At 44.9% G+C, this 72,089-nt stretch overlaps 2 protein-coding genes across 4 annotated transcripts; one reads left to right on the plus strand and one right to left on the minus strand.

Moving 5' to 3' along the window:
- The first annotated feature begins 16,494 nt into the window (after positions 1 to 16,494).
- On the plus strand, positions 16,495 to 17,187 carry LOC144893271 (olfactory receptor 4X1-like). The gene has a single exon (XM_078783210.1). The coding sequence runs from the start codon at positions 16,495 to 16,497 to the stop codon at positions 17,185 to 17,187; it is 693 nt and encodes a 230-aa protein (XP_078639336.1).
- A 7,179-nt stretch (positions 17,188 to 24,366) lies between these two features.
- On the minus strand, positions 24,367 to 47,742 carry LOC144889534 (E3 ubiquitin-protein ligase TRIM7-like). 3 transcript variants are annotated; one of them, XM_078770164.1, is made up of 8 exons: positions 47,616 to 47,742; positions 43,237 to 43,719; positions 39,028 to 39,123; positions 37,713 to 37,946; positions 35,671 to 35,693; positions 35,078 to 35,205; positions 32,915 to 32,968; positions 24,367 to 25,044 (listed from the first exon to the last, which is right to left on the minus strand). In XM_078770164.1, exons 2-8 carry the CDS (start codon positions 43,678 to 43,680, stop codon positions 24,518 to 24,520), a joined length of 1,506 nt encoding a protein of 501 aa, XP_078626290.1. In that variant the 5' UTR covers positions 43,681 to 43,719; positions 47,616 to 47,742; the 3' UTR covers positions 24,367 to 24,517. The 3 variants fall into 3 exon arrangements, with proteins under 3 accessions (XP_078626290.1, XP_078626292.1, XP_078626291.1); XM_078770166.1 differs by lacking the exon at positions 47,616 to 47,742 and adding an exon at positions 45,256 to 45,479; XM_078770165.1 differs by lacking the exon at positions 47,616 to 47,742 and adding an exon at positions 43,802 to 43,917.
- Positions 47,743 to 72,089: the final 24,347 nt, after the last annotated feature.

A 72,089-nucleotide genomic window follows, 5' to 3' on the forward strand; every position in this document is an offset into this window, starting at 1 on the left:
GACATCTGTGCAAACACACAAACTGACATTGTGGTTTATATGGGAGATATGAAAAGTATATGGCAAATGTTAAACATAATAACAGGCAAATACCGCCACAACTCTGTTCTTGCACCTTGTTGAATGTCCATGTACCTGCCACGTCACAATCTGTGAAGATTCGTTTTCACACTCCGTGGTATTTTCACTAAATTAAGTGTGAGAAACAAAAACTCAGAGAGCTGGAAAACAAGTGGCATTCCCCCAGGTTGGGAATAGATCGTGACCTCCATTGCTTTTGAATTATTGTCCACAACAACCAAATGAACGACTACTGAGGCAATGACTCTAAGTGGTAGACAGGTCGAGTGGTACAAGGATGTTTGCACGATTGTGCAGGCTTGATGGGCCTCGTGGTCTCCTCCTGTGTTGAAATTCCTTGTGTAAGGCCTTGTGTGATCCTCACGTACAAGTTGAGTGAAGGAGACATTTGGCATAAACAGTGAGTTATAAATCAGCCTCAGGAACCAAATGGAAAAATAAATTAATAAAACAGAAACACAAACAGGGAAAACCAGAAAAACTGCCATTGCCACTTACATGGTTTAATAACACTGTCCCCCACCCTCACACACCCTCCCACACCCTCACACACCCTCACACACCCTCACACACCCTCACACACTCCAATCGTTTTCCCAACCAAGTATGAACTTTCTAGTGTGAGGAATCACATGTTAATCAATGTTTACACGGATTTACACCAATGTAAGATTTCCCACTTTTTTGATTTGTGTCCCATACGTTTTACAGAGCATGGGTGATGCCGGAACAGATTATTGGTGTAGGTTATACTGGGTGGTTTGCCATTGCCTTCCCAGCGTTGTCCATGCTCCATCCTTTTAAATACTGAGCGCGAAGAAAGGAAGCAGCTCGAACCAATTACAAACTCTTTGTATGACCCGGATGGGGTTTGAACTTCCCACCTCCCAGATTCAGAGCCGACACTCCATTACACCACCGAGTTTGACATTCCCAACTTTGTGGATTATTTCCACTTGGAAAAGATCTTTTCAAAAAGACTCTGGAAAAAAATATTTAAATAATGTGCTCATAATTATTTATAAATGTATCTTCTCCTTTATGATGCAACAAACATGGTTATCAACATTTCAAATTAAAACAAAACATACTTTGTTATTTATTTCACGATCCAGTAACAGAACCATATATCCCTTACCTCTCGTGAGGAAGAAGCGTTCAATCTGGACAACGATCAGACAACCAACCAGGAGGCAAAGCAGGTATATCAGTTTTGTTACGTCATTTCGGAAGAATGCATGACGTCATTTACTCGCAGTGACTATTCGATCTTATTCCAGTTTTCAAGTTCATCACAAACTCTCTCTCACCTTCCACTTGGTTCTTTAACAAACACTTGTGGAAATTCCACATCATCTTTTGAAGTTGTTTTCCCTGTCTAAAGTCACAAAGATGGAGAAATGATGGTTGTGACGTCATTATTTTCATTGCTCTCTTTTCTCAATATCACTCTGTTTCTCCTGAACGATGCCGATGTTATCATTTAAAGGTAATGATAAATAATAAGGTACAATGAGGGAAAATAAAATGAACAAGGATGAAAATACTCATCGAGGACACACCCCCAACCACACCTTAAAATGGGATGTATAGATTTTACATGCAAATCACCAACTAAACAACCAGATAAATATACAGTGCCCTCCATAGGTATTGGAACAGTGAAGTCAAATTTGTTATTATTGCTTTTTACTCAAGAAATTTAGATTTGACATGCAGGGGCACATAAGGTGGGCCGGCAGGGGCACATACACATCCACATGCAGCAACTACACCTGGATGCGTACATACCCCCACCCCCAGCCAGTGAGAACAAAGAATACAACAACAAAAGCACCTCCATTCCCAGAATCCATAGCCCCTCACCCACTCACTCACACACCAAAAAAAATCACCCCTAACGAACCGACCACCTACCCTTACAGCATTCACCACTCAAACAAAAACACCTTCATGCAAAACCACACACACACACACACACACACACACACACACACACACACACACACACATCTCCATTTCTCTTCCATGCTCAGTCCCTGCCCCTTTAGGCTGAAATGAACTACAACCTCAACCTCCGCCGTTCCACGTGCATCCATAAACTTCCTCAAAATCCAAAGTGAGCCTTTCAAGGCAACCTGGGCCACGCTTTCACCCATCCTCCGTCTTTCTGCACCACACACTCCAATCCGAGCAAGAAATGCAGAAAAGGAATTGCCAATATACCCTCTACACCCCACCTCAAATGTCTGAAAGGAAACTCGCCAACCCTTATCCCGAAACTCTGCCTCCAGCTCACTGTACTTTCCGCTCTTCCTCTCGTGCACCTCCTCCATGTTCTCTTCCCAAGGTACAGACAAATTCCCCTAAGATGACTTGTGTTGTTGCACCTGACAAGATGACAATGTGAAGCCACAATCTTGTCACACAGATCTCTTCTGGGACTACTTTAGTGTGGCTTTAGGTCTGCCACCACCTGCCAATCACAAACATGTGACAGCCCTCTTGGTTTCCACCTCCTCCTCTTTCCACCTCTGACCACTTGGCCCTCTTTGACAAACAACACCTCTCCCCCATCGATCTCTTTCTCCACTCTTCTCTCTCTCGATCTCAGCACCTCATGTTGCACCATCTGCACTCCCACCATTTGCAATATATACACTACATGACCAAAAGTATGCGGACACCCGAACATCACACATCTCATTCTAAAATAATAGGCATCAATATGGAGTTGGTCCCCCTTTGCTGCTATAACAGCCTCCACTCTTCTGGGAAGGCTTTCCACCAGATGTTGGAACATTGCTGAAGGGATTTGCTTCCATTCAGCCACAAGAGCATTCGTGAGGTCAGGCACTGATGTTGAGCGATTAGGCCTGGCTCGCAGTTGGCGTTCCAATTCATCACAAAGGTGTTCGATGGGGTTGAGGTCAGGGCTCTGAGCAGACCAGTCAAGTTCTTCCACACCAATCTCGACAAAACCATTTCTGTTTGTACCTTGCTTTGTGAATGGGGCCATTGTCTTGCTGAAACAGGAAAGGGCCTTCCCCAAACTGTTACCACAAAGTTGAATGAAAATGAATGAATGATCGTTTTAAGGCCATTTTCTCTGCTATAGCGAGGGTTAGCCTTGCGTGCCCCATGACAATCATGGTTCCCGTTTGAGGCAATGTTTTTATGGCCGGATGCTCTTCCTGATGCCAACCCACAAAGTTGGAAGCACACACTCGTCTAGAATGTCATTGTACACTCAACCCTCGGCTATCGCGAACTCAGCTATCGCGTTTATCTGCTATCGCGGCTACCTAAAAAACTGCACAAACACGACTATCGCGCCCCAAATACGCGCTATAGCGCACCGGAAATGGTGGGGGGGGGGGGGGGGGGAAATCAAACAGTCCGGGTGCTACGTCATCACCGAGCGTTGGGTGATTCACGTGCTGATTGGTTGTGACGTCAGGACGTCAGGAGCACTGTGATTGTCCGCCCGGCGCCATTCAAGTGTGCGTCGCCTCAGAGTGAATACTGTATGTACTGTAAGAGCAGTGTCTAAACCTTTTTTTTGTGATATAACAATGGCCGATATACCCCGACCCCGAGCCCCCACCATTGCCCAGCGTAATGCAGCGGCACCTGCAAGGGAAATCAAGAAGAGGAAGAACTTAACTTACGCTCAGAAATGCGAAATTGTGCAGTTGATCGACAATGGTGAAACAAAGCGAAGTGTTGGAAAGAAATTTGGGATAAATGAGTCAACAGTGCGAGGTATTTACCAAAACCGTGACCATATCAAGGCCCATATGAATCTTGCCTCATCAGAAGCAGGTGCCCAAGCTATGCGAAGCCGTAATCAATTGCTCCTCAAGACAGAACAATTACTCGGACGATATCCGGAGAGGCAAGCAAATCGAAACTTGGCGATTGATACTCGTGAAATTATGGACACTGCCAAGGACATTTATGCTGCTGTGGCTCGTAAGATGGGTGTGCAACAACCTCCAGTCTTTCTTGCATCCAAAGGGTGGGTGGATAAGTTCATGTCCCGTCATAAAGTGAAAAGTGTGAAGATATCTGGCGAGGCGGCAAGTGGGGACAAGTCTGCAGCCCGCGAGTACCCTGAATCTCTAAAAAATATTCTTGATGAAGGCCAGTCCACTCCCGATCAAATTTTTAATATGGACGAAACCAATTTCTATTGGAAAGCAATGCCTCGGCGAACATTTATCACTACAAGTCAGCCAAAGTTCGTGGAAGGAAGGCCATAAAGGAGCGTTTCACCCTGCTGTTGGCTATGAATGCGTCAGGAACATGCCGCCTTAAACCCACAGTTGTGCATCGAGCTAAACGACCCAGGGCCTACAAAGGATGCAACATGAACAAATTAAATGTGCACTGGTTGACATCAAAGAAGGGGTATATGTCGGCCAAACTTTCCCAGGACTGGCTCAAGGAGGCATTCATTCCCGAGGTTGAGGATTTTTGCAAGTCCCAAAACATAAGGTTGAACATTCTCCTGCTCCTCGACAATGCCCCTGGACATTCGCCACTTCTAAGGGCCGAGCATCCTAATGTGAAGGTCGAGTTTTTGCCACCAAACACGACTTCCTTGATCCAGCCAGTGGTAAATCCAGTGGTCAATAAGACTCCACCCAAGCCTGGGAACCTACCCAACCATCTAAGCCCCTCATCGTCCCCAAAAAGCAAATAAAATGGTTAAAGAAAGTACTTTTTTTATCATTTTATTTTTATTTACATATTGTGATTCTTGTTTTAATGTTTCTTTATATGTAAATGTTTCTTTATATGGTAGAAACACTTGGTAAAAAAAGTGGCAAAAATAGGTTAAATATGTGGTCAACTTGGGGGTCCTGGCACCAATTAGAATTATTACCATACGTTCTTCAGTTCGGCTATCGCAATTTCGGCTAACGCGCACCGATGGCGGCACCAATTAGGCGCGATAGCCGAGGGTTGAGTGTATATGTATTCGTTCAAAGTTGTTTATTGGTAGTGGAGATCGTAAAAATGTATTTCATAAATAAGGAATTCAAAGTTGAGTGTGCAGTGTTTGTGGAGATGGTTGGTGAAGTGTACAAAATAATAAATTTAAGGTGGTATGTTGGTATCTGGGGTAATGGTAAAAGGTTTATCTATAATAATAAGTGTGTGTGTGACCTCCATAACTTCAAAACCATGAAACCTAGCGACCCAAAACTTTGCATGCATATTAAGGGACCTCCAAGTGAGTGCGTGAATGAAAACTGTGTATTTGGGTAAATTAAAACACCCCTTTTGAAGATTATTAACGGGGTGCTTATCATGAAAAAAAACAAAAAAGGCTTTTTATTTGTCAGCTCACTTTCCCATTGTGGGGATCTTAAGCTGACATTTTGATTCAGGCCTTTTTTTCGGCACTGAGGGAACAGAGAGTATTTGCTAGATTTATATCTGGAAAATTTCCTTTTTACACAGGATCACATTTTTTACATCTTGGGTGATCTGCTTTGATTATATATCGATACTATGTATAAAAAAAATGGTTAACGTTGATTCAAACCTCATGTTCAGAACTCCCCCATATTGGTTCCAGCTATGAAAGCATCAACCAACATTTTGTGAGCTCTGTGGCTTGATATCTTTATTGGATGAATTTCGCTAATTTTCCACTTGAATTCCACTTTTAAAGAACTTCACCCGCCAATACCGCCGTGCATCTCATAGAGACTGTATTTGGAGGGAGAGGTGCACAATATTTGATTGATTAATTGCATGATTAAAATCAATAAAATATTATCATAAAATATTTTCTTACTCAATTGGCTAATAGCACAAATAAACCACTAATGCTTCATCCGAAGATGTAACTTTTAGAAATTTAATTAAATAGGTCATTAATAACAAAATTAAATAATTAATTGATTAATCAATAAATAATTAATCGATTAATTGATTAATCAATAAATCAAAAATACCCTTTACAGCCAAATCACTTGGTCATTGTCATGTCCAAATATCACCTTCCTAGCTCAAAAGGTGCCTGAGATATTGCCAAATGAGAAATAAAATATATAAATTAATTAATAATGAAAATAAATAAATAATAATCATAAAAAATGAAATAATTCATCAATTCGCTCATAGAACACATAAACCACCACCATGTCATCAGAATCTGTAATAAAAAAAAATTAGTCATTAATCTAATAATTAAATAAATAATCGATTAATTGATTAATTGATTAATCAATAAATCAAAAAGAGCCTTTGCAGCCAAATCACTTGGTCATTGGCATGTCCAAATATCAGCTTCCTAACTCAAAAGGTGCCTGAGATAATGGCCAGAAGGGAAAGGAAATGGAAAAGTATTTAATTAATCGCTAATAATTAAATAACTCCTCAATTAATTGATTAATCAAAAAACAAAAAATATTGTTTTGGACAAAGTACTTGCTCACTATTGTGCCGAAATTTCAGCTTCCTAGCTCAAAGGATGGCTGAGATATCGCCAGGACAACCAAGAAAGAAAACGAAAAAAAACAAGAAAACAACCAGAGTGAAAACTGAGTACTCCCTTTCAGCGTGCGTTATTGCCGAGCCCGCTTCGGTGCCCAGCAATGACGTTATGCAGCGCCTGGAGATGGCATCGGAAAGGTGCGGTGTACAATGAAAGAATTGGGGAACAATAAAATGAGGACGTGCAAAGGGAGAGTGTTAAAGGAATATTCATCACAGCCTTTTTACATGCTGAACTGCATACACGAGCGTGACTCGTGCGCTCCGCATGCCTCACCACGCGTCGTTTCAGAGGGGTAGGCATCTTTGACCATGTCTGCTTTCTCAGGGAGTGTGGGATGGCGGGAATGGTGGGTGGGGGTTAATGGTGGTGATGGTGGGTTGGGCCTTCGGGATATTTTGGGTCTTTTGGTGCCTCTGGGTCTTTAAGGGTCTTCGGGGTCTTCAGTGTATTTCAGGGTATTTGGGTCTTCAGGGTGTTTTGGGTCTTCAGGATGTTTTGGATCTTTGTGGTGTTTTGAGTCTTCAGGGTGTTTTGGGTATTCGGTGTCTTTTGGGTCTTCAGGTTCTTTTGGGTCTTCATTGTGTTTTGGGTATTTTGGGTCTTCGGGCCATTTGGGTTTTCGGGGTCTTTTGAATCCTCTGGGCCTATAAGGGTATTTTGGGTCTTTGGGGTGGTTTGGGTCTTCGGTGTGTTCAGGGTCTGTTGGGTCTTCGTGGTCTTCAGGGGCTTTTAGGTCTTAATGGTCTTTTGGTTCCTCTGGGTCTTTTTTTTTGTGTGTGTTGTATACAAGATCGAGGCTCGTGAAAAGCTAACATTAATCACACAGAAAGACAAACCGACACATAAAACATATAATAAGGGGAGCGGTAGACAAGATGGGGAGAGAGGGGGAAGGGCACAAATACAATATTTGAGAGCAGGGACATCGAGAGATCTGTGGGAGGGAGAGGGCATTGGGGGGGGCATGGGAAAGGGGGGTGGGAGAGGTATAAAACACATGGACACTGCAAGGACTTCCAGGAAAGAAGTTGGAATTTCAAGAAAAGTGGATCTGGGGTGAATTAGCGGGGGTAGAAAAGATCAAGGTTTTGGATGGGGGAAGATAAGAGATGGTGGTGAACAGCTGTTTTAAAGACCTGGAGGGAGGAGTGGGATTGAAGAGAGTGAGGGAGTTTGTTCCAGAGGCGGGAGAAAAGAGGAATGAAAGAGTGAAGGTGAGCAGAGAGCCGAGATTTCGGCAGTTTAACCATAAAAGGGTTGCTGGCAGATCTTGAGTGACCTGTAGGAATATTTGGGGGACAGAGCACAGCTAGAGCTGGGGGAGCAAGACCGGAGAGGAGTCGGTAGAAGACAGAAAGACCACCTAACTGCCTGCGGTGAGTGAGTGAAAGGCCCTCGGAGATAGCTTCATCGCGGGAGATTCCAATGATTCTGAAAGCTTTGGTTTCAAGAGCGTGTAGCCGAGCTAGGTGTGAGGCAGGAGCACCGGCAGGAGTTTTGGGTCTTCTGGGTGTTTTGTGTCTTCAGGGTCTTTTTGGTTTTCAGGGTATTTTGGGTCTTCTGAGCATTTGTGTCATTAGAGTCTTTTGGACCCTCTGGGCCTTTAAGGGTATTTTGGGTCTTTGGGCTGTTTTGGGTCTTTGGGGTATTCAGGGTCTTTCGGGTCTTCAGAGTCTTTTGGGTCTTCAGGGTCCTTTGGTTCTTCAGGGACTTTTGGGTCTTGACGATATTTCGGTTCCTCTGAGTCTTCAAGGATCTTTGGGGTCTTTTTGGTCTTCAGGGTCTTTTAGGTATTTTGGTGTTTTGGGTGTTTTGGGTCTTCAGGGAATTTTGGGTCTTTTGGGTCCTTTGTGTCTTTAAGTGTATTTTGGGTCTTCAGGGTGTTTTGGGTCTTTTGACTCTTTGGGGTCTTTTGGGTCTTTTGGGTCTTTGGGGTATTTTGGGTCTTTGGGCTCTTTGGGGGTCTTCAGGGTATTTTGAGTCTTCAATGTGTTTTGGGTGTTCAGGGTCTTTTGGGTATTTTGGTGCCTCTGGGTCTTTGAGGGTCTTTGGGGTATTTTGGTTTTTCAGAGTCTTTAAGTGTCTTTTGGATCTTCGTGGTGTTTTTTGTCTTCAGGGTATTTTGGTTCTTTAAGGGTCTTTGTGGTATTTTGTGTCTTCTGAGTCTTTAAGGGTCTTTTCGGTATTTGTGATATTTTGGGTCTTTGGGGTCTTTCAGCATCTTGAGGTTTGGGCTTTGGGGTATTTTGGGTGTTAAGGGTCTCCAGGGTCTTCAGTGTATTTAAGAGTCTTTTGGGTCTTCAGTGTGTTTTGGGTCTTTGGGGATGTATTGGGTCTTCAAAGTGTTTTGGGTCTTCAGGGTCTTTGGGTTTTTGGGGCCATTTGGGTCTTCATGGTCTTTTGGATCCTCTGGGCCTTTAAGGGTATTTTGGGTCTTTGGGGTGTTTTGGGTCTTAGGGGTCTTTTGGGTATTTTGGGTCTTCGAGTCTTCAGGGGCTTTTGGATCTTAAGGGTCATTTGGTTCCTCTGGGTATTTAAGGGTGTTTGGGGTATTTTGGTTATTTGGGGTATTTTAGGGTGTTTTGGGTCTTCGGGGTATTTAAGGGTATCTGGGGTCATGAGGGTGTTTTGGGTCTTCAGGATGTTTTGGGTCTTCAGGATGTTTTGGGGTCTTCAGGGTGTTTTAGGTATTTGGGGTATTTTGGGTCTTCGTGGTCTTTTGTGTCTTCAGGGTGTTTTGTATCTTCAGGGTTGTTTGGGTCTTCGGGGCCATTTGGGGCCTCAGGGCCTTTTAGGGTATTTTGGGTCTTTGGAGTGTTTTGGGTCTTCGGTTTCTTCAGGGTCTTTGGGGTCTTTGGTGTCTTCGGAGTCTTTAGGGTCTTCAGGGGCTTTTTGGTCTTAAGGGTCTTTTGGTTCTTCTGAATCTTTCAGGATCTTTTGGGTATTTTGGGTCTTCGGGTCTTTTTGGTATTTTGGGTGTTTTGGGTCCTTTGGATCTTTAAGGGTATTTTGGGTATTCCGTGTCTTTAAGGGACTTTTGGGTCTTCATGTTATTTTGGGTCTTTCGGGGTCTTGGTGGTCTCAAGGGTCTTGGGGGACTTAAATGGTCTTCAAAGGTCTGATGGGTCTCAGCAGTCTAAAGAGTAAAAAGGTATATTCCAACATTACGTAATTAAGAGTTCACAGACTGTGTTTTGTGGGTTAATTTAATTTGAAGAAGAGGAGGATATTTTGGTCACAAAAAAACATACAAATGAAAAATCACTCACAGAGCGACACTTGGCAAAACAGAACAAAGTGGAGTGGCACTCGGTAGAGCATCCTTTTGACCTGAAAAATAATTAGTGATTGAATTCAGTTGCCTGAGATGAAAATCCTATTCAAATTTCAAGTCAATCGGATGAAAATTGAAGATTTTAGAAATTTGATGAAAAGTGGTTGACATTTGGCCTATGTTGATCTCAAAAATAGTTAGGGGTTGGTTTCAGTAAGCTGATATGCAAATCCTAGTAGTCCGTGGGCTGAGTAGGGTTTACATGCACCCCCCCCCCACAACTTAACTTCCCGGGTATGTCCATGTACCCCCCACCCTAGGGGTTAGGAAAAACCATGTTAACAGAAAAAAACTCATTCCCTCATAGTTTGACCTCTGGTGACCTCATTAGTGACCTCATTTGCATATAACACATATCATTGTAAAGAGTGTCCCAGGACAAACATTTTGAGGGGTCATATGCAACAATAGGATGACGAGGTAAAAGGTTATGGCCATTTGAATTTCGCCTACCCCTAATTTTCGTAAATCACTGACAAAGGGGGGGTAACATCAAAATATGCGTGGGAGGTACCTTGGGAATGAGTTTTTTTTCTGTTAACATGGTTTTTCCTAACCCCTAGGGTGGGGGGTACATGGACATACCCGGGAAGTTAAGTTGTGGGGGGGGGGGGGGGGTGCATGTAAACCCTACTCAGCCCACGGACTATAGTCAGTTTTCAAGTTAATCGGATGAAAATTGAGGATTTTAGAAATTTGAAATGGTTGTTGACAATTGCCCTATGTTGACCTTTTGGCCTATGTTGACCTCAAAAATAGTTTATGGTTGAATTCAGTTAGCTGATCTGAAAATCCCATTCAAATTTCAAGTTAATCGGATGAAAATTGAGGATTTTAGAAATTTGAAAAAATGTGGTTGACATTTGGCCTATATTTACGTATTGGCCAATGTTGATCTCAAAAATAGTTGGTGGTTGAATTCAGTTAGCCGATATGTAAATCCTTTTCAAATTTTAAGTCAATCCGATGAAAATTGAGGATTTTAGAGAAATTTGAAAAACTGTTTGACCTTTGGCCTATGTTGACCTTTTGGCCTACGTTGACCTCAAAAATAGTTGCTGTTTGGTTTCAATAAGCTGTTATGCAAATCCTATTAAGATTTCTAGTCAATCGGATCAAAATTGAGGATTTTAGAAATTTGAAAAAATGTGGTTGACATTTGGCCTATATTTACGTATTGGCCAATGTTGATCTCAAAAATAGTTGGTGGTTGAATTCAGTTAGCCGATATGTAAATCCTTTTCAAATTTTAAGTCAATCCGATGAAAATTGAGGATTTTAGAGAAATTTGAAAAACTGTTTGACCTTTGGCCTATGTTGACCTTTTGGCCTATGTTGACCTCAAAAATAGTTGCTGTTTGGTTTCAATAAGCTGTTATGCAAATCCTATTAAGATTTCTAGTCAATCGGATCAAAATTGAGGATTTCAGAAATTCCAAAAAAAGTGGTTGACCTTTGACCTATGTTGACCTTTTGGCCTACGCTGATCTCAAAAATAGTTGGTGGTTGAATTCAGTTCGCCGACATGTAAATACTATAAACATATCAAGTCAATCGGATGAAAATTGTGGATTTTAGAAATTTTAAATTGTTGTTGACCTTTGGCCTATGTTGCTCTTTTCGCATATGGTGATCTAAAAAATAGTTGGTGGTTGAATTCAGTTTGCTGACATGTAAATCCCATTCAAAGTTCAAGTCAATCGGATTAAAATTGAGGATTTTAGAAATTTGAAGTTGTTGTTGACCTTTGGCCTATGTTGATCTCAAAAGTAGTTGGTGGTTGAATTTAGTTAGCCGATATGTAAATCCCTTTCAAATTTCAAGTCAATTGGATGAAAATTGAGGATTTTAGAAACTTGAAAAAGTGGTTGACCTTTGGCCTATGTTTACCTTTTGGCCTATGCTGATCTCAAAAATAGGTGGTGGTTGAATTCAGTTAGCTGAAATGAAAATCCGATTAAAATTTCAAGTCAATCGGATGAAAATAGAGGATTTTAGAAATACGAAATGGTTGTTGACTTTTGGCCTATGTTGACCTTTTGGACTATGCTGGCCGATGCTAATTTGGTTTATGCCTTTTGGCCTATGCTATTCAAACTGGTTGAATGAGTGATTTTTATATTGCAGGCACCTGCAACTCACCGCGGGTGAGTTCAATTCCAAAGTAAAGGAGAATCACCTGCTTGAAATATGTTTATTTCTAACAACTTCTAAAAGGTGCCAATAATATCATCCGGATCATTTTTGGATTTCTCTGTAATAAGCTAAGATTTAGTAATGTCAGCTTTTTGTTGTTGTTGTTGTTGTTGTTCAACCAACAACTAAATTTCAGCTTTTCCACTGCAAACCAAAGAAATACATGTGTGGACACCAAAATATTTTTTAATTTCAACAATTTTCTGGAAGAAATGGTGCATTATTTGAAAAAAGTGCAAAAGTGCCAATATTTTTGCCCATGACAGCATGGACTCTACCGAATGCCATTTTAGTTTTTTGTTGAATCAAACTGAAAATGAACCTGAAAAATAATGCACCCCAACCCTGGCATAGCAAGGGGTGGGGGCGACCTGAGCTGCACTTTTGGGGAAGCGGCAAATTTGTTTTTTTTGCCTCAATTTTTTGCCCACTCCTCCATGCAGAATTCTTTCAGCTGTGCGATGTTTGAGGGGTTTTTTGCATGCACAACTCGTTTCAAATCCCACCACAACATCTCGATGGGATTTAGACCCGGGCTTTGACTTGGCCATTCCAGAACCCTCCATTTCTTTCTTTTCAGCCATTCCTTGGTGGATTTACTGGTATGTTTAGGGTCATTGTCATTTTGCAAGGTCCACCTTCGGTTGAGCTTCAACTTTCCGACAGATGGCCTCACATTATCCACAAGCACCCTCTGGTACAATGAAGAATTCAAAGTGGATTCTATGATGGTGAGCTGCCCAGGCCCTGATGCAGCAAAGCTGCCCCAAACCAGAATATTTCCACCACCATGCTTTACAGTTGGTATCAGGTTCTTGTGGTTAAATGCTGTCTTTGGTTTTCGCCAAACATGTCTTCTGGTACTGTGGCCAAATAGCTCTACTTTTGACTCATCTGTCCAGAGCACATTGTTCCAGAAGTGCTGGTCTGTGCCGAGGTGTTCATTGGCAAACTTTAGTCTTGCCCTGATGTTCTTTCTGGACAGCAAAGGTTTCCTCCTGGCACACCTCCCATGTAGATCAAATTTGTGTAGCGTCTTTCTAATGGTGGACTCGTGCACATTGACATCAACAGTGGCAAGAGCTACCTGTTGGTCCCGTGATGACATTCTGGGGTTCTTAGAGACTTCTTTCAGCATCTTGTGGTCTGCTCTCGGGCTGAACTTGCTGGGGCGGCCTGGCCTGAACAAGTTGGCAGTTGTTTGGAATCTTCTCCACGTGTAGATGATCTTCCGAATAGTCGAATGATTGATTTCAAATTGTTTGGAGATCTTTTTAAATCCCTTCCCAGACTCGTTGGCATCTATAACCTTTTTTCTGAAGGCCTCAGAGCTCTTTTGTTCTCGGCATGGTGACGCCGCACACTTCAACAACAAAGAGCAAACCAAACTAAATGTATGAGGTTTAAATAAGACAGGTTCCTCCAAGATCCTCTCTAATGTTGTTCTAATCATTTGCACCTGAGCTGGTGCACCTGATTCTAATTTGAGGTATTTGAAGTAGTGATAAATGTCGGGTGTACTTACTTTTTCCACATGGGAAATTTGCATTTATGTTTATTTAAATTATACAATGGACTACAAAATGTAAATGTTTCATGATATTTGTTATATTATATCACCTTTATCTATCAATATTGTTGAAATGAAGATCAAATAGCTGAATGTTGAAATATGTTGAAAAAGTCAAGACTTTACATGGGGTGTACTTACTTTCTCACGTGACTGCTTATATATATATATATATATATATATATATATGTATATATATATATATATATATATATATATATATATATATATATATATATATATATATATATATATATATATTGTCGCGATCCCGGCTGTTAAATGCTTCCAGCACGGAATACGGACGTTAATGTCCGGGCTTCAAGTAGTCCACGGGGTGGACAAAGAGAACTCAATAAACACAACTGTGTTTTAATCGGCCTCTAGGGGTAGGCACGATGATTTATTGGCTCGATCACAAAAACCATGGATGGTAACAGAGTGGAATACACCGCACAAAGCCTGCAGGAACTGTCGTCACCAGAAGCTCCAAACACGACGCAGGCAATATGACTCACAGTTCCAATCTACGATATCCGGGAATCACTCGTTCTCTTCCGGAGTTACTCACTCTTAAAATACAGAACTATAAACGATCAGCACAACTCGGCTGGCGTGAGGCTTAAAGAAAATCCCTTTTTCTATTTTCCACTCGACGCCTTCGAGCCACGTCCGTCGCACAAGATGGCGGCCGCGCTCTCTCACCGTCCACCAATCGCGTGCCGAATAGCCACCCAATCGCGTGAGGCTGAAAGGAGGTCACGTGACGTGGTGGGCGGGGCACTAATTTTGGTGAGAACAAGGTGGTTTCTCACAATATATACAGTCATGGTTGTTATGTCGTTGTTATGTGGTTGTTACGTGGGGGGGGTGGGGGTGGGGGGGGAGTGGTTGTTATGTTTGGGGGGGGGGGGGTTGTTATGTCGTTACATTTCTTCCACCATAATCAATTTTGAGGGTCCAGGTGTGATCTAACCGAACCCTCATTCCATCATCATAATTAATCTCGGGTTTTGTAATCATGGTTGGAGCGTCCTCTCTAAATCCGAGGGGATCCACGGTTCGAATCCCGTACAAGTTATATCAGAGATTTTAAAATGGTGCGTGCTGCTTCCTTGCTTGACGCTCAGCATACAAAGGGATAGAGTACAGACAAATAACCATAGGTTAGCAAACATTGCGCAGATTTGATGGGTCTAATGGGCTCCCCCTGCATTGAAGCTACTTCTAAGGGAACTCATATTTATTATGATTATATTATTAAATACAATTATAGTAATTATATTGAAAGATTAAACACATCGGGATGTTTTCAACACTTGGGCTATTCAAAGGTCTTTTCAATAACACTTTAAATACCCCAAGTAAATATGGCAATACTTACAAGTTATTAGACTTTTTGTTTTCCTGCACAAGTGCGAGGCTCATTGAAGAACAAGTTAAATTTACATTGAGGTTGTGGGGAAATGATCGGGCGCACAACGAGCAAGGGAATAAAACGAACAGGTAAGGAAAGAGAGAAAAGTTAAGGAAACATTGAAATCAGCAAGTAATTGGGTTTCGTGAGGTGGGGTTATTGCCTTGCTGGGGGACATGAAGACCTTATGGTTGGGTCAGGATCGGGATGACAGGTGGAGGTGCACTACTTGCTTGAAGCACTGCAGGGAGGTGTGGGACAGAATCGCTTCTGGAAGGTGCTTCCCAAGATGGGATAAGTGAGCATAAAAGAGTTGAGGTTGTACAGTCAGCCTGGACATTGGAAGTTTAAGCAGGAGGGGGTTACTGGAAGAGAACATGAATGCTGGAGTTGGGGAGTTACTGGGAGAGAACATGATTCCTGAAGTTGGGGTTTACTGGGAGAAAACATGAATCCTGGAGTGGGGGGTTACTGGGAGAGAACCTGAATCCTGGAGTGGGGGGTTACTGGGAGAAAACATGAATGCTGGAGTTGGGGGTTTACTGGGAGAGAACCTGAATCCTGGAGTGGGGGGTTACTGGGAGAAAACATGAATCCTGGAGTGGGGGTTTACTGGGAGAAAACATGAATCCTGGAGTTGGGGGTTACTGGGAGAGAACCTGAATCCTGGAGTGGGGGGTTACTGGGAGAAACATGAATCCTGGAGTGGGGGGTTACTGGGAGAAAACATGAATCCTGGAGTTCCTCCCGGACCTGAGGACACTGAGCAGGGAAAACACCGCTTCCAGCCGGTTGCTAATCACCAGCAAGTGCCAATTCGTCTTCCAGGTTCCTCCGTCCAATTACCGTTTACCTGTGGGTCATGGGGGTTTCCAACCACGTCTCACGCCCTCTATAGGCACTGGCCTTATCTTCTAAATCTTAATTAGATGTATCCAAGCGAAAACTGCCAGTGCACATCGGACAGAGACTGGAGCCAATTAGTTGGGGAATAAAACCTTCCATGCTAAAACTATTTGTGGGCTGTGCTAGATCAATGGCAGAAAGGACAAGCATAGACAGGTTGGAAGAGAAGTTCAACAACAAGGAGTATATTTACAATGCAGGGCCGAGGGATTTGGAAAGCATTGTCAGGTGTACAAATATGGGAATCATTTATCAAAATAATTCATGTGTGAATACAATGTGTCTGTTGCAGGAAGACAACAATGAACACTACAACCGTGGTGCGGACACCGCGTACTGTCATTTTGTGGAAGTTCTCTCTGGATGAAGGAAGGATCATTTTGATGTGGATTTTTACTTCCTTTGCATTCCTTTCACTCCTCCTCAACGCAGGTATTATAACATCCTGTGCATCCCGCAGGTTCCACAAACCCATGCTGCTCTACATCAGCATTTCATCACTAGCCGATGCGTGCTGGGGAATCGTTGGGATATCCTGTGTCCTTAGCAACACGATAGCACATCGCATAGAGATCACGTTCATCGAATGTCTGTGGCAAATGTTTTGTTTGGAGTTTGCGCTTGTTCATCAGTTCCTCAGCACCTGGATCATGTACGTCGACCGACATTTTGCGGTGTTTTGGCCGTACACATATGTCGCTCTGATGGCAAGTAGGCAGAGCGCCCTGAAGCTCGTCTTTCTGGTGGAGATCCTCGGGATCTTCCTCAGCATCAGTTGCCCTCTGGTCACGTTGTACCTCGAGTTTTGTAACGACTCTGTGATCGTGCACGACAGTGCGTGCCTGTCCTCAACTGTTGCTCGCTCCTCTTGTGAGAACACCAACTTCGGATCCATTTTCGTTGCTGTTATTTTGTCTTTTGTGTTCGGTTTAACCGGATTTACCGCATTGTACTCTACTTGCTGCATCATCTGGAAATGCCGCAATTCGAGCAAGGAGTCGAATGTCAAAGCTCTGCACACTTGCCTTACACAGCTCATGGTGACATCAGTGCAATTTGTAACGTGTACTCTCATCTTGGGAATGAAAAATATACTAAACCATCCGGCGGACGGATTGTTCCTGGACCTTTTCGCCATTGTCACACCAGCAACTTACATCCCTTGATCTTTGGATTTCGGACGCAGGAAATCCGTGTGGTGTTCGTGAAATTATTTCAACCAATGTGGATTAAATACTCCACCATGGTCAAATGTCCATCGTCATGGAATTATTTCTTTTAAAAAAAGTGCGCTCTTTTGAAATGTCAAAATCTGTTGACGAGCTGAAAAATATAGATTTGAGGGATTTATTAATTTTAGAGGACACATGTTGTTGTTCTCCTCCTCTTCCATTTGTAAGGGCGGTGAGGTCCGATGGAACCAAGCGTCTGCCCTGCCGAGACCACGATACTCCTCCACTCTCCTCTGTCCTCAGCCAACTATATCCACTCTCCAACCACCTCCACCTTTCTGAAATCCCTCTTCACACTATCCTCCCATCTCAACCATGGTCTACCTCTTTTCCTTCCACCTTGCTCTCTCAACCTATCCACTCTCTTTTCTATTCTGTCTTTCCTCATCCACACCAAATGTGCAGCCCATCTCAGCTGGCATTTCACCAATCTCCCCATCAAGCTCATCTGCACACCAATTTTCTCCCTCAGTTCCTCCATTCTCCTTCTAGCCACCCTCTTCACGCCCGCAATCCTCCTGACCGAGTTTTTCTCGTAAACCTGCATCCTCTGTTGTTATCTCTGACAATGCTGCTGTCTCCAGACCATACAGGTAGGCTGGCATGACACACAATATCAGAGCCTTTCCTTTCAATCCCCTTGAAATCTTTGTGTCTGCCATTACACCTTCAGCCCTCCTCCCCACATCTGCACACACATGAATCCTCCTCCGCACCTCTGCCTCTGAATCACCATCCCGAGTCACTCTTCTACCCAGACACTCAAACCTATTTCCTTGTCTGCTATCCTTCCTCTCTAACCTGAAATTCATTTATTTTCTCTGCTGTCCAACCCACATCTCCTCCACCTTCTCCATGCTCATTTTCAACAGCCCGTTTCTCAAATGCCTCATTTCACTCCCTCAGTACTTCCTGCATCTCCCTCCTTCTCTCCGCAACAAAACAGCCAGATCGTCTGCATACAACATCCATCCCATACTACCCCTCATGTTTACCTTCCTGCTTACCAGCTCCATCACCATGATAAACAGGAGTGGGCTGAGAGTGCTTCCCTACCTGACATATCAAGGTTAAAGGGTTGAAATCGCAATGATGCTGGAGTTGCTTGACATGATTTCGGCCAAGTCAGAATGTTTGCGATGTTTGATGAGTTTACATAATGTGTACCTATATTTATATTCTATATGTACGTTGTTGACGATATTTTCAGTGAGAGCGATAAACAGTAATCCCACTATTGGTCAATGGCTTTAACACCAACACAAATGTTTTATTTCGGAACCGAAGCATCGAAAAGCTACATATATCGGCTCGATGACAGAAGACGCCATTTGCATTTTTGCCGGACTTTCCCGAACCTGGTTCGGAACCGATTGACATGATATTTATAGGAGATTCTTCAAACTGTTTTTGAAGGGAAGAAGAGGTTAAAGTGCAACCTCCTCTTGGTGTATAACTGCAACAAGAGATATAGACCCCCTTGTGCATTATGATTGTGTGAAAATTTATTTGACATGCCGAGAAAGAAAAGAAAACACGTGATTATTCATTAATTTAAGCTGCAATAAAAAAACAAGCTTTAGATTATCAAAAAATTATTTAAAAATTGGACAAAAATCTCAGTTGTTTTTTTTGACTTTTTATTGAAGGCTAAAACTTTTCAAATTTCATTTGTACATCCGTGAGATTTCTTCAGGGATCAGAGAATGTCGAGCTGCTCTGGATAGGCAGCCATGTCATGGTATATAATGCGCAGTTTGAGTCTGTCCAGATAAATAACCAGCACATATGTGAGTAGCTTCTGGAGACAGGGTTTTGGAAATGTTTGTGATTAATTGTTCGTGCACAAAGTGGAGGGAAGAGCTAGTCACCATTTGCATTGCTTTGTTCAGTGCCATGTCGGTGATTTCAAGTGTCGCTGAGTGTTTCCTATCTCCGATAAATTCTTCATCGTTCGACATCGTTCATTGAAATGTTTGCTTTGTTTGTGTAAACCACTGGTGCTGCTTCGTATGCAGTCTTTGGCGGCTGGTTGAATCATTCCTCCAGTACTCATTTTTCTGACCTCAGAAGGATGACAGGCAGGCTGAATCAACCCACCTCGTGTTAATTCAACGGCACGACAGGGTCTCAAACTCAAGACCCTAGGTTCTTAAGCCAACCACTTTAACCATTGAGGTTGAGCCATGAGGCCATTTTTCACCAGACCTGTAAAAAAAACTTTTAGTACCAATGACAGGATGGGGAACAGGAAAGTGTTGATAGTAAGCAACTGCTGGTATTTGCAGTGTTAGGCCATTGCACGTCGGGATATAAGTCCCGCAAATACAGTTTTTGTGCAACAAAGATGGGGATTAGTTGAAATTAGTTTTGTTCGATAATCGTAATGGGATTATAATCGTGCTTTACATTTGTTATCTTACTATAATTCACCAAATGTCAGTCCGTCCAGCACAAAGTTCGAAGGTACCGCAAAAAACGGCTGAACCGACCGCAACGATATTTTCGGTGGGTAATCCTGGGACCCCCTGGAGTAAAATAGGATATATGGTTTTTCCAATTTTCCAATTTTCCCAAACACGAGGGAATAATATTTACCGATATAAACAGTGATGTGGCTTTTGTTGAAATTCTACGTACCCAGTAGAGAGTAGATCGACTCCTGATGAACTCTTCCTATATAAACGTGTGGAAACACGGCAGCGTGTGAAAAGCGACTGAGAAACAGGCTTCCATGTTACAGATTCGGCGCGCACTCTTCACACATAAAGGGGCAACTGAGAAAGACGTGGAGCAGCCGCTTCCGTTTTGCAGAATTCAAGTTTTTTTCAAAATGGGCGCCGTGTACTGTTTAGATTTTGATGATTTGCATGTGATATGATTCAACGGATGTTTATATGAAACGTTTAAAATAAAAAAGCCTTCAATTTCTGATATTTTGCCTTTTCATTTGGGCCTCCCAATTGAAGCCCCGCCCATAGGGCGGGTACCGTTGCGAGTAACGATAATGGAAATTACTGATGCTGCACATGCGTGGTAGGTAAATCGAACCTTGAACCCGGATATTGACGGTGTATTGCTGCTTTTAGTGTGTTTAGTTTCTCTCAAAAGATATACCCGTATGACATGCAGCACTATAAAATAAAGCAGGTGATATTATATGGAATGTATATTCTCCAATATGTAATTTAAATGGTATATCATTAAGCAATAAACGTCAAAAACAACCAACTACTCAAGGCGCCAAAAGAGCTTCCGGTGGTGTTGAATTTGGTAATCTGTTTGACTCCGCTTTGTCTGTGCGCGAAGTTGAGCACTCAAGGCAACATCATGTGAAAGATCAAGAAACAGAGCGTCCTCGGTGTGCAGAGTTTTGGCACTGAGGACAAGGACAAGCAAATTATCTCGTTCTTCACTCTTCTCACCGTTTTCGTTGGACCGAATGGAGGGGGAAAGATGGTGTCGGGTGGTTTATTTATTTTCCCCATTTTGGTCACAACATGGGATGACTTGCAAGTCCATACCAAGCAGCAGTGTGGTGTGTTCCATAAGCAAGCAGCTAGCTTGGTGTGTTCCATAAGCAAGCAGCTAGCTTGGTGTGTTCCATAAGCAAGCAGCTAGCTTGGTGTGTTCCATAACCAAGCAGCTAGTGTGGTGTGTTCCATAAGCAAGCAGCTAGCTTGGTGTGTTCCATAAGCAAGCAGCCAGCATAGTGTGTTCCATAAGCAAGCAGCCAGCTTGGTGTATTCCATAAGGAAGCAGCTAGCTTGGTGTGTTTCAGAGGCAAGCAGCTCGTGTGGTGTGTTGTCACTTGGTGGTGAGAGAGTGTCAGAGAGAGAGGGACAGAGTGTGAGAGAGAGAGAGGGAGAGAGTGTGTGAGAGAGAGAGGGAGAGAGTGTGAGAGAGATGGAGACAGAGTGTGAGAGAGAGAGGGAGAGAGTGTGAGAGAGAGAGGGAGAGAGTGTGAGAGACAGGGAGAGAGTGTGAGAGAGAGAGAGGGAGAGAGTGTGAGAGAGAGGGGGAGAGTGTGAGAGAGAGAGAGAGGGGGAGAGTGTGAGAGAGAGAGGGACAGAGTGTGAGAGAGAGAGAGAGGGAGAGAGTGTGTGAGAGAGAGAGGGAGAGAGTGTGAGAGAGAGGGGGAGAGTGTGAGAGAGAGAGAGGGGGAGAGTGTGAGAGAGAGAGGGAGAGAGTGTGAGAGAGAGAGAGAGGGAGAGAGTGTGAGAGAGAGAGGGACAGAGTGTGAGAGAGAGAGAGGGAGAGAGTGTGAGAGAGAGGGGGAGAGTGTGAGAGAGAGAGAGGGGGAGAGTGTGAGAGAGAGAGGGACAGAGTGTGAGAGAGAGAGAGGGAGAGAGTGTGTGAGAGAGAGAGGGAGAGAGTGTGAGAGAGAGGGGGAGAGTGTGAGAGAGATGGAGACAGAGTGTGAGAGAGAGAGGGAGAGAGTGTGAGAGAGAGAGGGAGAGAGTGTGAGAGACAGGGAGAGAGTGTGAGAGAGAGAGAGGGAGAGAGTGTGAGAGAGAGGGGGAGAGTGTGAGAGAGAGAGAGGGGGAGAGTGTGAGAGAGAGAGGGAGAGAGTGTGAGAGAGAGAGAGAGGGAGAGAGTGTGAGAGAGAGAGGGACAGAGTGTGAGAGAGAGAGGGAGAGAGTGTGAGAGAGAGAGGGAGAGAGTGTGAGAGAGATAGGGACAGAGTGTGAGAGAGAGAGGGAGAGAGTGTGAGAGAGAGAGGGACAGAGTGTGAGAGAGAGAGAGGGAGAGAGTGTGTGAGAGAGAGAGGGAGAGAGTGTGAGAGAGATGGAGACAGAGTGTGAGAGAGAGAGGGAGAGAGTGTGAGAGAGAGAGGGAGAGAGTGTGAGAGACAGGGAGAGAGTGTGAGAGAGAGAGAGGGAGAGAGTGTGAGAGAGAGGGGGAGAGTGTGAGAGAGAGAGAGGGGGAGAGTGTGAGAGAGAGAGGGAGAGAGTGTGAGAGAGAGAGAGAGGGAGAGAGTGTGAGAGAGAGAGGGACAGAGTGTGAGAGAGAGAGGGAGAGAGTGTGAGAGAGAGAGGGAGAGAGTGTGAGAGAGATAGGGACAGAGTGTGAGAGAGAGAGGGAGAGAGTGTGAGAGAGAGAGGGGGAGAGTGTTGGAGAGAGAGGGTGAGAGTGTGAGAGAGAGAGAGGGAGAGTGTGAGAGAGAGAGGGGGAGAGTGTGAGAGAGAAAGAGAGTGTGTGTGAGAGAGAGAGGGAGAGAGAGAGGGAGAGAGTGTGAGAGAGATAGGGAGAGAGTGTGAGAGAGGGAGAGAGTGTGAGAGAGAGAGTGTGTGTGTGAGAGAGGGAGAGTGAGAGGGAGGGAGTGTGAGAGAGATAGGGAGAGAGTGTGAGAGAGAGAGGGGGAGAGTGTGAGAGAGAGAGTGTGTGTGAGAGAGAGAGGGAGAGAGTGTGAGAGAGATAGGGAGAGAGTGTGAGAGAGAGAGGGAGAGAGTGTGAGAGAGAGAGGGAGGGAGAGAGTGTGAGAGAGAGAGAGTGTGTGTGAGAGAGAGAGGGAGAGAGAGAGGGAGAGAGTGTGAGAGAGATAGGGAGAGAGTGTGAGAGAGAGAGAGGGAGAGAGTGTGAGAGAGAGAGGGAGAGAGTGTGAGAGAGAGAGAGTGTGTGTGAGAGAGAGAGGGAGAGAGAGAGTGTGAGAGAGATAGAGAGTGTGAGAGAGAGAGGGAGAGAGTGTGAGAGAGAGAGGGAGAGAGTGTGAGAGAGAGAGGGAGAGAGTGAGAGAGAGAGGGAGAGAGTGTGAGAGAGAGAGGGAGGAGTGTGAGAGAGAGAGGGAGAGAGTGTGAGAGAGAGAGGGAGAGAGTGTGAGAGAGAGAGGGGAGAGTGTGAGAGAGAGAGGGAGAGAGTGTGAGAGAGAGGAGAGAGTGTGTGAGAGAGAGTGGAGGTGAGAGTGTGAGAGAGAGAGGGTGATTGTGTGATAGAGAGAGAGGGAGGAGTGTGAGAGAGAGAGGGAGAGAGTGTGAGAGAGAGAGGGAGAGAGTGTGAGAGAGAGAGGGAGAGAGTGTGAGAGAGAGAGGGAGAGAGTGTGAGAGAGAGAGGGGTTGAGAGTGTGAGAGAGAGGGAGAGAGTGTGAGAGAGAGAGGGAGAGAGTGTGAGAGAGTGAGGGGGAGAGTGTGAGAGAGAGAGAGTGTGTGTGTGAGAGAGGGAGAGAGTGTGTGTGAGAGGAGTGTGAGAGAGAGAGGGGAGAGTGTGAGAGAGAGAGGGAGAGAGTGTGAGAGAGAGAGGGAGAGAGTGTGAGAGAGAGAGGGATGAGGTGTGAGAGAGAGAGGGAGTGTGAGAGAGAGAGGGAGAGTGTGAGAGAGAGAGGGAGAGAGTGTGAGAGAGAGAGAGGGAGAGAGTGTGAGAGAGAGAGCGAGAGAGTGTGAGAGAGAGAGGGAGAGGAGTGTGAGTGAGAGGGAGAGAGTGTGAGAGAGGGAGTGTGTGTGAGAGAGAGAGGGAGAGAGAGAGTGTGAGAGAGATAGAGAGTGTGAGAGAGAGGGAGAGAGTGTGAGAGAGAGAGGGAGAGAGTGTGAGAGAGAGAGGGAGAGAGTGTGAGAGAGAGAGGGAGAGAGTGTGAGAGAGAGAGGGAGTGTGAGAGAGAGAGGGAGAGAGTGTGAGAGAGAGAGGGAGAGAGTGTGAGAGAGAGAGGGAGAGAGTGTGAGAGAGAGAGCGAGAGAGTGTGAGAGAGAGAGGGAGAGAGTGTGAGAGCGAGCGAGACAAGAGGGAAAGGGCCGGTCCACGGGGACCGATCAGCACTTGATGAATCCGGGCAGCAGGAAGAAAGGGGAAGATTTGACCCACGACTTCCGTTGGGGGGTACAACCATCACGTGTCGGTAGAAGTTGTGGTATATGGTGGTGTCGTGTGTATAAATATATAAATAATTAATAGTTGTGTGTTGTTGGTGGAGACGGTAGTCTGACAGGATGAGGATGGAGTCTGATGTGATTCTTTGGGGTTTTTTCACTCCAACAATTCAGAAAACCAGGTCCCATGACTTTTTCTCTCATCCCAAAATCATTAGACATACGTCACGCCCAGATATTGTTGTGAATATGTGAGGAATGTGAAGGAAATAAATGCATTTTCATCAAACACTAAATTAAAAAAACAATAAATGTATTTAATTTTATAAACTTTATTAACAAATCAACAATCAGATTGTAAATACATTGTTATAATCACAAAGCAAATAATCAGAATGGAATGAACGAACACAATGGAATGAATGAACAAAACGGAATGAACGAACAAAACGGAATGAACGCAATCATTAAAACGAGCAAAACCGCACGGAGTCATCATCACCATAAACCCCAATCGCGGGTTTAACGGGGACCAGGAAGTTCCCCCTGAACACGTGCAGAACCCGCGAGTCCCCGAAACACGTAAACTCTCCCTCCTCACAATCCAACAAGAACCCAAACCGTTCCGGATCCCCCGGCACGGACAGGAAGGTTTCTTGATTGTTGTGGACTGCATAGTATTCGTTTTCACATTTCTGTAAACACCAAGACTTGGGATTCTCTCCCAACATGCACTCATTCCCTCCCCCTTTCCTCCCCATGGAGTTTAAACAGATTCCGATTCTCCACCGACTCCTCGACCTCACCTCGACCTCCCAGTAATGACGACCCGAGGAGAAACTCTCAGAGGAAAGAACTTGTGCAAAACGATCAAACCGATCAGGATGTTCCGGGTGATGATTGTCGGTCTCGGTTCGAGTCGCCGTCCTGAGATCCCGGGAGATCTTGATCCGTCGATATGCAGAGTTTGGGTCCAGACTCGGGGTCCGTCCATCTGTGGACACGACGCGGGGTCACAGACTTCGTTAGACAAACGGACAGAAACACAAACACATTAATCTCTTTTATAACATTTGAAATATTAAATACATTTTTAATTTCATCTTCTTTACGAAACACAATTCACCTTTCTTTACCTGGTTAGGAATCCCCGACCATCCTCTTGTTCCCATATAACAAAACCCTCCCCCGACCATCCTCTTGTTCCCATATAACAAAACCCTCCCCCGAACATCCTCTTGTTCCCATATAACAAAACCCTCCCCCGAACATCCTCTTGTTCCCATATAACAAAACCCTCCCCCGACCATCCTCTTGTTCCCATATAACAAAACCCTCCCCCGAACATCCTCTTGTTCCCATATAACAAAACCCTCCCCCGCACATCCGGATATTTAATTTTCGCCTTCGTTCGATTTTCTTTTAAAATATAAATAATGACGTTTCATGGAAATTGTAACATCTTGTGAATGGGTTATGGGGTAACATAAACCTGGTGTTACCTTAACGGTCAAGGTGGCGGGTTTAACATCTTAAGGTCCTGACATTGAGCACCTGTCGTACCGTTAAAATAACACCTGGGCCCGGTTTCTGGAAGGACATCACATATTTATCCACTGGAGAGCTTCGATCAACCGGGTCCAGGTGGGCTGATTCAACCTGTCATCCTTCCGAGGTGGACCAGGTGAGTACCAGCTTACTGGGAGTAATAAACCATTCGAGTATCCTGCGTCGGAGTGGCGACCTGGTCAGTACTGCACTCCTTAGCCAATGAAATGGCGTGAAAGGAATTTTATTGTTACCTCCAACCAACGAAGGTGGACCGAGGTTATGTTTTCTACCCTGTCTGTTTGTGTGCAGGATATCTCAGAAAGGTATGGACGGATTCGGACGAAATTCGGTGTACCGGTGGGGTAGGTAACAAGAAATAAATGATTCGATTTTGGTGAAGATCCGGATCCGGATACGAGAATTATTTTCGGGATTCTTCTTCATTGATTGGTGGTGGTTCAGATGCAGCCTGTGGCTGTTTGGCTGCATCATTTTCTGGGGACAGGACGTGCACTGATGCAATGCCCCCATTACCAGTCGGCAGGTACTCATTTTGCCCACCTTAAAAGGATGACAGGCTGTGTCAGCTCACCTGGTGTTCAACATCATGGCAGGGGCTCAAACTCAGGACCCGATCATTTAAAGCCAGCCACCTGAACCGTGAAGCCAACACCAACCTCACCATTGAATGATCGGGCGAACAATGATATACAGCACGCTGTCTCAAAAAGTTATGGACAGATTCGGACGAAACTTGGTGGATAAGTTGGGTGTGTGACAAGGAAGAGGTGATTCGATTTTGGTGAAGGTTCAAATCTGGATCTGATCAGTGGGACAAAAATGGAATTAATCAGCCTGGTATGCATTCTGCCAGGGGTATGCATTCTGCCAGGGGTATGCATTCTGCCAGGGGTATGCACTCTACCAGGGGTATGCACTCTACCAGGGGTATGCACCCTCACAGGGGTATGCACTCTACTAGATGTATGCACTCTACCAGAGGTATGCAATCTAGCTGGGGTATCCCCTCTACCAGGGGTATGCACTCTACCAGGGGTATGCACTCTACCAGATGTGTGCACCCTACCAGGTGTATGCACCCTACCAGGGGTATGCACCCTACCAGATGTATGCACTCTACCAGGGGTATGCACTCTACCAGGGGTATGCACTCTACCAGGGGTATGCACCCTACCAGGGGTATGCACTCTACCAGATGTATGCACTCTACCAGAGGTGTGCAATCTAGCAGGGGTATCCCGTCTACCTGGGGTATGCACTCTACCAGAGGTATGGAATCTACCAGGGGTATGCACCCGACTGGAAGTATGCCCTCTACTGGAGGTATGCACGCTACCTGAGGTATGCCATCTACTGGAGGTATTCACTCTTGCATGGGTATTCACTCTGATGGAGGTATGCACTCTACCAGGGGTACGCCTTCCACCGGAGGTATGCACTCTACCAGAGGTATGCTGAAGGTATGGCCTTTACCAGGATTATACATTCTGCCTAAGGTAGACACTCTACCAGAGGTATGCACTCTGCCGGTGGTATGTCCTCCACCAGGGGTATGCCCACTACCGAGTGCCCTTGTAGTTATTACTGTTAACAGTGGCACTGCGTCTGCGGCACAGCCACACTTCCAGAAAATGATGCAACCAGCAGCCGGGTGGCTGCACACGAACCACTCACGTCTTGTTGTTCATCATAGGCCTAATCTTCTTCAGACGGCATATTTCTGCGCTGCCTCTATCAATGGCAATGATTCGTTCGGCGACCATCCGACTGAGTTTTACTTCCTGTGACATCCTTTAGTATTATAATTCTGATAGTTTGAAAGGATTCCACGAAAACTACGTAAAACGACATTCCTTTACAAAAGAATAGGACCGGGGTAGGCGTGGCTATGACGGTCGTTCAGCTTGATGGAGGCGGGGCCACTGGACACATTTGCCTCAGTGTCGGCGTTGTGCGAGATAATGTGGAATCAAATGATATCAGCAGAAATATCCTGCCTCGGAAATGCCTTGTTTTTCAGTGTTACATTCATGAAAATAAAATAATAGCTGCACACCGGCACCGCACACGGGACACGTGATCACGAACCTTCCAGTCACGGGTCAAGTCAAAGCGAACCACGTGATCAATAACCATCTCGAGTCACGGTTTCTCGGCAGCTGATTCGCTACGTCGCCGCATCACTGATGCCGTTGTGCAGAACAGGCTGCACAAGGGATCAACTCGAACTCTGAATTGAATAAATATTTGAATTGACATTTAGTGTGCCTTTCATCTTTGTTTTGGCATACTGCGTTGACTGGACTGGTCAATGGTCAACTAATCGATATTTAAATATAAAGATCCTAGTTTCCATACTCGATTAAACCTGAACCTTGCTGTGCACGTGCTCAGATAAAAAAGCGTGTCACGTGTGCAGTGTGTTTTACTAACGTCTTTCTGATGATTTTTTTGTGACTATTTTTGTCTGGAGAGAATCTACTCAAGTATTACTGAGGTCTTCTGATTTCTCAGAACCAGGATTTGGATACTACAGATAAATACTTATATCTTGTCTTGATAAAGTTCTTCAATGATGTTAATTTTACAAAACTATTATCAGTGTGTGCTGGCACTTTCGACTCTACGTACTAACGTCGGGATGACGCGAATAAAAAAAAAATGTTGGCCCCACCCACAGATACAAAACGAAAGTTGGAGTATGTTTTCATAATCTCATAGTAGTTTGTTGAGGATAGTTGCAGTTCGAGTGTTTAATAAGTTTTGTTGACACTTCAAGTAAGCAAAACAGTAAAAACCACGAGAGGTCTTTCACGTCCAGCCATTCATAAATTCCTCTCGAAAGGCTCCGCCCCTCCCCTCTGTTCTCACCCTATTGCTTGGAGGGAAACCACAACAGTTATTTTGGGCATTTCTAAGTGCAGTTCGTTGTGTGGCCTGAGGCTGGATTAAGACATTACTCTTTGAGAAACGAGCAATAAGACAGAGCTGCAAGATACAGTCAGGCTTACGTAAAACAATATAGGAACACATGTACGGTGTTTGACATTGCTGATTAAGATACACTGCCAGTCTAAAGTTTTAGAACAGCTCAATTTTTCCAGTATTTATTGAAATTTACGCAGTTTTATGTCTCAATGTACTCTGAAATTAAGCATAGAACAAATAAACAACTGGAGATAACCAAAAAAAAATCATAGAATCATTTTGTTTAACAAAATTTAATTTAAATTTTTGACTCAGCAAAGTATCCACCTTTTGCAGATATAACCGCCGAACACACTCGTGGCATTCTTTCTCCAATGGAAATCAAATATTGTTTGGGAAGTTTTTCCCAACACTGTTGCAGAAGTTCCCACAAATGTGTTGCACTTGTAGGTTGCTTTGCTTTCACACTTCTGTCCAATTCATCCCAAACCAGCTTGATGGGGTTTAAGTCTGGAGACTGTGCTGGCCATTCCATGATTTGAGGCCTGGCCTCTTGTTCTTTTCCTCGAAAGTAGTTCTGACGTCGCCTGGAGGTGTGTTTAGGCTTTCACACCTGGACAACCTGCAGGTGTGTCCAGTCTTCAGTAGTCCACTGGCGGTGCTTCGTGGCCCAGGCAAGCCTCTTTTTCTTATTTAGCCATCTTAGCAATGGCTTTCTTACTGCCACTCGACCTGTCAAACCTGCAGCTCGAAGTCTTCTCTTCACAGTTGAAACTGAGACTTGCTTACTTCGACCAGTGTTAAGCTGTGCTTGAAGCTGTTGTCCTGTGAGCCGCCTATCACACAAGCTGTTGACTCTCAGAAACTTGTCTTCTGATTCTGTTGTGGCTTTGGGTCTGCCAGACCTCTTCCCCTCAGTTTCCTCCAGTTTCCAATATACTACTTCCTGCAGTGCAATATTGTCCAAATAATGCTTCGGAGGGTACAATAACAGTCTGTTTCAACACTGCTTTTATACAGACAGGGGGTTTGTAATCAAGTAATCAGCAGAGGTTGGGACACCTGTACGAATTGTTTGCATCAACTTTCAAGGCTTAATTTACTTACATTGCTGCAGAGCAGCTGTAAGTTGTTAACCCATTACTTGTTCACTGAAGAAGGCCCTTTTTTTTTTTTAAATAATATAACTGTGCAATTTACATTATTTCCCCGTTTTTGCTAACCTAAACTTTTTTTAAACCTCGAGCAGTTTACTGCTTACCTTTGTACCATTTCAGGTTATTCACTGGATATTAAACTGCGTAAATTTCAATAAAAACTGGAAAAATTGAGGTGTTCTAAAACTTTTGACCGGTAGTGTATCTTGACACTTTTGCTCCAAGATTGGGAACCAAACCATTGTGTTATTCCACGTTGTAAAAAATAACAGAAACAAGCGAATAAAAAAGCCCACAGAATCTTGTTTCTCACAGTCTGAGAATCCTTTAGGTGCGTTTTTGCAAACTCCAAGCGGGCTTTCATGTGTCTTTCACTGAGGAGAGGCTTCGGTCTGGCTACTCTGTCATAAAGCAGTGATGGTTGTCCTTCCAGAAGTTTCTCCCGTCTCCACACAGGATCTCCGGAGCTCAGCCAGAGTGATCATCCGGTTCTTAGTCACCTCTCTGACCAAGGCCATTCTCCCCCGATTGCTCAGTTTGGCCGGGCGGCCAGCTCTCGGAAGAGTCCAGGTTGTTCCAAACTTCTTTCATTTAAGAATTATGGAGGCCACTGTGCTCTTGGGAACCTTCAATTATGCAGAAATTTTTTTGTAGGCTTCCTCTGATCTGTGCCTCGACACAATCCTGTCTCTGAGTTCTGCAGGCAGTTCCTCTGACCTCATGGCTTGGTTTTTGCTCTCATATGCATTGTCAGCTGTGAGACCTTATATAGACAGGTGTGTGCCTTTCCAAATCATGTCCAATCAATTGAATTTACCACAGGTGGACTCCAATCAAGGTGTAGAAACATCTCAAAGATGATTAAGACAAATGGGAGGCACCTCAGCTAAATCTCAAGTGTCATAGCAAAGGGTATGAATACTGTTATGAATTTGGTAGAGCAACATCTAGAGCTAGGTAGATCTGAATAGGTAGGTATTCGGCTGTCGTGACAGGGACTCTACATGTAATAAGTTCTTGATGTTCAGGCGTTGTCGGGGTAAGATGTATGAGTGTGGATCTACCTGGAGATTCGAGTGTTAAATAGTGAGGGATTAAAGGTAACGCCCCTGTGAGTATCACCTAGTAATCAAACCTTTGTCCATTATGGCACTGCAAACCACATAAACATTAGTTAGGTCCTTAGCGCAACATTAAATAACCCCCCTTTCCCTGACAAGGACTTCGTAATAAATTGACAGGAAACCAGGTCAAAAACACCGCCACAATTGGCCGCCACCGTGTACACCTCCAAAGGCCTCCAAACCTGGCCGGCAATTGTTATGCCGGGACCGCAGGGTGGCGGAGGGGGGAGATGTCAGGAGTCGCGGGAGGCTTTGATTGGCTGAGGAGTGCGCCAATGTGACGTCATCGGCCACCAATATAGGCGACGGTCGGACGCCATTTCGGGAGTTCGCCAGTACGAGTTGGAGAGGACACGCCATTTCGGGCAGTCGCAGTGCAGTTCGTGGTGGAGTTGAGAGTGCAGTTCCAGTCGCGGTTCGAGTGCAGTTCGGGTTGTAGAGAGTCGCAGGAGACACACGAGAGCACACCCAGTTGGCACTGAGCAGTTCGTTGAACAGTTGGACTGAACAGTTGGCACTCAGCAGAGGCAGCAGTTCGTTGGCACTTGGCTGCCAGCACTCCCGCGTCGAGTCGAGTGGAGTTAAAAGGAGTCCTTCCTGTCCCTGGTCAAGTGGAGCCGCTGGCCTGCGTCGGACGCGTGGTGCTTGGAGCGAGGGACCTCGTGGTGTGCGATCGGGCCGGAAGGAGCGGTGTTGGACGGCCGACACAAAGACGACAGGAGCCAGATAAGCCCGATCTCCGCGTACATTTTGAACGACGAGCCGTGTTATTTTCGTGATTAATCTCCCTCGTTTGTGTTTGATATCTGTCGTGTGGGGACGTCCCGATTAGAGTTATTAGATTTACCGGCGGGCTTTTTCACTGTCTTTACTTTTCTTAATAAACCCTTATATTACTTTTTGTACATAATATCTGAACGCAGTTTTCCTGGGTGTTTGATTTTAATAGATAAGGCGGCGGAGGGGGAGCTTCGCCGCGTCCGCCATCCCGCGCGTTTAACTTCGTGTTGAGCTTGAATCCGCCATTGAGTTTCCGCCTCGGGAGTTAAAGTCTCGCAAATCGGTCATCCGTGTTACCCTACGGTGTTCACCAAGGGTAGTCACGCGACAATACTTACGTCAATGTGATATTTCAGTTTTTCCTTTTGAATAAATTTGCAAAACTTTCTAAAATCCTGTTTTCTCTTTGTCATTATGGGGTATTGAGTGTAGATTGATGAGGGAAAAAATGAATTTAAACGATTTCAGCAACAGGCTGCAACATAACAAAATGTGAAAAAAGTGAAGGGGTCTGAATACTTTCTGAATGTACTGTCGTAAGCTCCGATGTAATTTCAGGGACTTATTGCAAATTCAGTTGTCTTTCCTACTTTTCTTTTTTATCAACTTCGAGTGACCAATCACAAATGTAGATAATTATATAATGTTGTTATTAGAGATGTCCTTGCAGTTTGTAAAAAGTTGATGATCATGTACTGAGAACTGATCAGGTACTGAGATCATGTACTGTTGATGATCATGTACTGTATTCAGGCTGCTAATTTGTAGAGTCTCCATATGTGGCTGGACTACAAGAGTAATCAAGTGATGTTGTAACCAGTGGAGTGTTTGTCGAAGCTTGAAGCAATAATTGATTAAGTGTAAATGAGGCAGTGATGTAAGGATTGCCTGTTTACTGAGAATGGCCAAAGATGTTGATCTTCACAGGCACATGATCAGATGAAAATGCATTCTTTGTTTGAAATTAGTTTTGGTGATGCATTATCTGTTTGAAATTTCTTTATATTTTGTCCTTGATGATTTTGTGGAAAAATTTTCAAAAGTGAACTTTCAAAAAACAAGAAAGCTTTAACTATGTTGAACATATAAAGCAAGTAAGAGAGAAAAGAAACAAGTGTATCAGAATGAATAAAAAAGGGAAACAAATCAAAGGAAAGGGAACGAATTAAAGTCAAGAAAGTGGGAATTTTGAAAGATCATGGAAAAAGAGAAAAACCAAAGAAGGACAATGAATTTCCTCGTTAAATATCATTCTTTTCAATCCCTTCACCTTCCATGTCCCATTTCCCTTCATTTCACTTACAAAGTCTTCTCAAGCTGCTCTGATCCAGCTCAGACATTTGGAGCTCCACTGGCTCTGTTGAAAGAAGGGAAGGTAGAGCAACATCACAATCAATGTGGATACCCTGCTGTTTATTTATACAGTAAATATTTTTTGCTCTAAGGAACAATTTATAAACATGAACAGATTTGAACAATGTGTGAATGCTAACGAGGCCTTTCCCGCATGCGCTGTGTGTGAATTTTCAGGGACTTGCTTCTGCTCAGCAGGGTACTTTTAACCTGCCGCTGCTAGGGAGAAGTGTGTAACTCAAATAGTCTTTTTAAACATGATTTTCAGCATTTAAACGAGTGGCAAATCATAGATGATTAACCATAATTGTTTTGCTCCTGGATGAAAATCAGACTCCTGGAAAAATAGGAAATACGAGAAATATCTGTGGATGAGACTGAGAGGTGTTTAGTTCCGTTCATTTCCTGTTAATACAAGCGAGCTGTGGGTACACACAAAAATACACACACACACACAAAAACACACACACACACACACACACACACACACACAAAAACACACACACACAAAAACACACACACAAAAACACACACACAAAAACACACACAAAAACACACACACACACACACGCCTTTCCTTCAAGCAATAAATGCAAAAATCAAGTATAATTTATCTTGCCCCGTCCCACTGGAAACAGGAAAAAGGAAACAAAGAAAATGTATTTATCCCAGCCCTCACAGCTCCAAAATCTCGTTTGGTCTTTTCCTCTCTGAAGCAGGTTCTAATCAAGGATTTGCCTGTACTTGGCTCCATTCAATGTTCCCTCTGTCCTTACAAGTCTCCCAGTCCCTGCCACTGAAAAGCATTCCCACAGCATGATGCTGCCACCACCGTGTTTCACAGTAGGGATGGTGTCAGATGGGTGATGAGCTGTGCTCTGTTTCCGCCAGAAATAGCACTTTGCATTCAGGCCGAAGAGTTCAATTGTCGTCTCATCAGACCACAGAATATGTTGCCTCACTCGCAGAGTCTTTCACATATCTTTTTGCAAATTCCAGGCATGCTGTCATGTGCCTTTTTCTCAGGAGTGGCTTTGTCTGGCTTCACAAATCCAGCCATAAAGCCTAGATTTGTGAAGTGCTGCAGACTCTTATCCTTCCAGCAGGTTCTCCCATCTCAGCCAAGGAACTCTCGTTCTGTCACAGTGGTCATTGGGTTATTGTTCACCTTCCTTGACCAAGGTGCTTCTTGCCCGGTTGCTCAGTTTGGTCGGACGGAACTTTCAACATTCTAGAAATTGCTTGATACCCTTCCTCAGATCTACGCCTCCTCACAATTCTATCTCAGAGTTATACAGACAGTTCCTTGGACTTTATGGTAGTTTCTTCTCTGACATGCACTGTCAACTGCAGGACCTTGTATAGAAAGGTGTGTTTCTTTATAATATCATTTCCAATCAATTGAGCTCCATTAGCTCTGTTTGAAACGTGCCATGTTTGTTTTTTAATTTAACATTTTTTTGTCAATGCACTAATTGTATTTTATAAACTTTTATCTTGTAAGCAATCTTTGATTGAAAATTATGAATATGTATGCATGTGCAATTCAGCCATTCGCTGCCAGACATGCTTTCGACAAACCATTTTGATTGATTGATTGAATTGGCCATAGTGGAATCCAATTAAGTTGAACATCCATCTTAAGGATGATCAAAGGAAATTGGATGCACCTCAGCTCAATTTGGAGTGTCATAGGAAAAGTATTGAATACCTGTTGACTCAAGACATTTCAGCTTTTCATTTTTAATTATTTTGTAAAAGGAAATTCTAAAAAAATTAATTCCACATTATGAGGTATTACGTGTAGATCAGTGACCAAAAAAATCCACATTTTATCCATTTTAAATTCAGGCCATAACACAACAAAATGTGAAAATAGTCAAGGGGTGTGAATACTTTCTGAAGGTACTGTACGATATCCTTTAAGGTGCCCCAAACACCGCTAAGGTGCCCCAACAGATTATGTCCTTTTGAAAGTTGTGTATGAGAGGAAGACAATGATCTTTGTCATTTATATACTTTTCACTTTTCTATTATCCTTCCTGGTTCTCTCGCATCTCATTTTCCCCAAATAATTATTCTCCTTACAAAATAGCACATTTTTGTCACTCACTCCTTATATTCTTCAGAAAGTTCTCATGGAGTTCAATTAATGAGCCCAGATTCTTCTCCTCCTTGGAGAAGTCCAACACTGTGGGTTGTACCATCTTCAGAGATTTAAAATGTGACACCGACTCGAGCCTTGGCATGAAAAAGAAAAAACTTCAGGAAGGTCAGGGGGTCATTGGAGGAGAAAAAGGTTTGTAAAATGATATTATAAAAGCCCCAAATATGGAAGATATCGATAAAAGTGTGGTTGAAATAGAATGATAGATGGAATTTATATTTGCGCCAATCTTTCGATGAGAATCTATAATTCAGCGAAGATATGAAAAGGAGAATGGGTAAAACGAATGGACTTGATAAACTTTTATTTTCTTCATGTTCTCTCATATAATATGGATTCAGGTTACATTATATAACAAGAATCATCAAATGAGAACGAGTTGCGACATTTTTGGGAATTACATATTTTTGGAAGAAGTAGACAATAAAATATATCTGGAGATTAATGAAAATGAATGATGGTTATGAAGAAGGAACAGAGATGAGGAAAAAAGCATGATGATGTGTCAAACAATGTGATGGACGCCATCACAGTCTTACCTTTTTATGACATCCTTATAACCCTGAAAAGGAAGAAAACAGTGAATTACCTCACGACTTCTTCGTTAATGAATGCCCTCTTCATAAATGTAAATAATGCACACTGTTGAATTTGCAAATTTAAGCGTGAAATTAATTTTCATTTTACAGGCTGTATAATGTACCCACTTGAAGATAACAACACAACACGTACAGATACATTCAAAGTACACCGCCCCCATTCCAAATGAATATATATCCTCCAGCGCGGCATTGCCGGGGCACCTCCGGCGCATGGCAATACCGCCGTGCAGCTCAGAGAGACTATATTGGGAGGGAGAGGTGTACAATAACTGATTGATTAATTGCGTAACTAAAATCAATAAAGGGTATTCATACAATATTATCTTAATCAATTGGCTAATAGCATAAGTAATCCACCAGTGCTTGATCCGAAGCTGTAAATTTTTTAAAAATCAATTCAATAAGTCATTCATTCAATAAGTCATGATTAATCATTAAATCAAAAATATCGTTTTTAGCCACATCACTTGGTCACTTGTCGTGTCAAAATATCAGCTTGATAGCTCAAAAGGTGCAAAGATGAGAAAGCAAATATATAAATGATTAATAATGAAAATAAATAAATAATAATCATAAAATAATTAAATAATTAATCAATTGGCTAATATAATACCTAAACCACCACCGTTTTATCCGAATGTATAACTTTTTAAAAACTTAAGTAATCAAGTCATTAATCGGACAAATTCAATAATTAATCGATGAATTGCTTAATAAATCAAAAATATCCTTTGTAGCCCATCACTTGGTCACTGTCGTGTCCAAATTTCAGCTTCCTAGCTCAAAGGACCTCAGAGATATCGCTCGGACAACCAAGAAAACAAGAAAGCAAGAAAGCAAGAAACCGGAGTGAAAACCGATGTCTCCCTTAAGGTGTGCGCCATTGCCGGGCACCGAAGGGGGCTCAGCAATGATGTCTTGCAGCGCCAGGAGATGGCATAGGAAAGGAGTGGTGTACAACACAGAAATATCTAATTAACCTTCGCTCGTGAAGTGAAAAGTGGGGTTAAGCATTCAGGTGCGTACGTGTGCCATATGTGTGCCACGTGCCACACGTGTGCCATGTCTGCATTAAAAAATTCATTTTCTTGGCAACTGTTGGTCCGATTGACGTGAACTTTTACCGTCGGAGCGCCTCTGCCAATTGATTTTTTTGCTGTTAATCAACGACGTCATAGGTCACGTGGCATGGACGCCACCTTGGAAAAAATTTGCACCTCCACATCTCCGAAACTACTCAATGGAAAAAATTGAAATATGGCTCATTGTCAAGTACTCCCCATGGGGAATAATATATGTTAATGATGATGTAATCGGTGCCTTCATTATGTCGCCTTCATCCATGAAGGGCGACGACCAAAGGAAGACTACCTCGCACTGACGTGGCAGAACAGGCGTCATCGTAATTCAACTTTCAGGCATCAGGAACAGGCGTCATCGAATATTTGTTGTGGTTACTCTTTCAATCACTAAAAGAAAACTTAACCCACACCTTCATGAACATGTAAATCTTCCCCACCCCCAATCAATAAATCTTCCCTCAACACTTACCTTTCAAAATCTTATTAATGCTTCTTTCTTGGTCTTCCCTCACACCAGCAGCCCTATATAAGCATTATACGTGTAACTTACTGTTCTTGCAATCTCCAATAGCGTGACAACTGTCAGTAATCACTGCTGTGGTAAATGTGGAACTATAATCCCGAAACAAGAGTGATAAATGAACCTTCCAGGGTCTGTGTCAAGGACAACATCTCCACATCTGATGGTATATTCATGTTGTGTTATTATGCTTCCTAAAGTACAATGTGCCATTAATTCACTCTCCGAGCAATACCCCAAGTCCGAGCATTCAATCGGTTCTCATGTCCTACAGGTTTATGATTAGTCCATTTTTTTCTCTTCTAAAAAAATTAAATTCAATAAATATTGACAATTAAACATTACCACTTTTGTAAAAGGTGAAGAAGAATGCCTACCTGTAAAAATGAAATAGTCTCAAGATCCTGGAGTGCTGCTTTCAATGTGGAATTTGTTTCCTGGAGAGAGTTCAACTGCTCCTTCACCTTGTCCATTTGCTTCTGAAGCAGAAAAATCCTCTCATTTTGCCTTTTGATCACCCCACTCTTCATCAGATCCACGGATTTATCCACATATTGGTACAACGCCAATCGCTTTTCCTCCATCCTGTCCACAGTCCCTTTGCCTGAATCCTGGAATAAATCAATCATTGTGTGATTAGAGTTAAAAGTCAAGAATAAACCATCAGAAAGAAGGTTAAAACTAAAGAGAACTAAGAATTACGACTGAAGAAGGATTAGGACATATTGCACGAGTGCATTTAAAAGGACATAATGTTTTGGACAGGACACTTATCTACAACACTTATTGGGGTGAGTTGATGGGTTGATGGAAAATTTCAACATTTACCCAACCGAGATGAGGGAGATTTGAACTAGTTCGCATGCGATGGACAGAATTAGGCAGAAAAGGTATAAATCTTTAAAAGTGAAAGAAATAAAATAAAATTTCAGATTTCCTGATCACAAAAAAACACCAACACTTGTTCAGATATGGACAGAGTTTGTTTCCAGGGAATTGCACAGAGGTGGGCAGTAATATTACAGGATACCTGCCCACCTCAACTCTTTTCTCTGGCTTGTGAAATAATCTTCATGAAAAAGTTCAATCCCGCTCTACCCTCCACGGCGAGATGTTGGCATCCCACTACCCTCTCCCGTCATCCTGAACCATCCAAACCTGCAATATTTTACCACTTTCACTATTTCACCACTTTTCACCACCACTCCCCACTTCCCTAAACCAATCGTCTTGCAGGTTAATGCGTTCTTCACATCTTGTTATTATTTCTTTTTTGCCCATTAATTAATTCCCTAACCTTTTCATGTTCCACCTTTTGCCCCACTGCCCCACCGTCAATACATTTCCTTTTTTCACTCTGTATCTTGCTCTTCCATGAGCTGACTCTTGTATCCAAAAAAGCATTTTAACAATAACTTGAAAGCATTTTAAGGAGACAACTTTCAAAAAAAAAGTCTGTTCAGTTGGATTTAAAAATAAATCTCACATTAATGGTCATGGATTGACATTGTTTTGGGTCAGGTGGTTGGTGGCTAGTGTGTGTAGATGGCCAGAGGTGGCCTGAGATGGCTGAGATGCAAGTAAGATTGTGTAGTTTGAGCTGTGGTGATGTCACCCATTGGAGAAACAAATATTTTTTCCAGATGCTAATTCTCTTTCCTTCAATCACGTCCATTCCTTGGTACTTCATACCTGTGTTTGTTCAACCTCCCGCTTCAACTGATGGAGTTGGGCTTCAAGGTGCTGCTTTGACTTTGATAGTTCAGGACACTTTGCATTCAAAACGCCCTGCACAGAATAAATAAGTCCAGGCAAAGGGAATTGTTCATCTGTATGTGGAAACGATGAGGCACAAACTGCACAAAATGATTTTAAAATGTATTTGCAAAAAAGTGGAGACGAGACATTTGTCGATTCCAAATTAAATATGAACTCTTCTTTATTTATACAACTGTATGAGAAGAGAGCTCATCAACATTATTATCATGGTGAATAATTGATAGTTAAAGGAAGCAGAGGTGGACTATAAAGGGGCGCCCCACATCTGGCAAATAAAATACATTTACTTCTTCATGCAGCTGTATGAATGAAATTGGCGCCATTTATATGAACTTTTCAGGAGCATTACTTGGTTCCTCCTCAGAACATAAGGGTAGACCAGCATGCACATGAGATTTTTTGAATGTCCCTTCTTTTCTATACTTTGGCATTTTCTACAAGCTAGAAAATGTCACATCTTTTCTATACTTTGCCACGTGGCACATGCCATATCAAGAGGCCTTTTCCATACCCCTGGCATTTTTCCCAAGAATTACCACCAGAGTCAAAAAATTGATATGGCCAACATTTTGTGGATCGCCCCCATGAGCCAAGCAAAAATAGGACAACGGGTTCTGAAGCTCACCTGGATCAGGAGCAACAGTCACTCAAACCCCCCACAGACCACGATATTTTTTAATGCGGTGAACAAACTTTTGTACATCATGAGTGATGATGGTTGTGATCAAATTTCATTGAAATTGTGTGTGTCGTTTCAGAGAAGAGAGCGAATTCGTATTTGGGGGGTTGGGGGGCGGTCAACCCTCACAACCCTCACAACCCCCTCCCCTGTAAACCCCCTTCATGTGCTCAGATTTTTATTCAGTCAATACACCTTCATTAGGCATCAGATATGAAGTTTGTGGCCAAGTTTCATCAACATCGTATGTGTAGTTTCAGAAAAGAGAGCAAATACCAATTTTGGGTGGGGCCCCACAGACCACCTTAGACCTTGAGTTTTTTATGCCATGAACAAACATTGGTACATCACGGGTGATGAAGGTTGTGGGCACTGGGCATGTTTCATCAAAACCGTGTGTGTAGTTTCGGTAAGCGAACTTCCATTTCGAGCAAAATCACGTCAACCATTATCGATATAGATGGAAAGTCTTTTGTCTTTTCAAAGAACCTCACGACGGATCATCATTTTGGATTCTGTGTCATTCAACTTTGCAAATGATTTTGCTTCGCCATTAGAAATGGTAAGAAGGCTTGAATCTGAAACAAATCGTCAAGATACATGTCGTCGATATAACATGGCTTGGACATATTTTAGATAAATCAATACAAAGTAGCATCCTGTTCTACTTGTCAAGCTCACTAACTGCTGCATACAAGAAAGCCATCATACCTGGCTTCTGGACTTCCAGCACTTGCACAAATGACTCCACATTATATAGTACAGTACTGTATCCTGCGGACAGGCAGATACAGCAGCTGCATCACTGTCTCACGATCTGGAATTGTTGGACAAACAAAATGGATCACACCTTGCATACCTGGCAAATCTCTCAGTCTCACACCAGAAGGACCATTACATAAACCCCCATATTTCCATGTTCAACCACTGAGTGTCCAAGAGATTCAGTGTCTAACTTCTGACATCTCTTCGGTTGAACAATGAACATGTTACAAAGTTGGTTTGCAAAAGCAACCACAGATCGGGCATCCTCCATCGTGTAAAGTCATTCCTTGATGGATGTGAGCAGTGAGTCTGGATTTTGTGAGTTTCACAAGAAGTGAGTTCGTGGCAGAACCCTGTGGGGGGTTGAAGGGTGAGGAGACAGACCATTGAAAGAGGAGAGGGTGAAATGCCAACAAGGACACAGGAGAACATAGAGAGCCAACCAAGCTGTCATAGATGCAGGAGTAACAGGCCCAGGGATGCTGCATTGCTGAAGGAGATTGCACTGCTTTTGTTTATTTAACATGTTTATCCAATTAACATGTTTATCCATGGATTCAAGTTGAAAAGGTGTGAAATAGGGACATGAGCCCAGAAGGAAAGCAATACTCCATTGGGCTGCAGCTGCAAGCCTCGTGGGTTGTTAAAAATTATAATTTGTCTTTGCATGATGGAGAATTCCCAATGAGGCAATGGCTTTCCAAGCCAACTCAGATATTTAGTTGGTCCAGGAGGGATTGTGGCTAATGGAGATGTTAACACGTTTGAAGACCTGAATTGCAAGTGTTGCTTAAATGGAATGGATTGAATGTTTTTCCAGTTGGTCGTTTTAAAGAGACAAAGTGAGACGCCAGGGTTTACAATTCCAAGTGCTGCTCAAGCTTCTGCTTTTTTCACACATGTTCAGAGAGGGAAGAAGCTGATGCCTGCCTTTCTGGACGATGAGTGGTGCTGCAGCAAAGGGTGGAGTTATAAGCAAAATTTTAACCTGAGACTGGTTTGGGGCCACAGATTTTCAAATGGGAGAGGATCCCATTGAGACTCAGGCATGACTATGAAAGTGGAGGAGAGGAAGACACAATACCAGATTTGGATAAATGCTTGAGCCATGTCCAGAAGATACAGAATTGATCTCTTTTCTAACATTCAGAGCCTCAATCCATTGTTGGAAGAGCAGGAGATGGAGGGCCAGGGAGGTTGAATGGGGTTAGAAACCAAACTGATGGTTTGAGATCAGGCCATGAGAGAAAAGGAAGGTTTTGATTTCAACTGCAATGTTGGATTATTAAGGCCCTTTCTGTCAATGTAAAAACCTGTCTGTGCTCATTTGTAGACTGGTGTCCTTGTCAATATCAGTGCACATTTCAAACAGCCATTTTGTTTATGGAGAACAATTCAACTTTGGTTTCCAGTAACATCCCAGTTTGTTAAAGGAGTTTCCATGATTAATATGCTGGTCCTCTTTGAACAGAATATTAAAATGAGATCATTTAAAAAACTCAAAATAATTTGTTGCTTCATCCTTTCGAGCAGTCGAGTAATTTGTTAAAGTCTGATTGTCGTGTCATCATAAATATTATTGAAGATCTTTGAAACCATGAGAAGACGACCATTGGCCGAGACTCAGTATGAATGTGGACATTGTGATGCAAGGAAGTAAAAGCACAAGAAAACAAACACCAGTAATGGATAATACCAGGCCTGAACATTACCTCTTGTTGGTAATTGCTGTAACTGGAAGTGTTTTTTTAAAATCCTTTTATATGAAGTTTAACAACACCCTGGTGTTGGCTTAGCGGTTCGGGTGCCGGCTTGGGATCCTAGGATCCTGGGTTTGAATCCCGGTCATCGCTGAATTAACACCAGGGGGGCTGACTCAGCCTGTCATCCTACTGAGGTCGGCAAATTGAGTACCAGTTTAGTAGTAATTCCCTGTGGGTTGGAAGAGGTGACTTACAGGGTTGGCGGCAGGAAGGGCATCCGGACATAAAATATTGCTGAACAATGGGGAACACGGTGCCCGAAAAAGGCCAAGCCCTGCTCTGCGGGGAAAAAAGGCCTCTAAAGGGGGTGCCATATGAAGTTTAACAACAACAGGTTGTTTTGTGTGGTTTTCATGAATATACCTGGGATGCTAAAGTGGTCTCAACCTGTATCTTTTATTAACACACACTTCCCTTAATTCAACATCTCAAAATGCCGTTCACACACATTATTCTTGAGCATCGCTTGACATTTCATCTCCAAGCTTTTTCAGAGATTAGGATCTATATCCTTAGGCCCAGGGCCATGAACAATCTCAGCATAAAATTGTTAATTTGGTGAGCTCTCAAGCCTACCTTTTTACCTGTAAAATCAATAACCACCTTTTCTGTCAGTTGTTCAATTTAAAAGACTTGTTTTGATACTTCGCTCATTCTACAACCAATTGATCTCCAGCAGTGTCGGGGAAAGTATCATAAGAAGGTAGTCTCTCTATAAAATAACCTCCACTTGTGAGGAATGTTCTGAGTTATGAGACATTTTCATGATTACAGAACTTGAAATTTATCAATGTCTTACATCTTTTGGCACTTTGTTCTTTCAACTTCCTTTGAGAATGGATTTTATATTCTTGGAGATAAATTCAAATGGATAAAATTTACATGAACAAATAAAGTTTTCATATATTTACTTGCCTTGAATTCATCATGAACAAGCTCCACAGGAACAACTTTATGGTTCGTATGTTGTCCAACCAGGCACATCACACACATCAAGCTTTCATCATCCTTGCAGTAGAGTAGTATTGGCTTGCCATGCTCGGTGCATCTTCGCTCCTCCACGTTTACTCCTGGCACCAACTTCATCTTCTCCACGTTTACTCCTGGCACCAACTTCATCTGCTCTACCAATTTGGCAAGGGCCACATTCTTTTGACATTCTGGTTTTATCGGAAATACTTTACGGCAGTTCGGACAATCACAGACTGTGGCCTCTTCCCTGCTTTCCCAGTGTTGCTCGATACAGACTTTACAAAATGAGTGGCCACATGGCAGAGTAATTGGCTCCTCGTACAGTTCAAAGCACACAGCGCATTGAAGTTCATCTGCACAAACTCCAGTCATCGAAGAAGACGCCATTTTCTTGGATCAGAGAAGGAAGTGGAGCAGAGTTGAAACCTGTAGATCGAGAGGGGTAGTTATAAAAACAAAACGTTAGAGGTAAGAAAACATCAGGTAAATTACTATGGAGCACAACTACCTCAGAAACAAGAGAGTTCATAGAACACGATACCCCACTCAGTGTTAAAGTCTATACAGGAATGCCTTGTCGTTCACGAGGTGGTGAAAATCCCCGTGAACCGCAAACTGAGGAGGTAATGGGGGAAAATATGGTTTGGGATTCAACTGTAAAATTGTCCATACTGTACCATTAATTAACATGTTTGTGCATTGTTTTTGTGCTGTTTGGATTCAAAAGAAAGTATTATTTTCCTGTATTAAGAACGTAAAATAAAGTGTATTTTCCTGAGTTATTATTATTATTCCTAGAATATAAGACCCGTCGCTTCTCTGATGGAAATACCAATCTTTGCTGCAATGGCTAATCTATGGGGGAAGAAAAACAAACAAAGGATTTCTGGGAGATCCTGCTCTCCGTGCAGGGATAACCAACGTCACGTGTTGGCATTTGCAGTTTTGACCCACGTGTCCACGCCCCCTTTAAAGAAAAAGCTTTTTTCCCGGGAGTTACCTGGGAGTTACTCGAATCCCACGTAGTTGGATTTCTTAAAATCCATTAATTTGTTCTTAAGTTATAACATGAAAAACAAACAAACAAACAAGACAGACGGCTCCTTTAATAATATAGATTTCGCGAGCCGCCTGAGTCTGCTGATTGCATCATTGTTGGGAGCGTGGCTGTGCCCCTGATGAATTGCTCCGATTCCAGTAAGCTGGAACTCATTTTGCAGACCTCAGAATGACAGGCCGAGGCAACACCCCACCCCCCAATCCACTCCCCCCCCCACACAACCAATCCACCCCTCCCACCCTGCCCAACCCCCCCCCCCAATCCACCCCGCCCACCCCCGCCCCATCCCCCAATCCACCCCTCCCCACCCCCCAATCCACCCCTCCCACCCCAACCCCCAGCCCCAAATCCACCCCTCCCACCCCGCCCCACCCCTCCCCCATCCCTCCCATGTCATGGCCGCACCAGAAGAGCAATTTTCTTGAAATCGAACATCGATTGGGATCGATGACAAAACAGACAGAACACAATGGCAAGCATGAAATCAGCAGAGCTATACTTCGATCTCTTAGTTTATCTTTCTATTTAACAAGATGATCTGAAGTATCTGAGTGGCAATGCTCCATGACCCGTCCTTCATTCTTCCTCTCTGCATGTCCTGATGCTTTTCCACTTTGACCTTCATGCTCTGAAAAAGAGGGTCTGACTGGTCCTGGTCACAACGTACGTGTGGTTGTGTGTGTCAGTAATAAGCCAATAATAAGCCAATCACTCCGATCGTAACCGGGTGGAAAAGAAGTATCAACTTCAAATTTTGACTCATGTTGAAAACACGACAAGTTATGCTAGGCCAATAATTCCGGCTCTATCCTGGAAGGAGGGGGTCCCTCATGCCATGGTGTGATGGTATTCTTAGATTCGAACTTTCACCAAAATGTAATCAGAACCTCCGTGTCACGTACACAACCTCTCCACCAAATTACGTCCGAATCCATCCACAAGTTTTTGAGATGTCCTGATCACAGACAAACAAACAGACAGGGGTAAAAACATAACCTCCATCCACCTTGGGTGGCAGAGGTAAAAATACAAAAGATTCACGATTTAGGCGACCTTGACCTTTTGACCTCAAGAGGAATAGGCTTCAATGACCCAATATGTAAAACCTGGTCAAATTTCAAACCAATCGGATGAGAATTGACGATTTTATACAACCTTGACCATTGACCTTTTGTCCAAATTATTAATTTGTCTTCTCCGTATTCTTATAATAAAACTGTTGAAAATTTCCATGACAAAAGCTGAAATGGTACAAAGGTTACAGCCCGTGCAGACATACCCCCACACGCCCCCACACGCCCCCACACCCCCACACCCCCTCCCCCACACACACACCCCCACACCCGCACACGCCCCCCCACGCCCCCACAGCCCCTCCCACCCCCCCCCCCCCACACACACACACACGCACACACACACACACACACCCCCCTACACACACACCCCCCTACACACACACCCCCCTACACACACACCCCCCTACACACACACCCCCCTACACACACACCCCCCTACACACACACCCACACACACACACACACACACACACACACACACACACACACACCCCTCCCGACACACACACACCCCTCCCGACACACACACACCCCTCCCGACACACACACACCCCTCCCCACACACACACACCCCTCCCCACACACACACACCCCTCCCCACACACACACACCCCTCCCCACACACACACCCCCCCCGACACACACACACCCCTCCCCACACACACACACCCCTCCCCACACACACACACCCCTCCCCACACACACACACCCCTCCCCACACACACACACCCCTCCCCACACACACACACCCCTCCCCACACACACACACCCCTCCCCACACACACACACCCCTCCCCACCCCCCCCCCCCCCCCCCCGACACACACACACCCCTCCCCACACACACACCCCCTCCCCACCCCCCGTCACACACACACCCCTCCCCACCCCCCCTCACACACACACACACCCTCCCACACACACACACACACACACCCCCACACACACACACACACACACACACACACACACACACACACACACACACACACACCCACACACACACACACCCCCACACACACACACCCCCCACACACACACACCCCCCACACACACACCCCCCCACACACACACACACACACACACCCCCACACACACACACACACACACACACACACACCCCCACACACACACACACACACCGGAGTGATCCAGATACTTGCAAAAAAAAAAAAAAAAATCCAACTAACAAACAGACTCAAATGCAATACCCTCTCCTTAGCATGAATAATTCATTACACACACCGATAACACCAAAGGTGGGATAAATGAAATTGGTGTTGCATTTGCTAATGTTTACTTAGTCTGGTGGAGTGGCCGTGCGCTTGTTGTACCATTTTTGAATGCGCTTGTACCGATCATTGAGAGAGGCAAGGACTTTGTTTCTATTTCAGTTTTAGGATTGGATTGGGGGAAATTTTTATTTCTTCCTTCTGATAACGAAACGTAAAAGCGACATGTTCAATGTAGTTGTTAAACGGGCTGTCAACAACATGGAAACACCACTAGTAGAGGCAACGCACAGCACGCAGCATGGGCCACGCACCTCGGAGAACATAGGACACTGGCGTCAGACAGCACGGTGTCGACGCACGTGGGAGCACATGGAGTATAGCGGGTGTGGACGCATGTGGGAGCACATGGAGTATAGCGGGTGTCGACGCATGTGGGAGCACATGGAGTATAGCGGGTGTGGACGCATGTGGGAGCACATGGAGTATAGCGGGTGTGGACGCATGTGGGAGCACATGGAGTATAGCGGGTGTCGACGCATGTGGGAGCACATGGAGTACAGCGGGAGTGGACGCATGTGGGAGCACATGGAGTATAGCGGGTGTGGACGCATGTGGGAGCACATGGAGTATAGCGGGTGTGGACGCATGTGGGAGCACATGGAGTATAGCTGGTGTGGACGCATGTGGGAGCACATGGAGTATAGCGGGTGTGGACGCATGTGGGAGCACATGGAGTATAGCGGGTGTGGACGCATGTGGGAGCACATGGAGTATAGCGGGTGTGGACGCATGTGGGAGCACATGGAGTACAGCGGGTGTGGACGCATGTCGGAGGAGATAGTACAGAGGACAGTGTGCACGCCGGACAGGACAAGGCAAGTTGCTTTGCTGTCCAACTTTTGAGGAAACATTGCGTTATAATCATGGTGTAAAAGGTCACATAACAACGTACCGTAAAAGGCATGTTGTTTGAAGTGAGGACAAAGATGGTATGGAGGAATTAGCGCAGGAACGAAGGCGTCACGTGCACACACGTGCCGGGAAAAACCTTGCGATGTCATTGACCTTAGCGCATGCGCAGTTGGCGTGTAAATACTTTTTATTCCTTTTTTTAAAATGGCTTTTCCCCATTCTCATGTGGTTGTTTTCATTTGTGCCGTTAATGAAGTTGCCTTATTTACTAGGGAAAGTTCCCGGCGTTGCCCGGTAACCATGAGTCCTTTCCTGATGGGAATATGAAGAGAGGCGGCAGCACAGGAGAAGGGGGTGGGAGGGAGGGCAATGGAAGGAGAGGGCGACTGGAGAGGTCGAGGGTGAGAGTGCAACGGAACGGGTAGGGAGGCGGTGAGGGTCAGTATAAAGCACAAAAACTGTTGGTCAATAAAAACATGCGTGCGTAAAAAACGCAAAGGGACCTCTGTGTACTGTAACACCGTGGCTTGCAAAAGTAGGGACCGGTAATTCCGCCAGGGGCGCTGCGCGCACTGCTGACGTCACGCTGTGCATGGCACTCTGTGACCGCCGTTGCGGTGCAATGCTTTGCGGGCAAATCGTTTTTATGTCATGGTATGTCATATTTTGGACTTAACCACTCTTCATGACTGATCACGTGACATCTACACAATCATGGCTACCACCGAGACGGATCCTGGTTTCACGTGAGTAATTTTACCATATTTGCTCGATTTTTGAAACCGATGCATGCAGATATCGTGTCTATACCACACCTAAAATATTCTTTAGAAAGAATAAGCAAATCTCCCCTTTGAAAGTGCCCCCTGAAGTGTGTCCAGGTGGATGTTCTAAGTCGTAGGTCTTAGCAACTCTCAGCAATCTTTTACCGCATGGATTTATCTCGAGTATTTACTAAACTGTGCAAAGTTGAAGTTGCGTACATATTTCAGCAGTTTTCAATGTAAATCGGTCACAGATATGGATTCCATATTTATATGATAAATAATGGCCACTGATGCGGAAAATTGCTGATACGCTTTTGGCCATAACTTTGCTTACAGACATGCTAGAAGGGTCATCTTTGGCTCATTTTCTTCATCTTGAAGAGCTCTAGCAGCTCACATAGTAATTTTACATCTATCTCCAACTTGAATTTTTCTGGCCAGTCCCTAGCAAAAGCAGGCCAAATGGCGTTCTTTTGGAATTACACAGGAGACGGACGGACAGTGGCTTCTTTTAATGTTGTACACTATGCTTTTGTCATTGGAAGGGCGTTTGGAAGACAGTGCGATAACAAAAGAAATTGCCAGGAAAAAAAAGAAGGGAACCCTCTGTGCACTGTGACCACGGACGTATATAAAAAAAACCTTGACCCGCAACACGTCTATCGCTCCCACGCGAGCTAATGAAGTCACCGGAAGCAGTCTGGCGGCCATGTTGGGGGTGACACCCCCGCAGCCCCGCGAAACTTGAAACTATTAGAGATTATCTGCGTGATGGTCTTGAACGTGCCTTCGGTACAAGCCTTTCATGATGTTCCTCGTGGATCATACTGAACCCTTTCCCGAAATATCAAGCCCACTTGACCCAAGCAGGTATGCAAGCGGACAGGTAGGCAAAGTAGCCGATGCCAAATGCTGGTTTATTGTTCTGATGAAGTGTGTTTTGGGGTCTGAAAAAAATATATATATATATATATTGTTACGGTCCGCGGATTAGGATGTTATTTTACCGAGCGGTGGTGTTGCCGCGGCCGAACAGTGCTTCCCTGATTAATACCCGATTTGCCCCAAACTTTGGCCGTATCGCACCGCAGCTGCTCAATATGGAAAACTCTAAAGCGACCGAATGCAAAGAGGAAGAAGACGTACAGAAGGGTAACTGGGTTTATTATTATGTACACACATAAGCAAACAGAAAGCAGTCACGTTTATTTATAGGGACATGAGACGCAGGTGACACAGTGAAATCTTTAGCTTATACAGACATATTGTTACTACCCAGGACAGCACGAACAAAACAAACTCACGTACGCAAATGGATGGAAATTGCAGGCAGGAATGACAGGAGGTGGGTGGCTGGAGGAAGGCACGGAGCTGGCTGGAGTTTGATCCCGCACGGGACGTCGGGCTGGACCTCGATGGCCGCCGATGCCACCAATCCTGTCGTGTGCGCGGGGTAGCGGGTCGGAGCTGCTTGGTGGAGCCAAGCCAACGCTGCTGGTGGGGGTCTGGCGTGACGGGTTCTCTCTCCCTCTCTCACTAACTCCAGGACTCTTTCTCTCTTGCTTAGTCCAACTCTTCCTCACCACCGACAACTCAATGCAACCCCTCCACTCTACGCAAACACTGACCACCACTGGCGACCAACCCAGCTCTGACCAAAAAAACCACACACTCCGCTCTTGTCGTAGCTCATCCCGTAAAAGCTCATCTGCCCCAGGAAACGCCCTGCCGTAGGTTATATAGGCCCCGCCCCTCAACCTTTGCGAACCTCCCCGATCGCTCTTCCTCCGCCCTCTCTAGCCAAACCCCTGGCTCATGGTTGGTCGAGTGGGGCTGGCTCACTCCTCCCCTCTATGACGAGGTGGAGACACGCCTTTCTTCTCCGACCCTGCCTCGTGGTCAATGGCGGTTATTGGAGGGGATGTAATTGGCAATGGCACTCGAGGCCTGGCAATGACGAAAGGGGGAATGAAAGTTTTGGGAATGGGAATGAAGGGAATCTATCTTTTTCACTTGGTGCAATGGAGTATTTAAGTTAATGGGAGACACAGCCTTACTCTAAGACACATAATAAGATATAAGCTATCGAACAGGGGTATTCTATGGTTGGCTGACGTGGATGCTTTATGGACTAATTACCGAGACGCCCTTTCTATCTTTACACAACTCCGGAGGCAGGAGGCGCAGAATAAACAATAATAATAATAATAAAACACACAATAAAAAAAATACAGTCCTCATATCCGCAACAATATATAGTATATTGTAACTTCAGAGCTCCATGGCATCTTGTCACCTTTTGGTAAAGTTTATATTGCTATTTCAAAAAGGCAACATGTATCCTGATTGTTCTTATTGGATGTATTTGTCAACATATCTGTCAAAACTTGCCTGAAAAAAAATCAACATAATATTGTTGCGGATCCCGGGTTCGTCGACATACTAAGGGGGGGGGGGGTTATGCCCCGTTTCCCCACAAACTCCCGGGTCTGCACAAAGGTCGTTGCCCGCGAGCGACTAAACTCGTGATTGACGGATTGCTAAGCAATTCCGATCGCCAATTTCCCAGTCACACATCGCAGAGTTTAATGGTGAATATTCCCAAATACCTTCAAGACACGTGACCGGAGAAACCGGGGATTGAACCCTCGCTTTCCCACACCTTTTTGAATGCCGAGCGGTGTTGCACAGTGTGGAAAGCGGCCTTATCCCAACAAGAATTATGAACCCGATTCGAGCCTAATTCGGTCTCAGATAGTGCGAGCCCAATTGATGGGAAAGGACGTAACGAGCAGGCAGGAAGTAAAGAACAAATGCACAGCCTTTTATTTGTACAAGGCACAGAGAAACAGAGACAAAGATTTACCTTATCAAGTCTTACCTATCGTGATAAACCCCGAATGGTACCTTCACTCTCTGACACACACACACACTCTCACAGGGACAAAAAGGCACTGGTTAATGGAGATCCTACCGATGTACGTACTGGTCCAAATGGGTTCCTCACTGGTGCCCATGTGGCCTGGTGTGCGTGGCTCGATCCTCAATGTGAGACATGCAGCCTGGATAAAGTAATGTCCGACGGACTTCAACGCAGGTGAGACGAGCTGCCACGTAGGCAGACAACTTCAGCGCAAAAGATTAGCGCAGACGCAATGGGTGTCGGGCGCCGAACAAAGGCCAAGCACGTGTCGTGCGAGATACGGACAGGCAAACGAGTCCAGGTGTGTCCTTCGTGAAAGGTCCCAAACGCAAGAGAGATCGTGTCGTCCACGAGGCAAATAGTGAACAGAGCAGGAGGACGTGGCGAAAGGAATGCAATAACGGAGGAACAGAGCAAAGATCGTGGCGTGGCCAAATCCAGGTAAGAAAGAGCTCAGGTGTTTCCTCGCTGAAGTCCCGGGTGAAAGAGAGATCGTATCGTCCACGAAGCACAAAGGGAACAGAGCAGGAGGACGTGGCGAAAGGAGGCAAGAGTGCAGGTGTGTCTTCCACGATGTCCCCGAAAGCAAGAGGTCGATACTGCGCTGCGCATCGGCTAATATCAGGCTTGGTCATGCCCCTTTGAAATGTTCAGAGCCTCCCATTGGCTTGGGCTTGCCGCATAATGGAGACGGGTTGTCCCGCCCCCTTACTGGTCACGTGGGCCTGTGGTGTTGGCCACGCCTTCCTGCATATCTTAATGGCCATGCCTTTAACCAACGAACATCCTGCCTACTCAAGAACATCCTGCCTACTCAACGCATATTTGGTCTTTTTACTACACAATGGGCAAAGGGCTAATCTGTACATTCAATAAAAAATAACTGACTAATGCAGGCTAAATGTTGTCGTGCAATTTAACTATGGGGAGTTTGCCTTTATGGCACAACTACAACACTACCCCCTTCTCTCACCAAGACTTGACCCGAGTCGTCCACACGGAGCGGCTGGGGTGAGCTGGCATTCATTTAAACATTACTTTTAGTGTGACACATAGATGTGATTCCCCCTAACATTTTAAACTCTAATCCCAGTGTGTGCGACATTTTTAAATGAATTTTATTTTTATTTTATTTTTATTAACATTTAAATGTACATTTTAAAACTAAATATGTCCCCCCTAATGCGTTGAGAAACTACCTAACAGATTCACACCCACAACCTTATACTGTTCACATATTGCCGGAATTTTGAAACTAAACATAACCGGTAGGCAACATTCTTACATTTTACACTAAAACACCATTTATTTTACAAAAACTATGACCCGGGACCTGGACTTGAGGAATAAAACTTGGAGAACTTGTTGCTGGAGGCATATTCTGTCTTCTTGCCTTGGTAGGCTCCCGAACAAATACCGGCTGCCCTAGACCGGCATACAGGCCATTTGAAGAAAAAGGGCATCTAAATTTTCACCTCAAAATTGAGCCGTTTATTTGGTGAACCGGGCCACTTGAAACGTGGTCCAAATGTGTGGTGCCAATGCCACCCAAAGGGTGATCCATGTGTGTGTGTTGCCAGTGCCACCCAACAGGTGCTCCGTAATCAGCAATATGATGAGGCAGGCAAGAGGTGTAACCATGGAGATGGGTTTGGCCACTCCCAGTGGTCCATAAGGTGATGAGTGATGGATTGGCAGCCAGATGCTGCAACCGAAAGTTGTCCTCGTGATGGTCCTGGATCGAGCAGGAAGAAAAGACGCAACGAGCAAAGAGGAAGAAACACGGTGGCACATGCAAAACACAGGTATGACAAGCGGGTGAGAGGTATGCCGGCAGAGTGAAGTCGAGCCTGGCCCTACCCGTTCGTGCCTCCCACCGTTAACTACACTACCTTAGCCCTCCTTGTATTTACAATTCGTCTCTACGTCTTGTCTCCCTCGTCCCCTCTTTATTCCAAATTCGTCCCCAACACCCCCCAGGTTCTCCCAGGAAGGAAAGGCAGAAATGAACACAATGTTTCGTACCAACGTCGTGATGCATCCTACCAATCAAACTGAGTCCCATGGTGCGAAATCCTTCCCCTTGTGGATGGTTGTGGATGGTGTGAATGGGTCTTCACAAAATCCGAACTACTCTGACATCATTTACACATTTAAATCTCCCCGGGTTTGTACCCTGCCAATCGGCCTTCTTTAAACGATGTGGTTACCCAAATTCCCATTGCCCACACTGTGGTGCCCTCCTCAATTTGTGTCTCATCCCACAAATTTTTCTATTCATGCCCTCGCACAATTTTGGGGCTGGGTCGTGTGGCCCTACCAGGTCTATCTACCTGCACCCCTGCGTTCACTTGAGCCGCCTCCCGAGCTTGCCTGCTCCTCACAACTACCCTACCTGGGGAAGGCCCTCCCTGGTGCTTACCCCCTTGATGCCCACCTTGGCATTGGGCAACCCAGGTCCCTTTCCTGGATCCTCAGGCCCCATTCACTAACCTAACTGGCTCCCTGAGCCTACCTGCAGCCTTACCTGGCCGACGAGCTCCCATTGATGGAGTGCCCCAAATAACTATTTCTACGAATAAACCACACGCCCAGCCATTCCACCGCTTCCTGCACCTCACAAAACAAAAACTATTTCCTCAATCAGCACCACAGGTGTCAATATCCAGGTAATTTACCTGTACCCTCTATCTAACTTCAAACTACCCACCCGGGCTTTCGTGAATGGGTTCCACTCCCCCCATTCAATCCTTCGCACCATGCATTCCACACCATTCATTCCACACCATTTATTCACACACCAAATATTTTCACACCATTTATTCTCACACCACCACTCCATTTATTCTCAAACACAGCATCATCGATCTAGCTGATTTCCTCTATAACTCGTGCTTCCCCGTCATCGCTTTACACGACGCACACCCTTTGTTAGCAACCAGCTGAACTCTCTATGTCCCCTCTACTGTTCAATGTAACTACTTAAATCTCAGTCCCGATGGTCTCTCTGGATCTCTATCATTATCCTGCCCTCCCTCAGCTAGAGCTTCAGTGCCCCCATGGAGCAACCATTGCTGGCCCTTCCATGGGCCTAACAATGCTATCCCCCTAAACTAGTGCTCATGGGCCCCGTCAGGTGGGGAATGGTCTCACGACCATACCCCCACGTGGGGGCACATACTTCCCCCAGTCATCTAAACAATGAGCCCCTCCATGTGTAGGTACCTTGTCGCGGCTCGGCCTCGCAGGGCCGAGCGATCCATGCGGTGGTTGGTCGCCTAGATGGGGTGTCCGGCCGGCATTGACGATCCGGGGGGGGAGGGATTGATGGGCCCAGGTGCCGGGCTCCATCCCTGCATGGGGCCCTTCAGTCCCACGCACAATGACCCAGCCGGGCACGGTCTGAGCACCTCACCTGGCACAGTGCATGTCTTCAACACTTCGAACCTCCCCTCGAACCCGCCGATCGCCCTTGCCGCGGAACGGCGCCAACAATACCGTGTGGGTGCCGGAGGTACGAATTGTGCACGCCGGTCCTTGCGAGACTGACGCAGCACCGATTCCCTCCGGTCCCCACAGTACACCACTCGTCGGAGACTCCCGTGCTCTACCCGTCTCACTGAGCAGTACCCCGGTCAGCGTCGATGCCTGAGCCGTATCATCCCTCGCACTTGGTTTCGTACTTGCACACACCGGTGCGCACACTCTCTACACACTCTGTACTCGTACTTGCACACTTTCCGCACACTCCGTACTCGTACTTGCACATGCCGGTGTGCACACTCTCTCCACACAATCTGGTGTGCACTCTTTCTCCACACCTACCGGTGCACACACTCTCTCCACACACACCGTATCAGTCTCACCCCTCTCAATGGGCCCTTCACGAATTCCTGGGTCTATCCTTTCCCCCAAGCCAGCAGAGCACCCGCTCGCACCAAACACATTCCCGAAATCGCCACTCACCTCGGGACTCACCTTTTCCCGATCCTCTTCAAGAACCTGCAATCTTTCTACTTGATTAGCAGGCATTACACCACGGTCCGAACACCACTCTTGCACACATTCCCGCAATTCCTTCCGTAACTCATTCTCTGTCTCTCCTTCTGTCTTTTTAATTTCAATTATTCCCTCTTTCAAAGGTGCCTCCTCCAGCTTCTGTTTCACCTCTATTTCCCATTGCGCCTCTACTATATCCTCCTCTAACTCGACCATCGTCGGCGCCCCCAAAATTTCCTCTTCCAACTCTACTATCGTCGGTTCCTCTACCTTCCGCGTCACTACGCCCATTGCCCCTGTCAGTTTGGCCGTACTCTCCTTTAACTCTTGCTGGACGCTCATCTCATACTGCTTTACCTCGTCACGTGCACCCGCGAACTCCCCGCTCATCCTCTTCATATCGCAGCTTGATTCCTCCCTCATCCTTTAATTCCACATCTTAACTCTTCCATTCGCACCTCAAAGGATGCTTTCCATTGAGTCAAGAATAACTTGATGTTAAAACCCGCTTGCACAGCGGGCCCGGCCTCCGGCACCACGTGCGAAGCGCCGCCATTTTCTTCACCTCCTCCTGCCGCACCCTCATCAATTCCAAGTTCAATCTGTTCATGCTGGTCCTGGGTCATTAATACCTCATCATTCTCTACATTCTCTATACCCACCGGAACCTGTACGTCTTGGCCTGACATCATCCAAATTTAATTTCAATTTTGTGTTAAATTTGTTTTAAACTAAATTTGCACTCGCTCATAATTTCGCAGCACGTGAAACGTACTGCAGGTCCAATCCCACTCCCGGACACCAATAATGTTGCGGGTCCCGGGTTCGTCGACGTACTAAGGGGGGGTTATGCCCCGTTTCCCCACGAACTCCCAGGTCTGCACAAAGGCCATTGACCGCGAGCGACTGAACTCGTGATTGACGGATTGCTAAGCAATTGCGATCGCCAATTTCCCAGTCACGCGTCGAAGAGTTTACTGGTCAATATTCCCAAATACCTTCAAGACACGTGACAGAGGTCAAGACACGAGGCTTCGATCCCCGGAGAAACCGGGGATCGAAGCCTCGCTTTCCCACACCTTTTTTAATGCCGAGCAGTGTTGCACACGGTGTGGAAAGCGGCCTTATCCCAACAAGAATTATGAACCCGATTCAAGCCTAATTCGGTCTCAGATGGTGCGAGGCCAATTGATGTCAAAGGACATAACGAGCAGGTAGGAAGTAAAGAACAAATGTACAGCCTTTTATTTGTACAAGGCACAGAGAAACAGACAAAGATTTACCTTATCAAGTATTACCTATCCTGATAAACCCCGACTGGTACATTCACTCTCTGACACACACACACACACACACACACACACACACACACACACACACACACACACACACACACACACACACACACACACACACACACACACACACACACACACACACACACACACACACACACACACACACACACACACGGACAAAAAGGCACTGGTTAATGGAGATCGTACCGATGTACATACTGGTCCAAATGGGTTCCTTGCTAGTGCCCACGTGGCCTGGTGTGCGTGGCTCGATCCTCGATGTGAGACGTGCAGCCTGGATCAGGTAATGTCTGACGGACTTCAATGCAGGTGAGACGAGCTGCCACGCAGGCAGACAATTTCAGCGCAAAAGATTAGCGCAGACGCGATGGGTGTCGGGCGCCGAACAAAGGGCAAGCACGTGTCGTGCGAGATACAAACAGGCAAACGGGTCCGGTGTGTCCTCCGTGAAAGGTCCCAAACGCAAGAGAGATCGTGTCGTCCACAAGGCAAATAGAGAACAGAGCAGGAGGACGTGGCGAAAGGAATGCAATAGCGGAGGAACAGAGCAAAGATCGTGGTGTGGCGAAATCCAGGTAAAAGATAGCTCAGGTGTGTCCTCGCTGAAGTCCCGGGTGAAAGAGAGATCGTATCGTCCACGAGGCACAAAAGGAACAGAGCAGGAGGACGTGGCGAAAGGAGGCAAGAGCGCAGGTGTGTCTTCCACGATGTCCACGAAAGCAAGAGGTCGATACTGCGCTGCGCTGCGCATCGGCTAATATCAGGCTTGGTCATGCCCCTTTGAAATGTTCAGAGCCTCCCATTGGCTGGGGCTTGCCGCATAATGGAGACGGGTTGTCCCGCCCCCTTACTGGTCACGTGGGCCTGTGGTGTTGGCCACACCTTCCTGCATATCTTAATGGCCACGCCTTCCTGCATATCTTAATGGCCACGCCTTCCTGCATATCTTAATGGCCATGCCTTTAACCAACGAACATCCTGCCGACTCAACGCATATTTGGTCTTTTTACTACACAATGGGGAAAGGGCTAATCTGTACATTCAATAGAAAACAAGCGTTACGCTTCGGTCCCCCGTCGGGGAAGTGATTTGAGTTGACAAATTGGAAGACGCAGAAAACATGCTATGATATGATATTTCGCTCACAAGGTTCAGACATAGATGGAGGCGGCCATCTTGGATTTTGACGTGGCGACCCAATTTTCTATAGCGTTCTTCCTTATGCCTAGATACACCCACACACCAGATTAGAAGTTGGTACTTCGCTTATTTTTCAAGATATTCTGCTCACAAGGTTCAGACATACATGGCGGCGGCCATTTTGGATTTTGACGTGGCGACCCAATTTTCAATAGCGTTCTTCCTTTTGCCTAGATACACCCAGCTACACAAGATACACAGCTACACAGATACACAGATACACAGGGAAGGGAAAAAAAATTTTCGTTTTTTTTTTGAGATTTTAAAACAAGGGAGTATGGGTGAAAAGACCGTGAAAAACAGAGACCGACAGTAGTTGCAGCGCGATCGAAGAACCGCTGAAACAAAAAAACAAAAGCCTCAAGCCAAGGTCTGAGGACACGGTAGCCTACTACTACTAGCACTACACTAGGCCTCAGAATACACGATACGAAAAAAACCGACGATTCTGTACACAGGTATGAAAAACCAACACCGAGAAACCTATTAAAGTCACCCCAATAGGTACATACACCGAAAGAAAGATAAAGATACGACAAAAACACAAATGTGAAAGATCACTTAGCTTCGAAAGCGTGAGCGCATGGAACAGCTTCGAAAAGACGTGACCTCGCCGTGATCTCGCGAGAGCATTAACATATGTTAATGATGATGTCATTGGTGCCTTCGTTATGCCGTCATAATTCGACAAGTATAATGCTTCATCCGATCAGTATGAATTTTTTCTCCCTGCAATTGTTTGGTCTGTTGGACACGATATTTTCACCATCGGAGAACCTCCTCAAGTAGAATCTTTTAGTGATAATTATGACATCATAGGTCACATGGTACAGGTCGCCATCTTGGAAAAAACCTTGCACCTCTATATCTCCGAAACCGCTCCATGGAAAAAAATAGAAAAATGGCCCATTATAAAGAACTCCACATGGGGGATAGGTGTTGTTAACGATGACATAATTGGTGCCGTAATTATGACGTCATAATTCGACAGGTACAACGCTTCGTCTGATCAGTTTCAAATTTATTGACGGTGATGTACGCATCAATTATATTCGAGAATATAAATTAATGATGCCATCGGTGACGTGGTCTGGCAGCCATATTGGATCAAAAAAAAAAAAACGTTCAAAAACATAAGAGTTGGCTCGCACCAAGTTGACTGCGCAGGGTAAGTATTTTATGAATATCATCTAGTTCTTCCAGCATTTACAGTGAGCTGGTATACATAATAAGGTCACTCGTAGATTATGGGAGTATAATAGCATGGAGGATTCAACCTTATGGAGGGCACTGATGGCAGGAATGAAATTTTCATGTTATCTACATCGGCAAATATTGTTATGTCGATGTGGTAGAGCAATATGTAGAGCAGTTAGATCTGAGTAGGTAACATGCTTCGTGTGTCGTGGTAAGGAAAACTACCTGTAATAAGTTACTGTATAGGCGTTTTGTTTTTTAAGATGTATACTTGTGAATCTCCCAGGAGGTTCGAGTGATAAGTAGTGTCGGGATTAAGGAGTAGCGCCCCAGTGAGTCCTCACCTGGTTAGCCAAACCTTTGTCCCTTTTGGCACTGCACACCACATAGACATTCCGACGGATCCTCAGTGCAACACTAAATAACGCCCTCCCCCCTGACATGAGTTAGGAAGAAATCAGGCCAGGACACCGCCACATGGCCGCCACCATTTACACCTCTGAGAGGCCTATCCACCTCAAATAGCATGTGCTATGACACAAGGAGCAGGGAGCGCGAGTGGGAGTGATGCAGTGGGCGTGCACCTGGGCAAGCCGGCGAGTTGGTGGAGGAGACCGATTGGTTAGCAGTGCGCCAGGGCTGACGTCATGAGCCAGCAGATATTAACGAGCGCCAAACGCCATTTTGGGCAGTTGGACTTTTCGTGCGCAGAGTTGAGTCCCGGTGCGAGTCGAGTTGGATCCCGAGTTGGAGTTGAGTGCGCAGAGTTGAGTTGCGCAGTTGGGAAAGCAGTTACATTCCTGAGAGGCGAGTTGAGAGGAGAGACGAGTTGGAGTTGAGTGGAGAGTTCACTGGAGTGCATGCAGTTTGTTCCGAGCAGTTGCTTCTGTCAGTGGTTCGAGAGATGCAGAAAAGTGACTCGCTATTGCAGCTCTTTTTCGTCCTGCGCAGCCCGAGTTGGGCTGAGGTGTAGCTCGAGTGGACTTCGCTGTCCTGCTGTGGGACCTCGTGGTGCTTGGAGCGGTGCTGGTGCTTGGAGCGGTGCTCGGTGCTTTGGAGCTTGGTGCACGGACCTCATGGGAGCAGCGAGAGGCTTGGAGCGGGGCCGTGTTACACCAGAAGATGACGAAACCAAACTGCTCCTGGACTCTGTGACCTTCTCTCCTGACAAGGTGGAGGAGTTTTTGTCAAACCTCGACTCTGATTCTGCAACTGGACCAGATGGCATCAGCCCACGGGTCCTAAAATCCTGCTCTGCCGCTCTATCTCACCCTCTCTCTGTTCTTTTCACCCTATCTTTTGCTCAAGGTCATCTGCCAGCATCCTGGAAATCAGCAAACATTACCGCTTTACACAAAAAAGGTGCAAAAACAGATCCTTGCAACTATAGACCAATCAGCCTGCTCCCAATTATCAGCAAAGTCATGGAATCCATCATTGCTTCGGATATGAAATCTTTCCTCTTCTCCAATGGCTTGATCTCTGATCATCAATTTGGTTTCAGACCAGGTCACTCTACTCTGGACATGCTGCTTCTGCTGTCTCAACAATGGATGGAGGTCCTCAATGCCAAACAGGAAATCAGAGCTGTCTCCCTTGACATATCACGTGCCTTCGATACGGTCTGGCACCCAGCTCTGCTCACCAAACTCTCCTCCTATGGTATCCATGGAAATCTCCATGCATGGCTTGCGGACTTCCTCTCTGGTCGTAGTCAACGTGTGGCCCTGAATGGATTTCTCTCATCTCCCCTTCCCGTTCAGGCTGGAGTTCCCCAAGGCAGTGTGCTGGGCCCTGTGCTTTTTCTGGTCTTTATCAATGATCTCTCCGACTCTCTGGAAAATCCTCTGTATCTCTTTGCTGATGACTCCACTCTCTACCGCTCCATTCCTCTTCCCTCAGATCGGCAGTCTGCAGCCTCCTCACTCTCTGAAGACCTGGACAAAATCACAGACTGGTCAAACATGTGGAACATGTCTTTCAATCCTGACAAATCTCACACTCTTACTATGTCTCTCCGAAAAGATCGACTGGACAACCCTCCCATCTACTTTCTCAACAATCCTCTCCAAGAAGTTCTGTCGCTCAAGCTTTTGGGTCTCACCATCTGCCATGATCTTTCTTGGGAAAACCACATTTCCAAGCTGGCCTCCAAAGCCAGTCGCCGACTGGGCATCCTCCGTCGTGCGAAGTCCTTCCTAGGCACACCTGAGCTCCTCACCACATACAAGGCTTTCATCCGCAGCTCAATGGAATACTGTTCTCCCCTATGGGCTGGTGCTCCTGCCTCACACCTGGCTCGGCTTCACGCTGTTGAATCCAAAGCTTTCAGAATCATTGGAATCTCCCGCGATGAAGCTATCTCTGAGGGTCTTTCACTCACTCACCGCAGGCAGGTAGGTGGTCTTTCTGTCTTCTACCGACTCCTCTCCGGCCTTGCTCCCCCAGCTCTCTCTGTGCTCTGTCCCCCAAATATTCCTACAGGTCGCACAAGATCTGCCAGCCACCCTCTGATGGTTAAACTGCCGAAATCTCGGCTCTCTGCTCACCTTCACTCTTTCATTCCTCTTTTCTCCCACCTCTGGAACAAACTCCCACACTCACTTCAATCACACTCCTCCCTCCAGGTCTTCAAAACAGCTGTTCACCACCATCTCTTATCTTCCCCCATCCAAAACCTTGATCTTTTCTACCCCCACTAATTCACCCCAGATCCACCTTGTTTGAAATTCCAACTTCGTTCCTGGAAGTCTTGGCAGTGTCCATATGTTTTATACCTCTCCCAACCCCCCCCCCCCCCTTCCCATGCCTCCCCCCCAAAGCCCTCTCCCTCCCACAGTTCTCTCGATGTCTCCATGTCTCTTGGTCCCTGCTCTCAAATGTTGTGTTTGTGTCCTTCCCCCTCTCTCCCCATCTTGTCTACCGCTCCCGATGTTATTTGTTTTGTGTGTCTGTTTGTCTTTCTGTGTGATTAATGTTCGCTCTTTCACGAGCCTCGATCTTGTATACAAAAAAACAAAAACAAAAAAAAAAACCAGATAAGACCGAGCTCCGCGTTCACAATAACATAACGAACATGTTTCTTTCCTATTTCATCCCCCTGTTCGTGTTTGAGGTCTGGTGTGCAGGATCCCGATTTAGACATTAGATTTACCGGCGCGTGCTTTTCCTGTCGCTGCCTTTATTTAATAAACCCTTGTATTATTTTCCTTTCCCATTCAAACCTGTGCCCGCTTGAGTTGATTGCCCCTTACAAGACCGGAGCTATGCTGGCGCGTGCTTTCTGACTGCAGTTAAGTGCTTTCGCCGCAGCCTCCATTTTCCTTCTTCCTCCCGCGCGGCCATAGCCGAATCAGTGTTTGGGTAGTTGCCTCCGAATAAGACCGTTTAGGCCATCCGTGACTCTGGTGTTAACCGGAGTTGCACGACAATATTATATGGTAGTTTGCTGCTCAGGAGAACATGATTTAGCCTTAGTTCAGGAAATTAATTTTTGCCAGTCTTAAAGTCTGGAAATTCCTCTGAAAACATAGCATGTCTCCTTCAGGAATGAGGTGAGGTACCTAATTTGAAACTTGGAGCCATCCGCTGCATGAACAGGAAGACAGACTACTGTGCCTTCAGAAAGTATTCACACCCATTGACTTTTTCACATTTTGTTGTTACAGCCTGAATTTTAAATGGAGTAAATTGAGATTATTCTTTTTTGGCACTGATCTACACATAATTCCCTGTTACGGATCCGTCACTTCTGCCTTTGTTGTTATTATATACTGTTAGGATTTTTAGTTTCAGGTAATATTGTTCTTTAGATTTTTGTGTGAAATGGAGATGACTTTAGTAAAAGGTAAAAATAAATGTTTGTGAAGGAAAAAGGAAAATGCAGCAAAGAGACCGGAAGAAGAGAGATTGAGAAGGGTAGTGAGAGGGGGAGAACGGCTATGATAGAGATACAGCCATGAGTCATGTTGAGGCTGGAAGCGGCCTTTTTTGATATTGGTCGCGAATGAGTTGAGACTTCCCGTGAAAGGGATTGCCCGCGATATCGTCATATATTGCGAGTGCAATTAAACCTGTGTCTCAGGTTTTATCACCAAGTGTGAGTCATCGTTGGAGAAATCAAGCGTCTCCATTATGGGCCTATACGCCATTTTGTCCTCGAAAAAGAAGAGGCTGTCCACTTGGTGCATCTTGTTTTGTCGTTTGTATTTCCATATCGACCTCCTCATGTGGATTGCCGTTGGTTTCTATATCGGCTCAATTTCCATATCGACATCTCAACTCGTAACTCCTCATCCATAGCCGCACCAATACCTGCCTGTTGTTGTGTTGTTCTGCTTGGCTTCAACCAGCATGGAGATTAGTGCACAGACTTTGGAGAATGTTAAATTCCATTCTCGTTTGGCGTGTCACGAGTTTATTGCTTTGAGAGCATTTGGGAATGATGGTACCATCATATATATTGTTCATTTGATGCAAGTGACATTTTCATTGTACTTTCTTTAATAGTGTTATTATTGTGTATGTGAGAGTTATTAATACAATTACTTGTTTTGTTCCACACAATTGCATTGGTGTGGTTTTACCATGGTTTATTCGAACACTCAAAAATACAAATCTTTCTGCCGCATTCCCTCTCGAGATTCTGAGGTGCACCATAACCAGGGTTTGGGGAGGTAATATGGAGCATCCACATAATGTCATAGTGGATTTTTAAAAAAGTTTTTCTAAATTAATAAAAAATGAAAAGCTGAAATATCTCGAGTCAATAAGTATTCAACCCCTTTGCTATGACACTCCCAATTGAGCTCAGGTGCATCCAATTTCCTTTGATCATGCTTGAGAAGTCTCTAAAACATGATTGGAATCCATCTGCAGCCAATTCAATTGATTGGACTTGATTTAGAAAAAACACACCTTTCTATATAAGGTCCTACAATTGACAGTGCATGTCAGGTCAGAAACTTTACCATGAAGTCCAAGGAACTGTCCATAGAACTCCAAGATAGAATTATGAGGAGGCGTAGATCTGGGGAAGGGTATAAAACAATTTCTCGAGTGTTCCAAAACTGGAACAACATTACATTGCATTTTCTTTCTTATTAGGTTCGGGATATTTGGCCAGTCCTATCTTTGTCGATGTTGTGCCCCATTGCATTTCTCCTTGAGGGCATCAAGGCAACCACAATTTTAAAAGGTACCATATGTATACCAGAACAGAGAGGGAAGATTGATTATTCTCAACCTGGAGGTTATTCGTGATCGAGCTGGGTTTTTTATACTGCCAATCTGAAAGCAACAGTCATTCTTCTGAGACTACCTCATTTTCCTGAAGCTTGGTGTGCAAGGCTGAACATTTCTGCTTTCAGTTGGACGTTAACCACTATTTCTCGGACATCAGACCAGTCTCTTCGTGAATAATAAATACTCGGCCACCACAGTATGCAAGTTTATTTGGTAATCATTTCCAGATTGTGATGAAATTGGTCATTTGGCCAGTCCTATCTTTACTGCATCTTGGTCAACTTGGTGATGTAAACTGATCCACATCCCCCATCCCTCTAGTTGTTCAAGATATAATTTCTGAAGGCAGAGATTTCAGACAACTCCATTAAACAGTGAAACGCCTGCGATTAGTCTGTTTCGTCTTGTAATGGCCTCTTACGAAAGGATGACCTTCTCACAAGCTCCTGACTGGCATTATACATCCACGGTACCCATTACACCTCTTCCAGTTCTCCTCTTGTGTATTACTGACCTATTCTGGTGGGATTGTTGCAGTGAGGATATCAAGAACTGCTCGGCTTTCATACCAGAACAGAGAACCTGCATTTGACTTCCTGTTTAGATATTGTTATCCTGGAACCTTCAGGGTCTACCTCTGATCAACTACTTGCCACTTAAAGTGAATATTGAAAAATACTGGCTCAGTGTATGATGATCAATGCTTTATTATTAGTTTTCACAAAAGGGCAAGTTTGCATGAAGGTCATGATGAGTAAAACACACGTGTTTGTCTGTGGGCAGGTTACGAGCAGTAAAAAGCTCCATCTTCCTTTCTGCTGAAGCCGTTCTTTGTATTCGCTGTGTGATAACTCTCTGCAAAAAAAGATTTGCAGTTGGTAATCTGATTGATAGTTTCAACGAAGGTTGATGTTCAACCCTCAAGAATGTCGTTTTTTTTCTGAAGGTCGACGATGCCTTATCATTGTTGAGCAGTCCTGCTAAAGTCGGCCCACCGATCCTCCTCGGCTCCTCCAAGACACGCAATCTTCCAGGATCCCACTCCTGGTTCAAAGCTCCGTAACTGTCTGTCTCGAAGAAATTATTTTTTGCAATTCCATCAACCAAAAGGTTCAGTTATTCAAGATTACAAAATGGTTCTCAATTGAACAGGGGCGAGATTGGACAAAGCCACTGCACTTTCAGCATTTCATTAAGTATTTACTGCTGCATCTGACGCATTGTGATGTCATGGAGTCACAGCAAACAAACACACTCTTGTTACAAGGGTATCTTCGAGAAATAAGTACGTAATGCAAAAAGTGCATGTTCTTGTAATTACCTCCGCCACCAAAGGTGGATGGAGGTTATGTTTTCACCCCTGTTTGTCAGTCTGTCTGTCCGTTTGTGAACAAAATATCTCAAAAAGTTGTGGAAGGATTCGGACGAAATTTGGCACAGATGTCCTGTATGTGACAAGAACGAATAGATTCAATTTTGGTGAAAATTCGGATCCGGCTACTAAATTTTTGTCTTTGGTGTCTTGGGTTATGGTCCAAAGTCTTCAGGGTCTTTTGGGTCTTCGAGGTCTTTTGGGTCTTCGGGGTCTTTTGGGTCTTCCGGTTTTTCTGGGTCTTTTGGGTCTTTGAGGTCTTTTGGGTCTTCTGGTTATTCTGGGTCTTTTGGGTCTTCAGGTGCTTTGGGGTCTTGAGGGGTATTTTGGGTCTTCAGGGATCTTGGGGACTTAAAGGGTCGTCAAAGGTCTGAGGTGTCTCAGCAGTCCAAACGTAATTTAGAGCTCACGGACTGTGTTTTGGGTTTTAATTTTATTTGAAGAAGAAGACGTTTGGTCGCATATAAACATACATAACCATATTAGTCCTTGAGCCAACCGGCCATATTTTGAAGTGAATGCTCCGGCGGGGGGAGTAATTCTCATTATGATTTTCCATTAGACCAATGTCTCAAGTGTCAGAAAAGGTGTGATGGACATCTGAGAACGGTAGCTTAGTGCCCGGATGGACGCCATCTTTGAAACCACCCAGCTCGAAAATGCCCATTTGGTGGGGTACATTGTTGCACGTGTATCTGGACTTCTATACTAGCTATCGATGTGCGGTTGACGACTAAATATACGTCCGATGTGTACCGTCTAAATAAAAAATAATATGAAGCATTTTGTTTTAGATTAATTATTATAAAAATCAATTATCGAAAAAAAATCATATATTTTTCAATATTTTATTATTAGACTTGTACTTTTTTTAGTGAAACAACACTGGTATGATTTTCCAAATTATGCATTGTGCTACACCGTTTATCTGTCTATAAAAATAACTCAAAAACTAAAACATATCATCCACCACGAGTTTACACAAAAAATATATGAAAAGGCATGCACTTTCCACAAACCGAAACTATGTCAGTTGGAATTTCCCGCCGATAATCAACCCACAGAACCCAGTGCCGAAAGTGACGTCAGTCTATTCTATATCTATATTCTATATTCTATATCTCAGTCTGAGATTTGTTGCGGTGACCTGATTAATTTCTGAGGGGGGGGGGGGGGGGGGGGTGGGTGGCTTAAGAACTAAAAGTGAACATGTTAGATGGCGCCACATACAACTCTATTATAGAGTTGTATTGTGGCGCCATCTAACATGTTCACTGACTTGGATGAGTATGTCTATGTAAGCTGGCGAGCTTTTCGGATATCGGAGTAATCTAACGTCAGTCTTTTTGTTCTTTCAGCTGAGATGGCCGGTGTCGAGGCGAAACGGGCGAAGATTGAACCTGAGTCCGGAACGTGCATCCTGTGCAGCAAGAAGTCGCCACTCTCTGAACTAAGCAAGGCAGCGGGCAACAGTTCTTGGAAGACATTGTGTGACGTAGCCGCAGTTAGAAACTTTTATCCAATTCTAAAGCTAGTCCAAGAAGGCGCAGTTGAACTTCCTAATATTCCAATATTATACCATAGGGCTTGTAGATCAGACTTCACTCACAAAAACCACCTAGCTACTTTGACCAATGCAGCTAGAAGTTCTTCAGTTGATACTGGCGATGCGGTGCGACGGCGATCATCACGGGAAGAGACAGGATCAACTTCAACGGTCTACGATGATAAATGCATTTTTTGCCAGCGTGCTTCAAAATTCATAAAAGGCAGTCGTACCCGTGAAACAGTTGTCTTGGCTGTTGAACTTCGAGCAGATAAGACAATAAGAGATGCTGCGACAGCTCGCAATGATGAGAGAGTTTTGGCATTGACTACACGAGATATGGTTGCAGCTGAGGCTCACTACCACTTCTCCTGCTATAGAAACTACACACGGCCCCAAAAACCTCAAGTAGAAACTGACATTGAAGATAATATCGAGAAAAAAGAAATGATACGATGTATATTCAATTTCATTCGCACTGACTTGTTCTTGAACCCGAGGATTGTTCCAATAGTTGATGTTGCAACAGATATCCTGTCTTCAGATACATTTTCAGTTGATGTTCGTGACTCCATCAAGAAGAATCTGCAGCGCACATTACAAAGAGAGTTTGGAGAATCGCTCATCTTCTTCAATGTGAAACACCGTGTATACTTGATGCCCGATAATCTGACAAAGCGAGAGATTGCTGCAGAGTGCGTAAACCTGAAAGCAGAAGTGAAAGCATTTGAACGAACGGACGGTGAAAGTAACATTGTGCGTGCAGCTACTTCACTGCGACACCAGATCAAAGATGCTCATTACAATGAACGTTGGCCGCCTCAGCCAGCAGAACTCACTTCAGATTACGTGAAGATACCAGATTCTCTTCGTGTATTTCTGCATACTTTGATTTGCGGGAGTGGGGGTAGCTCTGCGCGTGCCGACACACTGGTATGGTCGATGGCTCAAGATATCATCAATGCTGTACACCGGGGTACCATCAGAACATCGAAGCATGTCCTACTTCCGTGGGTCATGAAAACGCTCACCGGTAATACAGAGGTCATCAGAATATTGAATCGACTCGGGCACGGATGTTCGTACACAGTTCTGGAAGAAATCGAGACAGCGCTATGCATAGACAAATTAGCAAGTGTGGAGAAAGATACAGTACCACTTCCGTCACATGTGCACCCTTCGGTCCCGACTGTATTAGCATTCGATAACATCGACAGGCTAGAGGAATCGCTGAGTGGTGGCGGAACATCGCATCGCGTCAACGGTATCATCGTCCAACCGAAGTCGCAGTCGTGTTTGCCGCCCCAACCTCCATCGGCAGTATCCAAAGCAGATAAGAAGCGATCTATCCCGTCATCCAGCGATTTAGTTCCAATATACAGCGGTGGGAAACGAGAGGGCCCACCTGCAATCAAGCCTGCAGATCTTTCTGACACTCTTGCAGGCGCAACATCCCTTGCGCAGCGCCGAAATCACGTATGGATTATGACTCGCATGCTGGAACCATGCGACCAGACAATCAGTTCGTGGACTGGTTTCAACATCATGACTAGAGATCGTGTTCAGGTGACGGAAGATGTAGTTGGCTACCTGCCGACTATAAACGCGCCTGCCACAGATATGGCAACAGTGCAAGAAATCCTCAGAGAAGCTCTGAACATCATGTCATCACTTCAGCTTGAGCGTATACCGGTGGTGCTAGACCAGGCACTATTTGCTAAGGCGACCGAAATAGCATGGAAAGATGTCGATCGATATGGAAGAATCGTGCTCATGATGGGGAACTTCCATACCATCTGTAACTTCATGTCGAGCATTGGGAAAATGTTTGGAGATGCAGGCCTTCGGGATGTAGCTGTTGAGTCAGGAGTAATCGCTGAAGGTTCCATCAACAGGGTTCTGGAAGGCAAGCAATACAACCGTGCTGTGCGACTCCACAAGTTGATGTACGAGGCACTAATGCGCATCATTTGGAAGGGCTTCCAGGTGTGGATAGAAAGCAATCATCCCGACAAGGAACCCCAGATTCGAAGCACTGACCTCAAAATTCGCAGCATCAAGGAGGATGTTTGCCACGAGACTCTCGCTGCTGCTCTCGATGATGATTCATGTGTACAGAGCTTTGACATGTTCGCGAAATACCTACATTTTCTGCGAACCAAACATGGAGACCTGGCTCGCTTCTGGATGATGTATATTGATATGGTAGAGACCCTGCTGGGGTTGATTCGTGCGGATAGAGAAGGCGACTGGATGCTTCACTTGGCTTGTGTCAGAAGAGTGATCCCTTGGTGTTTCGCAATGAACAAGGTGAACTATGCTAGATATCTACCAGTGTACTATGCACAGATGACGCAACTCCACGAAACATGCCCCGAGTTGTACAGGCATTTCAATCAAGGCTACTTCTCCGTACAGCTTAGACCAGGGAATCCATTTGCCAGAATCGCTGTTGATCAGACAACAGAAGAAACAGTAAACAAAGATACGCAAACAGCTGGAGGAACACGAGGTTTTAGTCTTCGACAAGGGGCTGTGTCACGATACTATCTAACTGCAGAAAATCGGGCTACTGCACTGAGGCAACTACGAGAAACTATCCTTGTGAATGGCAGCGACACATCTCACGCCAAGCACCCTGACTTGTCTACTTCTCGCATCAAACGTGATGAGTCTGGCGTCACAGCTATCTGTGATCTACTGGAAAATGACTGGACCAATCCATTCGCCGATGATCCGTCATGTCTTCTCAGTATATCTACCGGAGCGGCTGCGAGGGAGGACGTTTCTAATGACCTACTCAACACCCTGCAAAAGGGGGAAGCGGCGTATCAAAGCTTCCAGAAACGTCTTGAAGAGGGAACAGGCTTTCATGACACATTGAACAAGCTAAACTTGAAGACCTTTGGTAAGATCAAGCAGAAAGTTGTGAAGGGCACAAACAAGGAGATCGTCCTGAGAGCTGACAGACAACTGTTTGCCACCATGATACTCATCGCCAAGACAAGGAACCTCGCTCGACATGCAACTTGTCCTTTGTCACCCACTAGGGCCGTTACCATGGTCTTTGGCAAACGTTGATGGGTCAATGAAAAAAACGAACAAAGCTGCACTTGCGAAACACATGGAAGGTCTTGTGGAACCAGCCGAGAACGTTGACAAGCGAAGTGCAACAATAATTGATGCGATGGCTCTCATACAAAAGATGCATGGCGAGAACGACACGTTCGAAGAACTATCTGACCGCATCCTTGCTGCAGCGCTTCACGCTGGTCAAGGCAGTGAGCGCATCGATGTTGTCTTTGACACATACACAGAAGAATCCATCAAAGCAGCTGAGCGTGTGAACCGCGGTTCAAATGAAGGCATCAGTTTCAGCGAGATCAGACCCGCACACAAAATCATGAACTGGCGGCGTCTCCTTGCTTGCAGCCAGACAAAGGAGAAACTGGTTGTGTTTCTGGCGGAGTCGTGGAAACATGAAACAAATCGCGAAAAGCTAGGCAACAGAACACTGTATGTCACCTGTGGTGAAAAATGTCTGGTACTGACCCGCGATAGGTGGAAGTTGGTGCAAGCACTCGAATGTAGCCACGAGGAAGCAGACACGCGTATGTTTCTCCACGCAAAGCACGCCGCTACCCACTACAAGACGATCATCTTAGTGGCAGATGACACCGACGTTCTGATCATCAGTCTTCATCTCAGCAGAACCATCGATAGTCAGCTCTTCATCAGACGAGGAACAAAGGTTCGAGTCAGAATGATCGACGTTGGAAAGTTGGCTGCGGTATTGGGGTCTGGAGTTTGCAGTGCATTGCCAGGGCTTCATGCATGGAGCGGGTGTGACACTGTGAGTGCTCTGGCTAGCCAAGGAAAGATAAAGGCTTTGAAGCTTGTGCAAGCGAATGAGCTGTATCTTCAAGCATTCACAGATCTGGGATCTTCGTGGAATGTACCAACAGACGTCTTCAATAGCATTCAGGCCTTCACGTGTCAGCTGTACGCCAAGAACACGAAGATCGTCGGTGTTAATTCGCTCCGTTATCACATGTTCTGTGCAAAGAAGGGCCAGATCGAATCTGGACAATTGCCGCCTTGTGAAGACTCCTTGATGCAGCATACGCTTAGGGCCAACTATCAGGCGGCTATCTGGCGACGCAGCCTTGAAAACCTACCAGACGTCCCAACACCATCAGCAGGACATGGTTGGGAACTCGATGATGGCGGTTCGCTCACAATCCGATGGATGGCGGGTCTACCAGCTCCAGATGTCGTCTTGAATCTCATCTCATGCACATGCAGAAGGACGTGTCGACCGTCAGATTGCTCCTGCATACTGAATGGGTTGAAGTGCACTGTTGTGTGTAAGCTGCAGGGATGCTCCAACATGGTGCAGGATGATGCTATCGTGGCTCAGGATGCCAATGACTCTGATGGCGACTCTGATGATTAACTTTGTGTGCACTGTATATTGTATAGCATATGTTGTTCTCTATTATAATGCAGGCCAAATTGCCTGAAAATCTTTATAGACAGATAAACGGTTTAGCAAAATGTATAATTTGGAAGATCATACCGGTGTTATTTGACTAAAACATGACATGTTCAATGATACCTCCGCTTGCTTATTAGGAATATACATCGTATGGTGTTAAAATCAGCTCCATACGTCTTTCCAAACTCTAGTAATGAATAATTAATATAATTGGCGGCCATTTTGAAATCCAAGATGGCCACCAAAGTGCAGATTTCCTATGTAACAATTTCCGCCTGCTTATTAGATATCGTATGGTGTTAAAATCCTCTCCGTACGACATTCCTAACTTGCGTTATCGTCAGAATAGATAATGCCAGCGGCGGCCTAAGTCATTTTATGCCTCTTTACATTTATTTGTTGTAAACTCGTGGTGGATGATATGTTTTAGTTTTTGAGTTATTTTTATA

Source organism: Myxine glutinosa, chromosome 1, assembly GCF_964187855.1.
Source record: "Myxine glutinosa chromosome 1, kmMyxGlut1.1, whole genome shotgun sequence".
In the NCBI taxonomy this organism is placed as follows: Eukaryota; Metazoa; Chordata; class Myxini; order Myxiniformes; family Myxinidae; genus Myxine; species Myxine glutinosa.

Coding starts and splice junctions, on each gene's coding strand:
- LOC144893271 (XM_078783210.1), top strand. CDS start 16,495: ATGCTGCTCTACATCAGCATTTCATCACTAGCCGATGCGTGCTGGGGA.
- LOC144889534 (XM_078770164.1), bottom strand. CDS start 43,680: ATGGCGTCTTCTTCGATGACTGGAGTTTGTGCAGATGAACTTCAATGC. Junction 35,694..37,712: donor AGACTATTTCATTTTTACAG/GTAGGCATTCTT, acceptor CTTCCTTTTCAG/GGTTATAAGGATGTCATAAA. Junction 35,206..35,670: donor TATAAGGATGTCATAAAAAG/GTAAGACTGTGA, acceptor TTTCATGCCAAG/GCTCGAGTCGGTGTCACATT.